Source organism: Gossypium hirsutum, chromosome D09 (genome assembly GCF_007990345.1).
Source record: "Gossypium hirsutum isolate 1008001.06 chromosome D09, Gossypium_hirsutum_v2.1, whole genome shotgun sequence".
In the NCBI taxonomy this organism is placed as follows: Eukaryota; Viridiplantae; Streptophyta; class Magnoliopsida; order Malvales; family Malvaceae; genus Gossypium; species Gossypium hirsutum.
Window position 1 is genome coordinate 14,902,276 of NC_053445.1, and position 72,089 is coordinate 14,974,364.

Below are 72,089 nucleotides of genomic sequence, written 5' to 3' on the forward strand. Positions count from 1 at the left end.
CTTGTCTTCTTTGTGGATAACTTTGGTTGTAAATGATCTTTGGCCATAAGTGAATCTATCATTCAGCCACTGGCAGGAATTCATCGTCATGTTTTCTATCAATTCATACGCATATTCATATGTTCGGTTCATCAAAGCTCATCCTACAACTCTATCTAGCCTCGATCTTGATTATGCCTCCAACCCATTATATAACATCTGCAACTGTAACCATTCAGGTAGACCATGGTGAGGGCATCGTTGTACCAATGACTTGAATCGTTCCCAAGCTTCGTGAAGGCTTTCTCCCTCCAATTGTTTAAACACGACAATCTCTCTTCTCAGTTGGACCGTTTTGCTGATAGGGAAGAACTTGTATAAAAACTTTTCTGCAAGTTCGTTCCATGTTGTGATAGATCTTGGTGCTTGCGAATCTAACATTAATGTCATAATCTATAAAACAATTTTACGAATTACCCTCAGGTTAGTTGTATTAAGCTAAAATGAACTCAAAAACATAAAAATCACTAAAAATGAACCTCAAAATCACACACATACAATGAAGAGAGCTTGGTCGAACCTCCTTCGTCTCACAAATGATAGTTTTCGGTTTGGGGAAGAACATAAATAAATAAAAATGATATGTTTTCTTTATTTTATTTTATTTTAACTTAACTTTTCTTTTAATTTTATTAAATTATAACACATAATTTACTAAAAAAAAGCTTTTGCAACTATTATGATTTAGTCCTTTTAACTTAATTACGATATATTTGCCACATAATTTAATTATGGTATATTTTCCATATAAACCATTGTACGTTTCTTAATTTATCCAATTAACTAACAAAAACTAGCTTTTGCAACTATTATGATTTAGTCCTTTTCACTTAATTAACTAACTATCATTAAAATTCTTAACCAAAATTTAATATGACACTAATAAATACTCATAAATATTAAATAAATAAATTTTACTAACTCACTTTTCAAAATTGTGGTCCCGAATCCACCATTTTCATTACCATTGAGAATAAGCTGTTATAGTGTTGCGACACCCTTTAGCTATGTCGCGACATTAAGTGTTGCTTTCTCTTTTTGACTACTTTGTTCACTATGTTGTGACATCCACGCTCCGTGTTGCAACATTGCAACCAATCTCATGTTCCTATGCCTCTGAATTATCTCTCGCACATGTACCGAATACATTAGCTTACCTTTAGGCATACTTTGTCCCCTAAGGTCATATAAATGGCTCAAATTGCACCTTTTATTATCTATGAACTAAAAAATGAAAACCAAATAAAAACATAGCTAAATTGCTTTTATACAAACACCTTAAGTATGAAAAATGGTCTAATCTACTACAACGAATTATGGCAGATCAATGGCCAACACCTTTAGCTTAAAAATACTAGCCTTCCAATGAGTGACTGGAACAATGGAAATATGTAAGTGTACACAATCGCAACAAGTAACAAAGTGACAAGTAAATGTCGAGTTATCGTACCCATAGGGACTGTGAAAAAGAATTTATTTATGAATGCAATTAAAACACTTTGGTGAAGAAAAATATTTTGATTTTGAGGAAGTGATTAAAAACTAAAATTTAACTAAGTAAAATAAATAAAATTTCCAATTCACGATTTCAAAAGATGATTTTAGTCAAGATGACATAATTGTGTTAGATTAATTACATTTCTTAACTTAGAATTTTTAAAATCATGTCCATGTTGTTACGAATAAATTCACAACAACTCGGTAATTTGTTAACTACTGCTCATACATACTTATTAAATTAACTAATACCTTGAACATTTTCAAATGTCAATTCAAACAATTATTCAATCTTCATAAGCACATAAAAGATTAAGTGAGGCAACAATGTATTCCTACCTTAAAACAATTTAATCACGATAATCTTGCAAGTTATGCAAGGGTAATGTATTGTCTAATACCTTAAAACAATTTAATCACGATAATCTTGCAAGTTATGAAGGACTCTTTTCCAAGAGGTGAAATTGGCAAGGGAATGTGAAGGAAAATGAAGAACAAATGAAGGCTTTTGAAGAGAGAAAGTGAGAGAGAAGTGAAAGGATGAGAGGTTTTGAGGTGTGTTTGTGTAACAGCCCAAACCCAGCCTAGACGTTATTGCCGAATCTGGCAATATCACATTGAAATGTTTTTCGAAAACATAGTTTTAATGAAAAAACCGTTCTATAATAATTATCGTCTATTGAAAACATACGTTGTCTTTAGCAGTTTGTTGATCATATTAGTTTGTTGCTATATTTAAAACATTGTTTGATGCGGAAGCTTTTACAGTATTTTACGAAAACGTGGTGTCTTGAAAAGCATACATCTTTTGAAAATCTGTGTCCTACTACTATGAGTAAGGTTTTAAATAAATAAAATCCCAAATTAAAAGTTAATAATTTAAAGAGGCCTTATTACAATCAAATACCCAAATTAAATTTTTATCAGTAAAAATCCAGTATAGAGGCTGGTGTAGTTGTGTGGCCACCTCCAAGTCTCTCGCAGCACCAGTCCCTAAGACTGGGGATTACCTGTAAAATAAACAAAGGGGTGAGTTTACAAAAACTCAGTGTGTAACCCCATGTAAGCAAAATGGCCAAACAAGCCCTAGGCAAGTACAGTCTGGGCCTAAGCCCAATTCAATAACAGTTCAGTTCAGTTGGGCATTAGCCCATTATAGTGACAGTAACAGTTCAGATATGCAATCATAAATCCTACCCATCCAGCCTCTACACTCCACTCCGTCCAGCTCAACACTCCATGTGGGGATAAAATCACCCACCCATCCCTACACTCTAAAATTAGCACATTTTGCGATACTAAATAGTAATTGCAGCAGAGTTTCCAGTACAATGCACTTCCTCCAATCATAATAATCCCATCCCCACACAACATATCATACATGTATGCAACATATATATCGTGGCATGCTCATATACAGTCATACATAACATAAAGCATACAATCATTTTATAACAAAGGGGCATAACAGTCATTTTACATCAGTCTGGGGATTTAAGTATATTTACCGACCCATCAGTAAGTCCACAGTCGTCTCGAGCGACCCGTGCAACCTCACTAGTCAAACAGTGAAAATGGGCCCAAGGCCTATAATGCGGGCTCATGTGGGCCCACAGGCCCGTGTGGCTCAAATAGCCCAAAATTGGTCTCGGTCATGAAAATCACACAATCTGGCCCAATAATCTCCTTGCGTTCATGTGGTTTACCCATGTGGGACCCATAAGCCCATTACGCTCACTCGGCCCATTTTGGCCTAACATGGCTCAAAATAGCCAAAAATCGTGATTCGCTCATGGTGGCCTCAACAGTCTAGCGCTCACGTTTTATGCATTCGGATTACCACACTATAGGCAAGGGTTTCCTTCCTTAAAAACATTTTTTTTGCACAAGCCCAAGCTTTAACCCAAGACTTCCCAAACACTCTCAAACACACCCAAATCACTTAACCACTGAAGCAAACAAGTAGTTGTGTTACAAACATGCAAAAATAAATACTTGGATTTTTGGGGCGTTACAACTCTTCCCCCTAAAAAATATTTTTGAAATTTCACCTGAATAGAACAGATGAGGATACTGTTGTCGCATAGCATCCTCAAGCTCTCACGTGGCCTCATCAGATATATGATTACGCCAAAGAACCTTAACCAGTGGGATGAATTTTCCTCTTAAAACCTTTATATCTGGCTCCAATATCTAAACTGGCTCCTCCTCATAGGTCAGATCTGGCCTAACCTCGATCTCCTCAATAGGAACAATGTGCGTGGGATCAGAGCGGTAGCGCCTCAACATAGAAATGTGGAACACATCGTGAATCCGATATAATTCCAGAAGTAACTCCAACTGGTTAGTAATTGGTCCCACACGTCTCAGTATGCGATAAGGCCCAATAAACCTAGGGCTCAACTTACCCTTACGACCAAACCTCAATACCTTCTTCCATGGCGAAACCTTGAGAAAAATGAAATCCCCCACAAAATACTCAATCTCTCGACGCTTCAGATCAACGTAGGACTTCTACATATCAGATGCCGCTTTCAATCAATCCCGAATTAGTCTAACTTTATCCTCGGTATCAGAAACTAGTTCAGGGCCTAAAACACGCCGCTCACCTAACTCAGTCCAACATGAAGGTGTGCAACACCTACGACCATATAAAGCCTCGTAAAGTGCCATCTGAATGCTAGATTGATAGCTGTTATTATAAGCAAACTCTGATAACGGCAAGTAATCCTCCTAACTACCTAGAAAATCAATCACACAACTTCTCAACATATCCTCCAGTATCTGAATCACCCTCTCAGACTGACTGTTAGTCTGAGGATGGCAGTACTGAAGTCCAATATTGTACTCAGAGCTTCCTATAGTTTCTTCCAAAATCATGACGTGAAGTGAGTATCCCTATCAAATATTATCAAAATTGGTACTCAATGTAGTCTCACTATCTCAGACACATACAATTTAGCCAACTTCTGCAGAGAGTAGTCAGTACAAATCGGTATGAAGTGGGCGGACTTGGTCAATTGATCCACGATAAACCATAGAGAATCCTTCTTAGTAGGTTTGAGGGGTAACCCACTAACGAAGTCCATAGTCACTCTCTCACACTTCTAAAGTGGAATCTTGACTGGCTGCAACAAACTCGAAGGTAACTGATGCTCAGCCTTAACCTGCTGACATGTCAAACACTTAGCCACAAATTTGGTAACCTCTCGCTTAAGACCTGGCCACTAGTATAACTCACGAAGGTCGTGGTACATCTTATTTTCGCCAAGATGCATAGCATAAAGGCTACTATGCGCCTCTCGAGATCTCAATCTTTCGTCCGTTCTCTCGAACAGAGCACCTTCGCTCTTCAGTCAAAAATCTTTGGTATTCCCACTCTTAACCTGTCAGAAACGAAGTCCCAATGACTCATCCTCTATCTGTTTACCCTTAATATTCTCTACCCACGTTGGTTTAACTTGAAGTTTGGCCAACAGACTACCATCATCAAATAAATAGAGGCGAGCAAACATCACAGATTATTCATAGCTCTACAGCTCAGTGCGTCAGCTACCACATTAGCCATACCAGGGTGGTATTCAATAGTACAGTCGTAGTTCTTAGATAGCTCAATCCATCTACGCTGCCTAAGATTCAGCTCCTTCTGAATGAGGAGGTACTTAAGGCTCTTATGCTCAGTGTAAATGATACGATTCTCACCGTACAAGTAATGCCTCCAAATTTTCAGTTTGAATACCACTGTGGCCAACTCCAAGTCATGCGTCAGATAATTTGTCTCATGAGTTTTAAGCTGACGAGACGTGTACGCTCCACCTTACCCTCTTGCATCACTACACATCCCAAACCGACATGTGACGCATCACTGTAGACAGTAAATTCTTTCCCAGACACTGACTGTATTAAGACAGGGGCCTTCGCCAGAACCTTCTTAAGTTTCTCAAAACTCTCTCGCTACTTACCAGTCCAGAAAAATGGTACCCTTTTATGCAACAGTTTAGTCAGAGGTGCAGCAATCAACAAAAACCCCTCAACAAAACGTCTATAATACCCTGTCAGACCCAGAAAACTTCAAATCTCAGATACCGTCTTAGGCGGCTTCCAATCCAGAACGGCTTCAATTTTTCGAGGATCAACTCTAATCCCTTCAGTAGACACCATATACCCCAAAAATGTTACCTCTCGTAGCTAGAATTCACACTTGCTGAACTTGGCGTATAATTTTTTCTCCCTCAGAATCTACAGAACAACTTAGAGATGTGTTTCATGTTCATCCTAAATTTTCGAATACATCAAGATGTCATCTATAAAAACCACTACAAACCAATCCAAATAAGGTTGGAACACTCGGTTTATCAGATCCATAAAAGTCGCTGGCGCATTCGTCAGTCCAAACGACATCACAAGGAACTCATAATGACCATATCGAGTCCTAAACATTGTCTTGTGAACATCAACCTCTTTGACTCTTAGTTGATGATACCCCGATCGAAGATCAATCTTAAAGAAGACCGAAGCTCCTCGAAACTGATCGAATAGATCATCAATCCTCAGTAGGGAGTACTTTTTCTTAATAGTCGATTTATTCAGTTACCGGTAGTCCATGCACATATGCATGGATCCATCCTTCTTTTTCACAAATAAAACTGGTGCTCCCCATGGAGACACACTAGGGCGAATGAACCCTCGATCCAATAACTCTTGAATCTGAGCCTTAAGCTCTACTAGCTCCTTCGGTGTCATTCTATAGGGAGAGATGAACACCAGAGTTGTACCCGGTAGAAGCTCAATCCCAAATTCAACTTTACGATTTGGAGGTAGTCTAGGTAGTTCATCGGGGAAAACATCCAGAAAATTCTTGACTGTTCTGATATCTTTAATAGACGGAGCCTCATAATCAACACCATTGATGTAGGCTACATACACCTCACAAATCTTGCGAACCAACTTCTCGACCTTCAGGGCAGAAATCACATTTGATAGATAATTTCGACGCCCCCTATTACCACCACCTCATCCCCCTCCACAGTTTTCAGTACCACCCGTTTAGTAGCATAGTCCAAATTCACTTAATGCTTAACCAGCCAGTCCATGCCCAGTATTAAATCGAATTCTCCAAAAAGAAGTTCCATTAAGTCCGCCAAAAAGATGGTTTCTTGAACCTCCAACGATACATCTGGGAACAATCTGTTCACCTTAACTGATTGCCCTAAAAGGCTCAACACAGAAATTTCACTTGCAATGGTTTCAACCATTATACCCAAAGTTTCAAACACCAAGCAAGCTATATATGAATGCGTAGACCCAACATATATCAGTGTAGTATAAGGTACATTGTAGATAAAAAACGTACCAGTAATAACATCTAGGGCGTCTCCATCCTCTCGGTGACGTGCAGCATAAACCAGAGCTAGCTGCCTCACCTCAGTATGACCAGCACCTCTTCCCGGTGCTCCACGACTACAGCCCATACCATTTCCATCTCTGGCCTGGCCCCGGCCTCTCGGTGGCTGCTGAACACCTCTCAACGGTTGAACAGTACCCCAACCTGTAGCTTGCATCTACTCGGGCCTCCGTGTACAGTCTCTGATAATGTGCTCTAATGATCCACACCTCAAACATGCCCCAATCCTTTTTCAGCACTTGCCCTGATGGCATCTACCACAGTCAACACATGTCTGCGATCAAGTAGTAGCAATAGGGCCCCAACGCTGACCGGCCCATCCACTTTGGCCTTTTTCTTCTGCCTCTGAGCGAAACTCGAGGACTCTAAATCCTTCTTATTCCTACCCTTTTCTCTGCTCAAACGCTCAGTACACTTCACCTCCTCGGCGATCTTCACCTTGTCCACCAATGTGGCAAAATCTCGCTCTCTCTGTGGAGCTATCAAAACTCTCAGACTATCCTTGAGGCCATCCTCGAACCGAACACACTGCTAATAATTGGTTGCCACCATCCCACATGCATAGTGGCTTAATCGCAAAAATTCAGCTTCATATTCAGGCACTCAATTATCCCTTGAGTCAGATTCAGAAACTCCCTCCTCCGGACATCCATGTAACTAGCGCCTACATACTTCCCTTAAAAAGCAATTTTAAAGAATTCCTATGTCAATTGGTCAGCCTGAGTACCCTCTTTAATTGTAAGCCACCACTGATAGGCTTCGTCTCGTAACAATGACACGGCTCCTTTTAATTTCTGTTCGGGGTGCAGTTGAGGTCATCCATGATCCTCTCCGTGGCCTCAATCCAATATTCAGCCACGTTAGGGGCAACTTCAGCAATACCCCTAAAAATCTCAGCCCCATTAGACCAGAATCGCTCCGTAACCAACCCGCGGCCTCCAACTTCAGTATTGGGCCTAGCGACCCTCTCTAAAATCCTTTGTATGGCCTGAGACAGTGCGCCGTCCCCAACCACTCGGTCTTCTGACCTAGTCTCAGTGACAAGCGACACCAGTGTCTCGCTAGTGTCTAGATTTGGCATACTGCCCAGTGAAGAGGACTCAGCTCGAGCCCCTCTACGGCCTCTACCTCGGGCTCTAGTATCCCCCGTCCACGAGTACCTCATGCACTTATCGTCTAGTCGCGCTTATCTGAGTTAAAAGTTTGATGAATCAGTTTTCAGTTTTAGTTATTAGTAGATGTTTCATGGAAATAGTTTCAGTAGTTCAGAGTTTGTTTTTGCAGAACGCAGTATCTATAAATGTTTATCGATTTTACCATAATATCAGTATACACTAACTTAAGTGTTTCCTTACGGTCTATCTATTGTAGTTTCAATTTTAAACATATAATAATTTTAGAGAACTTACAGAATCAGTGTCGGAGACTCGGTGTACCACAAATTCAACATTTCAAAATACTTCCAAATCGTTTAGAATAGTTCTTTTTAAAAATTTCAACTTTTAGAAGAAACCCAAAACCACAACCGGGTTTTAAACTTGGCTATGATACAACTAAATGTAACACCCCGAACCCGGCTTAGACATTATGGCCGAATCTGAAGATATCATATTGAAGTGTTTTTCAAAAACATAGTTTCAATGAAAACCCCGTTCTATAATAATTCTCGTCTATTGAAAACTTAAGTTGTCTTTAGTAGTTTGTTGATCATATTAGTTTCTTACTATATTTAAAACATTTTTTGATGCAGAAGCTTTTACAGTATTTTACGAAAACGTGGTGTCTTGAAAAGCATACATCTTTGAAAGTCCGCATCCCACTACTATCAGTAAGATTTTAAATAATTAAAATCCCAAATTAAAAGTTAATAATTTAAAGAGGTCTTATTACAATCAAATACCCAAATTAAATTATTATCAGTAAAAATCCAGTACAGAAGCAGGTGTAGTTGTGAGGCCACCTTTGAGTCTCTCGCAGCACCGGTCCCTAAGACTGGGGATTACCTGTAAAATAAATAGAGGGGTGAGTTTACGAAAACTCAGTGTGTAACCCCATGTAAACAAAATGGCCAAATAGGGCCTAGGCAAGTACAGTCTGGGCCTAAGCCCAATTTAATAACAGTTCAGTTCAGTTTGGCCTTAGCCCATTATAGTGACAGTAACAGTTCAGACATGCAATCAAAAATCCTACCCATCCAGCCTCTACACTCCACGTGGGGATAAAATCACCCACCCATCCCTACACTCTAAAATTAGCACCGGTTGCGGCACTAAATAGTAATTGCAGCAGAGCTGCCAGTACAGTACACTTCCTCCAATCATAATAATCTCATCCCCAGACAACATATCATACATGTATGCAACACATATATCATGGCATGCTCATATACAGTAATACATAACATAAAGCATACAGTCATTTTATAACTAAGGGGCATAACAGTCATTTTACATCAATCTGGGGGTCTAAGTATACTTATCGACCCATTAGTAGGTCCATAGTCATTTCGGGCGAACCGTGCAACCTTACTAGCCAAATAGTGAAAATAGGCCCAAGGCCTATAATGCGGGCCCATGCAAGCATACAATCCCATGTGGCCCACATAGCCTAAAATTGGTCTCGATCATGAAAATCACACAGTTTGGCCTAATAATATCCTCTTGTTCGTGTGGTTTACCCATGTGGGGCCCACAAGCCCATTGGGCCCATACGGCTTATTTCGGCCCAAAATGGTCAAAAACCACGATTCGCTCATGGTGGCCTCAATAGTCTAACATCCATGTTTTATGCGTTCAAATTACCACACGAGTGAGCGCACACTCGTGTAGCGTCAATTTTCATGTTTTTTGACTTTTACCGATTTACAATTTAGGTAGTGTTTACACACCTAGTTTCTATTTTTTGAGAAAACCACCCCCACCTTTGAAACCTACACTTGACCAACGATTCCTAATTAATGAATTAAACACATACTTAATCGAATACACTCAAGATCCCAATCGTTGAACTCACACCACAATACCTTCGATCGAGTATAGAGGGGAGTTTCACCTACCCAACTGTTGATTACAAACCTTCAACTCTTCGAATGGTTCCTAGGCACAAACTGAAAATGGGTAAGCACTCAATCGATCAACAACAAAATAACAATTTACTATCTTCACTTACCAGTAACGCGAGAAGAGTACCTACGACGAAGTGTAAGACTTATCGGTAAATAGAGAATGATAATCAGAACAGTAGAGACGGGAAAAATAGTCGGCTTTTTTAGAAGAGTAATATTCTTGGGAAGTCTAAAGAGAGGGAACACAGGAACACTGATCGGTAGGAAGCAGTAACAACAGAATCGACACAATGAGGATAAAAAAAGAGAATCGGCAAGGGAGAAACAACAGCAATCGTCAAAAATATTTGGGAAAAGAAACAAAGAAGAGGCAAGGAGAGGAATGGTTTCGACATTGATCAGAATTGGGAATTAGCAACACAAAACCTTAAGGAGAGGAAGAAGAGAAACGGTTTAGGGGAGAAGAGGTTTCAGCAGAGAGAAAAAAACAAAGTAGAACCGAAATGATAAGCACCCCTCTAGCCGAATTCTTGAGTGCCTCAGAGCCCTATTTCGGCACAACATTCCCTCTCCCCTTACTTCCCTTGATTTTCTCCTAAAATCCCTCAACCACTCAATTTAAATTTTCCTCAACCACTTCAATGTTTCAGTCAGACTCCAACACCCCCATGGCAAAGCAGCAAAATAAACACTCCCTTGCCTCCAGCAAGATCCGAACCTTAGACCACTGACATAGGTAACACGCCACTTACCCCCTAGACCAGCAAGCTTTTTATGTCATGCTTTACCCACAATAATTTAAAAACCTACTAACTATAGGCAAGGGTTTCCTTCCTTAAATTTTTTTTTTTTTTGCACAAGCCCAGGCTTGAACCTAACACTTCTCAGACACTTCCAAACACACTCAAATCACTTAACCACTGAAGCAAACAAGTCGTTGTGTTACAAACATGAAAAAATAAATACTTCAAATTTTTGAGGCGTTACAGTTTGAAATTAGCAACCAAAGGGGTATTTATAGGTTGAGATGGCTGCTAAAAGTAGCAAAAATCAACATGCATAGACTCCTCCCATGGCCGGCCACACATGTGGCAAGTTTGAAGGTTTCAAACTTGCTATTTTAAAGTAGGGGCAAATCTAGGAAGGCATGATAAGTGGAGGGGTTTGAATGCAAATTCAAGGAGTCTTCAAGGGTTTTTTTGCAAGCCAAATAATCAGCCAAACAAGCTAATTGGGTCAGCATGTGGGATGGTTTTGGGCAGCCCAGTGCTTGATTGGATCGGTTTTCTCAGTTTAGCTCAACTGGGCCTCTTCTCAAAATTAATTAATAATAATTATTTAACCCAAAATAATTTGGATTAAAATTAAAATTAATTACATTATGAATTAATATTCATAATTTGGACTGTCTTAGGCTCAAAAATTAATTTGCCTAGATGCTTCAAAATCACTTCTCGGTTTTGTGCTTCTAATAGTATCTGTCAAGCTATTTTTTGCCTTTTGTGCGAATCTATCGAAAATAAATCAAAATTAATCAAAATTTGATATAAAATTAATTAAAATTCAATAATAATTATTTTATAATTATTATATATTTTTTGACAAGAAATTTATCGAAACTGCATGAATTTGAGTTAAAAAGGGCATGAATAAGTGTGTATATTTTCATGTTTCCAGTGACCGTATTGTGTGTATTTATGGGTGGGGCAACTAATGATAGTAGGGAGAGAAGAGCATCATCATTAAGAAAAAATGATGGTATCTCGAATGTAGAACACAGAAGGCCAGACAGGAACTCAACATCGGGGGTCCGTGTCATCCTGTTGCGTCACAACACCTACAACATGTATTAAAAACAGTCATTTTTATTAACTTTCTAACCTAAGGCCTAATTACTGAAAACGTAAAGTAAAATCCTAAATTACTTAGAAATCAAGCTCTTTAAGTGCAGAATTGACCCAAATTAACTACTATATTTGATGGTAGGTCAGTGTGCAATTTAGTTAATCAACTAATTGCCTACTCTGGTTCTTCAAGATTGATCACCTTACTTCGCTCTCCATGGTACTCAACTCGATTATACTCATCTTTGGGTATTGTTGTTATCCATATTTCCCCGTTCAATCATCACAAGTTGGAGTTTTGATCATAGCCATGTACATTTCTTGGGTATAGTCTGCAACACAAGGGTTATCAATTTCTTACTACTAATGCCAAGGTGTTTGTTTCTCAGCATATGGTGTTTGATGAGATTTGGCTCCTATTCGATTATTCTCCTCTTAACCTATGTTTGCTACATAGTTCGCAGCATGTCTCCGCTTATGTTCCAATAATCTCTTCTAAACCATTGGACAAGGCACATGCTTCAAACTCTACTAGTCATCTTCCTACCCCTTTTGACTAAATCAGTTCAATTGGTCGCATTCAGGGGTATCGAAGTATGTACATGGGCACATATGTGCATTCAGGGGTACCGAAGTACAAACATAAATACTTTTAATTCACATGGTTATATAAATAACCAAAATACCTTCATATTTATATATATATATCAATTAACTAGAATTTAGTAATCTAAAACACAAATAAATTATAATTCTAAAACAAAATATTATCATCTTAATTACGATCCACTTATGATTCAAACGTAGGGACTACTCCGTAATATTTTCCTTTCCTCGATTATTGTCTTTATGACTTGTGCCTTGATCTATATAGTAATTAAACACATTCTATTAAATTCACATACATTTCATACTCAATTTAATACATAAGACTCTTAACTTTTCGTTAATTATACATTTTCCTTAAACTTTTACATTTATCACAATTTAGTCCTTATACTCAAATTTTCCAAATTAACCAATTTAACAACTTCCCAAGGCTAACCGAATTTCATTCTAATCTAGGTTAGTCCACCATTATTCACTAATTACATAATTTCCATGAAATTTTAAATATTTAATCAATTTAATCAATTTAATCATTTACTCAAAAACTAACAAAACTACTTCTTAAAATACTCATAATCAACAACTAATAGATCAAATCAATTATTTAGCATCATGAACATCAAGAAATCATCAATGGTAACATCAAAAATCTTTGACAATTTCAATAATAAAGCTATGGGTTAGCTGGACCTAGTTGCAACGATTCCAAAAACATAAAAATCATAAGAATCGGGCTGGAAATTACTTAAATGCAAGCTATAAATATAACCGAACCTCAAGCTTGATAAAAAATGGTTGTTCCTCCTTTCATTTTCAGTTGAACATTTCGCTAAGGAAGATGATAACATTATTTTATCATTTTTCTTAAGTTTTATTTATTAATTTACCTTTTTTCTCCTTTAATAAAACATTCATTTAAGCTAACTTAATGCCCATTACAGTCCATCATAGATAGTGATGGTCTAATTACCATTTAAGGCCACCAAATTTAAATTTCTAAAGCTATTTAACCCACTTTACTAATAGCAACTAACTTTATCAACGTTTACAATTTAATCCTTTTTACTAATTAAGTATTCAAACGTTAAAATTTCTTAACCAAATTTTAATACGACCCTAATGTAACTCTATAAACATTATTTAATTAATAAACACGACCTCTCATACTAGAATTGTGATCCCAAAACCATTACTTCCGACACTATTGAAAAACGGGACATTACAAATTGAATTTATAAAGAAATTGGAAACTGGTTATGCTATTAATGTACATGTTATATTTTGGTATATTCGATGATGCACTGTGTGTGCCAGTATAGTTACTTCAAAATATCTGATGATGCATTGTGTGCTAATATAGTTACTTTGGGATATCCGATGATGCACTATTTGTGCCAGTATAGTTGCTTCGAGATATCTGATTTTGCATTGTGTGTACCAGTATAATTGCTTCGATATATCCGATGATGCACTGTGTGTGCCAGTATACATGATTTGGTTTCATCCAACGATGCACCTACGTGCCAGTACATGTATGTCAGTTCGTCCGATGATGCACTCATGTGCTAGTATGATTGTTTCAGTTCTAGAACAGGATACAAGTATATTAAACTATGATATTGGTTTGAGTCTGAACCAGGTTAATAAAGCTATAACATATGAATAGTTAAAGGAAACATGAATTGCATTGATATCGGGATCTAATGACTTGGATACAAATTGTGTTATATATAAAAATATCGATAGCATGTGAAAGATCATGCAATACAATTAAACTAGTCTGAGGGAAATAAGGAAGGATAGAAAATGAGTTACTTTGATTTGAAAAAATAAAATTTCAGTACTCAAACCTTTTCTCATGTAAATTTTGATGACAAAATTTCTTAATGAGGGGAGAATAGTAACGACCGAAAAGTCGGTGGTGTCAAAAAATCTGAGGTCATCAATATTTTTATTAAATATTTATAGAGTTATATTATAGGTGAATTGAATTTTGGTTAGGTAATTTTATCAAATTAGTGTTTAATTAAGGTATAGAGACTAAATTGTAAAACTTGTAAAAGTTAAATTATTATAGATTATTATTAATTCGTAATAGAATAAGTACTTAAGTGGTAATTATACCACTATGTAAAGAATAAAGAACGACAAGTGGATTGTTTTACATATTTATGTTATAAAATGTCAATAACATAATAATTAAAATAAAAATATATCATTAAAACTAAAATTGGTTTAGTGAAAAGAGAAGAAAATTTTATTTCTCTTCTTCATTCAAAATCGAAGGTAGGAGAAAAAAAGGATGAACAATCGACTTAAGGGGTTTCAAGTTTAAAATTCATTTAGTTAGTGCAATTTAGTCTTTTTCTCGTAATTTTTATGTTTTTGGAATCCCAAGAGCTTAATCTAGCTAACTTGTGTGTTATTTTTCAGAACTGTTAAAGATTTAGGAAGTTTTTATTGATGAATCCTTGAATTTTAGGTATTAATTTGATATATTTTAAGCTTAGAACTGAAAAAAGACTAAATTGTAAAGTCAATTAATAGTTTTGTACAACATAGACTAAAATGCACAAATTTCAAAATTTGTGGTAGAAGTGAGAAATAGAAGGTCCTAAGAGGACCATAGTGGAAACGGATTGAAAAGATGAGTTCTAGATTAAAAGTTATATTAGTCCCGGTTTTAGGGACTAAATTGAATAAAATGAAAATGTTGCCTAAATTTTCAATTGAATGTAAAATTGATTGTGTGTTGATAAATTATTATGTTTGTGCTAATTTGTAGCTAATGTCGACCTGGATTCCTTGAAAAAGAAAGGAAAAGACAAAGTCATCGACCAATAGCTCGGAGTTTACAGTCTGTATTTCTATAATCTGAATATTTTCAACTGTTGGATTTATGAACTGTGTTTCATGGCAAAATCAAAGGTAAGTTGGAAATGATAAAACGAGTTGATTTGAATTTATTTAGATTGATTGTTAGCTATAATGACTAAATTGAATAGTTTTAAAAATATTGTATATTATTGTAAATGTGCAATTGAATTTGTTTTGTGCTGAAATAAGTTGTTTCATATGTGGAATTGAGAAATTGATGATAATGAAATTGAAATAATGGTGGATAGTTTTTATTGGATTATAAGGTTGGAAATATGAATTTGATATTGCAATATTTAATCAATATAATTGATATATGGAAAAAACATGCATATGTTGCAATTATGATAGCTCAATTTAAGATAAGCAAAATAAATTGTATAAATAAATGATGTATTAGGACTTCTAGATTGACATATTAATTTGCATTTAAATTTTTGTTTATTGGTTCATACATTACATGTTTTATATTATGTTCTAATGTTCGAATATAGAAATATCACTGAGTCAGACTCAGTGTATAATTTTGTTTTATGTGCGCAAGTTAGGTTTGATCATGAACGTCTATTGGTATCAATATCCTGCAATAATCCTGGACTCAACAAGTGGTGATGCTTTTTTGTAGTTTAATGGCATGTACCTAAAGGAGTCTTATGCTTATATAATGCTACATTTGATTGATGAATTAGTATTTTGATGTACTATGTATATAAGTTGGTAAGGATTTTTGATATGGTATAAACCATGTGGATGTATCATGGTGTTCATGATGTTTGGGCTAGGTAAATATACTAGTTAATGTTGTTACGTTTTGGAGATGCTAGTAAATAATATGCATTGGTTGAAAATGACTTGGATAGGGTATTAGCATGTTTGTGTGTGTGTGTGTAAAGGATAGAAAAGTTTGAAATTGGTGTTGCTAGTTGAATCTTATTGAGTGATGATAGTAATGATCATGTAGAATTGAGGTTGGTATATTAAATGAATGTATTTTGGACTTTTTAAAGTGTCTTTGTGTTGTTCATTTGGTCATTTTGAGGATGAGAATAGCTTAGTTGAGTGTTAACTGAAAATTGCATGTTTTGTAAGTTATTTTTGCAAAAACAACCTGTGATGTTGCAACATTGTTCGTACATCATCGCAACAAAGGATCCATGTCGTGACGTCAAAAATCGAGACATCGGGACAAAGTTAAACCCAGGTCAAGGAACTACCTCACGTCACAATGTCGACCTTGAAATTTTGAGTCTTTTCATTTTAGTCCTTCATCGAGTTTAATTTTTCTTTAGAGCTTCTGTAAGCTCATAAAAAGCTCGAGAATGATTTTATTTTACATTGAATGTATAATTGTTGATTCATTTCAATAAATTGCATAATTTGATCGTAAATTTATTGTAGTTGCTCCAGCAACAAATGTAGCATCCCTTAGCTCGGACCCGACGATTAGGTCAGTAATAGGGTGTTATAGATGTGTGCCTCAACAACCTTAAGTGTTCCCTTCACATCACTCATGAATTTCTAAAGGTTGACCACTCGACTTTCCAAAGTCGATACCATATCCCTCAATCTGCTAGTTGTCTGCCCTTCATAGGTCTCCTTAGTCTCAATTTGCTCATCTACTCCTTGTGTCATTGGAACGACGGAAATGTACAAGTGTACACAATCATTATCAAGTAATAAAGTGACAAGTAAATGTCGAGCTATCGTACCCATAGGGACTGTGAAAGAAAAATATTTATGAAATGTAAATCAAACACTTTGGTGATAGGAAAAATATGTTGTTTTGAAGAAGTAATTTAAAAACTAAAAATTAACTAAGTAATAAAAATAAAAAGTAAAAATTCTAATGCACGATTTCAAAAGATGATTTTTAATCAATATGACATAATTGTGTTAAATCAATTACATTTTTTAACTTAGAATTACTAAACCCATGTTCATATTGTTACGAATATTTTCACGGCAACTTGGTAATTTGTTAACTAATGCACATATATGCTTATTAAATTGACCAATCTCTTGAACATTTTTCAATGTCAATTCAAACAATTAATCAATCTTCATAAGAACATGTAAGACTAAGTGAGGTAACAATATATTTCTATATTGAAACAGTTTAATCACAATAATCTTGCAAGTTATGCAAGGCTAATGTATCATTTAATACCGTCGCTAATTTAACATTCAGCTACCTTAGAATATTAAACATGCACCAATTAAATAGTGTGACAATTGGTTACAATTTCAATACGTTTAATAATTAATTAATTTTTTACCTTACATTTTATAATGCAAGTATAACATAAACATGGTTTTATTTAATTGAACAACTTACCAAGGTCTACAACAACACAAACATGATGTTAATAATTTAAGTGGACAGAATGCAATTAGTCCAACATGAATTAAATTTAATCCATTTTAATTAGAACAAGAACAACAATACAACAATCATTCATATTCATAACCACAACATAAACAAGAAAATTAAAGAGAAGGGAATTAGGAAGCAATTCCAAGATTTCTCTGAAGCTAGACTAGTGCACTCCTCTTCTTCTCCACTCATTCTATTGAACTGAAGCCTCTACAAACAATTGAATGATGTTATTCCAAGTTGGAAGAAGGCTCTTTTTCAAGAGGGAAATCGGCAAGGGAAATGGGAAAACAATGAAAGGAATGGAAGAGAGAAAAACAAATGAGTGAAAGAGAGAGAGATGTGTGGGAATGAAAGCATGTTGAATGAGGTAGCGAAGGTGGGTATTTATAGGTGTGAATGGCTGCTAAAAATAGAAAATAATTAGCAGCCATACATTCTTCCTTGGCCGGCCATACAACAAGCAAGTTTGAATGTTTCAAACTTTGCTAAATTTAGCTCGGGGCAAATCTTCAAAGGCACAAAAAGTGGAGGGGTTTGAATAGAGTTTAAGGAAACTTTGAGGGTTTTTCTACAAGTATAAAAATCAGCAAAATTCAGCTGATTGGGTCAGCTTGTTGGACAATTTTGGGTTGTCAATTTGCTTGTTGGATCAGTCTTTAATGCTTAGCACACTGGGCCACTTTCTCTTTCAGCCTTTAAATTATTTTCTAACCAAATTAACTTTGGACAAAAATTAAATATGAAGTACATAAAATAATCATAATTTGGACCGTCCTTGGCTGGAAAAATATTCAGCCTTGCTCTTGGTTCACTTAATGCAAAAATTCCCTAACGGTTCAAGCCTTTCGAAGTGTCTGCCGAGCTAATTTTCACATTTTGTGCAAAACTGTCGAAAATAAACCAAATTTGTGAAAATTTATTATAAAAATAATTAAAATTCACTATGTTAATGGTTTAAGTACAAATTAATTATTTTATAATTAAAGTGTGAATTTCGAAAAAAATTACTACGAAACTACATTAATTAGAGCTCAAAAGGTGCTGAAAAAGTTTATATATTTTTGTGTTTCTAATTATCTCAATCGACGTATTACCAAACACTAGCTCAGATACCAACTGATATGGGGTTAAAACTTAAGCCTCACAAACCACGCGGCCTTAGGCAGAAACTTAGCTTCAAATCCGCCTAATTCAACCTAGCTCTCGAAAAATAAGAATTCTCAACAAAAATTCTCTAAGGCACCAAAATAAGGTGGAATCAAGCAAAGAAGAAAAAAGCAAACAAAAAAGCCAAGTGTTTAAGTAAGTCCTCTCAAAGTGTTTCTATTACTTTGAAGAATTATAACTGAGTGGTTACAAATCTGGGGAAGGGCTCTATTTATAGTTGAGCTCCCCATGTTCCAGCGATCTAGTCTAAAATATACATCAATGGCTAAGATTAAAGGCAGTCTACAAGTTGAGATTCTTAATGGATTTACAAGATCATCTAAGATTACAAAATCTTCTAATATTACAAAATATTCACCCATATAAAATATAAGTTACTTTACATATTCACCACGCTAAGTAGATGAGCCTTCAGTCTCTCCAAACAATGAGTCAGTCCTGTTAGGTCAAATGACCCCATGTGAACAAAATGGATCATCAAAGTGTCCTTTGATCTAGGTTCCTTTGTGTGGGCCGTGACACTATTACATAAGTTGTAGACCCAACTAATGATATTAATACACCTCACATTTTTTACATGTTATTGTTCTAGTCATCTTTTTTCTTTTTACCCTAACTATTAAAGACAAAAGAGTTTAAAAAAATTTACCCAATCATATTTTTAATAAATAATGATTATATTTGGTTTTAATTCTACAAAGTAAATATAAATAAATCCAAATTTTCAAAATCTTTATATGATATTGAGATATTCAACGCAAGTCACATTCAACAATAAACAAATGATGAAGAATTTTTAGCTTTTTCTTCCTAGATATATTATTCCTAGTTAGGCCTTATGATTAAGGCTCACCATGTATACATTGTTGCCTGCAAATCGGATAAGAGAAAAATATCCTCCAACTCACCATGGGTTGTATTGGTTCGGTTCGGTTCTTTTATACTTTTTCAATAATCAATTATAATTTGATTTAGTTCTCGATTTTTCATATTAATTTTTTATTTTGGTTTTTTAGATTTATTATGATAAAATAAGTTTTGTTTTATGACTTTTAAATATCATTTGATAAAATTTTAAAGTTTTTCATAAATATTTCTAAAAATAATATTTTTTTCAAGAACTTTTAAATTATTTTCACTATGTTAAATATAAAATATTTTTTATATCATAAAAAATTTAAATACATATTAAATAAAAATATAATTCGATTTGGTTGAGTATCTATAATATTTGAACTTGCATTCCATAAACTGTCCAAATATCTTGTTTCGAGTCCGTTTTCAATTTGATTAGGTTTTTTTCTTAGCCTATACGTCACTATTACTCAAAATTTAGGGGTTATTAGAATTTGATTATAATTGATTTAACCGATTCATTCTATTATGTCATTTATTGATTTAATCATTTATGGTCTTGATTAATTCAATCTATTATTGTTTATAAGAATCATGTTTATATATACATTATAACAATATGAAGTTATAAAAAAGGAAATAAAGCTTATATTACATAGTTTATACGTTGTGATTTGACGCACTAATTAATATGATAACTACTGTAGCTAATAAGTTTCCTTAAAAAGATATTATGAGTTACCAAAAACATATATTTCGATATTGAGATAGAAAAATTCAGCCAAAGGTAATAAAAAATTGCAACATTTTTTAAAATAAAAGGTAAAAAAATATAAAGGTTTCGTACAAGGTAATCAAAGATTACATTTATTTCCATATAGGTTACTATTTTATTCTGTAATGTATACTTAGTTTACATTAATTATTTAAGTGGAGTAAAAATAAATATAATATTATAAAAAATTAAATATTAACTATTTTAACATTAAAATAAATTAATTTAACAATATATAAAATAAATAACCTATAAATATTATTAGTATTATTATTTAAATTATAATAAATTAATATTAAAATTCAAACCATGCTAACTTTTATATTGTTTTAATATTAAATATTTTTAAGAGTAAATAACATTAATATAGCCAACCTTAAATTCGTTATATATTTTTTAAATTTATTTTGAATTACATTACTTTTTAAACTTCTTAATGAAATTAATTAATAATATTAAACAAAAATTAATGTTATAAAAAATATTATAAAATTAATACACACAAATCACATCGTAAACTATCTTACAATTAAGTCAATTATTAATTTAATATTTTTTTAGTTATTGATTTAATAAATTATTCAATTAAAGATAGTAAGTTAAATCAGTACGGTAAAACAAACAAATCAGTAATAAAAAAATGGTCACCCATATTTCTTCTAGATAGCCCTAGACTCCATCCATGACGTAATTGTTGTAGGAAATGACATTCTTATGTGGAATAAGATAATGTTGAGATTAACTCGTATAAACAACGAAATAGAAAAGGTAAAGAAGATCAAACACAAATTTTACATGGAAAATTCCTCCGAAAATAATAAAAATCACGGGAAAAGGAGGCTTCGACTCTTCACTAAATGAGTAAACAAATGAGAGTACACTATGGATAAAATAAACATAAATGTACTAAACATACATTACCCAAACCCCGAAAACAAAACTCTAACTCCCATAGAGACCTCCATAGTTACCATGAAAACTCTCACCCAAACTCATCTGCAACTACATCTTGTTACCCAAAAAAAATCTTGTAGTACTACATCTTTACTTGCCTTTTTAATTGGCCTATTAAAATAGGGATACAAGGCCCCTTTAAATTAGCTAATATTAGAGGTCTAATGATACTAAAATATCCCTAGAGTAATCAGAGTTTAACTAAGAAAATATAGCAGATTTTAATTGGGATAAGAAACCTAATTTACGTGGGGAACATGTTGCCACATTGCAATGTCATCCATCGTCGCAACGTCGGGAAGCTTCTCGTCTTGACGTCACCGTCTGTTAGACCGAAATGCAAAGCACACCCCAAAAATCTCCACCTTGACTCGTATTCACCATACCTTCTTCTCCAAGCCCTGTCACGAACCAAACTTAATCTTTGTAAAATGTCAACCAAGCCCAAACTGTTCTCGAAATTGGAAACTGAAAGACTCCAAGTCTTCAAATCAATGTTGTAAAATGCAACAGATAGCAGATAGCAGAAATTATAGTAACAGATTACCAAATTTCATGTTTTATAGTATATTTAATCACATACCGACCCTATGGAAAGCCCACGATCGATTAGGACGACGTGTACGGCCCTAGGATAAAATTTTAAATTTTGGGCCCACACGCTTGTGTGGCCCACATGACCTCACACACGCCCGTGTGGTCCACACGGACCAAATAGCCCAAACCGTGTGTCACACACGGTCTAATACACGACCTGTCACACAGCCGTATGTCGCACATGGTCGTATGGCATCAACAGTGTTGTCTTTTAGCTTTCGCCGATCGTTGATTTTCGGGTTTCTCATTACACACATTGGTAAAAAAATCCGATGCACGTTCAAAATCAAATATTACATTACCTAGATTAACAAATAATACAAATTAATAACCGGGAAATTAACAACCCAACGATCGACTTAATAAATCCTACAACATATGAACCCAATAACCGAAATGAACAAACCCCACCCAACAGCAGAATGCTCACCTCCTATCTCTCAGCAACTTGAAACGAACTCAGCTCGTCGGAGAACCTAATGTCACACGATCCTCTCCTAGTCATAATACAGGTAAAAATTAAGTTCCCAACTACAGCTTTCACAAAAAAACATCAAAAAGAACCAACCATCCCCTAAAATACAAATCCAACAATAAAACTTAAACCTTTCCCAACACCACGAACCCATACAGGAGTGTAATAGCAGAGAAGGAATTGAAGCATTGAGGTAATGACAATTTCAGCTTGGCAATTGATAAAAGAAGAATCAAAATTGAAAAGAAATTATTTAGGAAAGAAACTATTAAGAGCGGCGTAAGAACATACCAAAAGAATTTAAGGGAAAAAATAAGCAAAACAAAAAAAAAATCAAAAGTAGGGAGAAGTATAGTGGCGTGAAATGGGGAATTAAGGGAAAAACAAACGTGGCGGTTTGTTTTAGGTGATATACTTTATTACTTTTTTTATTTTCAAAAGGATATCAAATCCTATCCCCCCCAACTAATCAGATTTATTTCTTAGAGTTTAAATTTAATCCAAACTCCTCCACCAGCTTGCTAGCGAATGAGAAAAAAAAATATTTCTTACACATACGGAGACTCGAACATAAAACCTTAAGCAGATAATTAAGTGCTTAACCACCCAACCACACCAAATCACACGACAATAACCAACAAATCAAAACTTAAATTTTTGAGGCGTTACAAGGAGAGAAAACATCGAGGAAATTAACTCCCTCCACTTGACTGTCACCCTTTGCAACCAACCTTGCTTTAAACATTCTACTTTATCCGAAACTACTACAATCTAAAATCTGTGATTCCATCGAACTTCTTAATATCAAAATTTATTGTCTCCATCCCTAAACGGATCGATTGCGAAATGTGAACTAAGCTCTGATACCAATTTGTCAGGGATCGACTCGTATAAACAACGAAATAGAAAAGATGGAGAAGATCGAACACAAATTTTACGTGAAAAACTGCTCCGAAGAGGATAAAAACCACGGGCAAAGGAGACTTCGACTCCTCACTGAATGAGTAAAAAAATGAGAGTACACTATAGAGAAAATAAACCTAAATGTACTAAACGTATATTATCCAAACCCCAAAAATAAAGCCCTAACTCTTATAGAGTACTCTCAAAAGGGGTACAAAATTATCTCTATAGTTACCATGAAAACTCTCACCAAAACTCATCTATGACTACAGGCCAGTTCTTCATTGCTTTTGAAAAGTGTTTTGAAAAGTGCTGTGGAAAAGTGCTTTTGAGAAGTACTTTTGAAAAGTTTGGTTTAAAATTTGAGTGTTTAGCATTGTTGTCAAAAAGTGCTTTTGAGAAATAAAATATCTATTTTAGACATGTTATTATCAAGTAACAAATATGCATTTAAATAATATTTAAATTAGTTAATATTATTATATTTTAGTAATAATATAAAAAATTATTATAACTTGTTGTTAATATTTTAATATATAAAATATAAATTTTAAATATTTTTAAGCAATAAATATTAATTATTTATAAAATTTAATTAGAATATATAAACTATATTTTAAATATTTGTAATTAGTATTTTAAAAAATATTTTTTTATTTTTAATTAATGATTTTAACACAATTGTAATTAAACACCAAGAAAAAAAAGAAAAATACTATGTTATTGGAGGGGTGAAAAAGTAATTAAACACCAAAAGTGCTTTTGAGAGAGGAAAAGCTAAAATTTTTAGCTTCTCTTTTTCAGCTCCTTTTCAGAGCTAAAAATTTCAGCTAAAAGCAGTTTGTTCTTCACAGCTTTTCTTTCAAAAGTGTTTTTGGAGTCAGAAGTGCTTTTTTTAAGCAATGAAGAACTGGCCCTACATCTTGTCGTCCCCAAAAGAAAAGTCTTGTAGTACTACATCTGCATTGCCTTTTTAATTGGCCTATTAAAACAGGGATATAAGGCCTCTTTAAATAGACTAAGTTTAGAGGTCTAATCATATTAAAATATCCCTGGAGTAATCAGAGTTTAACAAAGAAAAAATAGCAAATTTTAACTGGGATAAGAAACCAATTTATGTGGAGAACACGTCGCCACGTTGCGACATCCCCATTCGAGTCGTCACGACATCGTCCATCATCGTTATGTCGGAAAGCTTCTCATCGTGACGTCGTTGTCTATTCGACTGAAAATATGAAGCACGCCCTATAGATAATAATATATTGTGTTATAATAGGTAAAAGTATCATGGAGACTCGTGTATGTATTACGAGTTGGATTGTATTTTTTTTTCTTTTTAATAAAAAATTAGATAATTTAATCTTTGTACATTAAATCAAAGAGCAAATCGATTTTTCTATTAAAAATTTCATCCATTTATAATGTTAAAAATTAATCCATGTACATTAACATGAGGTACATGTGGCATACCACATGTCACTATTTGGTTATTTTGTCAGCTACATAAGTTTTAACAGTACAAATAGATGAATTTTTTAAGAAAAAAATTAATTTTTTATTTAGTTTAGCATACAATAACTAATTTAATTATTTTTAACAAAAAAATATAATCTGATAATAGTATAAGAGCTTCATAATATTTTCACCATTATAAGACATAAATAAATGAAATTTTGAGTAGGAAAGAGTGATGAGATTTGAAAAGAGGGTGTAAATCATTGATCCATTAAAACGCAATTTCTTTAAGAAATCTAATCGTCACAAATTACCTCACTTAGGGCCAGTTCTTCATTGCTTTTGAGAAGTGCTTTTGAGAAGTGCTTTTCAGAAGTGCTTTTGAGAAATTTGAGTGTTTGGCATTGCTGTCAAAAAGTGCTTTTGAAGAATAAAATTTTCATTTTAGACATGAGATTATAAAGTAACAAATATGTATTTAAATAATGTTCAAATTAGTTAATATTATGATATTTTAGAAAAAATATAAAAAAATAATTTATTATAACTTATTGTTAATATTTTAATATATAATATTAATTTTAAATATTTCTAAGTAATTAATATTAATTATTTATAAAATTTAATTAGAATATATAAACTATATTTAAATATTTAAATATAAAAATTAAAAATTTGTAATTAGATATTAACACGATTGTATTATTATAAAAATTATTTTTTATTTTTAATTAATTAAACGCCTATCAATTTCGTCCCCACTGTCATTGTATTGTAATATTATAATGTTTTTGTTCAAATATATGACAATGCACATTGTTTGTCATATTTTTGTTCTGATTTAATGCACACTACTATTTTAGTGTAATGTTTGCCAAAAATTGTTTCAAAATGGTATGAACTTTGGACCAAAAGAAAAAAAAAGTTATATAAACAACAATTCAATAGAAAGCCGACAAAATTAATTGAAGTTGGTTCGATTCGGTTAATTATTTTAACAGAAAAAGATCAATTCAACTAACGGTTTAGTTAATTATAGTTCAATTAACAATGGATCGAACTAACTATTTCATCACCCCTTAGATTAAATGTTTGAGAATATAAAACAAAATACTTAGAATTATAAAAGCAAACATAGTTTCAATTGAACAGTTTAGCGTGTATTGCATTTCATTTAAAGGTTCAGCTAAAATCTTTAAACAAAATCAGACCTATAGTAATAAAACTAGTACATACCATGATGTAAAAAAGTACAAGAGAAACAGAAGAGCAAATTTCAGTCCACTCAGATGTTGAACATATTTTGGAAATGTATAAGCAATGCCTGCAACCATACCAGCAGGCATCTCCATTTTGAACCAGACCATCTAACAGGATCCATCTCACTAATTCCGGTTACAACTCCTGTGTATCTGCAAAATGAAAACTTGAATTAAGGCCTTGATAGCTTGGTAGAGTAGGTCTTTCGTCCCTTCTTTAGGCTAAATATAGGACCAATGATAATTTAAATGTTTTCTCCGCATGAAAAAGGATGTCCCAATATGGTACAGTGCGATTCAGGCTTTAATTAAATGAGGAAACAAATGAAAAATGCAACCCAAAATCACCCACTTAAAAACCAAGTTGCATCTACAAGCACTAAATTTACCATTTAAACATTTATGCATGCTATTCACTCAGGTCAAATTATTTTCCCTCTCCAAGGCCAGCATTGCACGGTCTCTCATAAAATTTCCAATAGAATCCCCATAATATTGGCTGTAAAGCATCTAATTGGAGCAGCAACATACCTTGGATTGTAGTAAATGCTGAACACACTTTTCATAGATATAGCATGGACCACATCTGCGAAATTGCTGCGGTTCAACTGCTGGGTGCACAAAGAATGAAAAGAAGTGTCATTTTTAATGTGAGCAGCTCTTCGGATGAATAAACTTACAATTGGTCCATTCTTCAAAGCATGTTCTTTGGCAAACGTGCAAGCTTGCTTCACAGCAAGAGCATCCATTCCATCCAACTAGAAGATATGAAACACATAACAAATAGAATTGAAGTTAAAAAATACATCAATGTCTACCGTCTGGAGAAAAGGATAGTATAAGCAGGAAAAATCCCTTGAGATTCTGCTTTTCTAAAACTTCATTCAAACGTTTAGTTTCTTATATAAAAGGATAAGAGAACAAAACAACAATATAAAACCAGCAGAAGCATCTCACATGGCCCAAAATCACAACTATCACAGTTTTTTACCATCCACTATCACTCTTACGACATCTACTGGTCATAGTCACTTCGACATCACATACATCTAAATCCTCATTTACTTAATAATCATAATAACAATACTAAAGAACCAACAAATTATAACCACTATTTATCTCTCAGCTTACCAAGTCTCACCTTCAAACCAGGAGCATAATCCCCACGTTTGTAGTAAGCAGGACTCTTTGCGGCTCTCCACTCAGCCGTCCCCATACCATCTGTTACATGAAATAAATAAAGTCCACAAAAATTTAATAGACCAATAAAATTTCATTCCAATTCAAATTGCTCACAATGATTATTCTCGCAAACCAAAATTGCAGGCAGATCCCAAAGTGCAGAGATGTTCGAATCCTCAAACAACTGCCCTTGATTAGCAGCCCCATCACCATATAAAGCAAAGAATACAACACTCTAGGGGCAAGCAGTGGTAATCAAGAGCATGCAAGCATTAAAAGAAATAAGAATATAACCAATAATATCAGCAAAAACTGAATCATCAAGACAGAGGGGAAAGACAATTTTCTATATCTTCATCTACAAATTGTACCACTATAAAATCGGATTTCAAGGTCAAGCTTCTTGTTTTCTAGATCAGTTCCTAAAAGAAGTGTACAAATCGGAAAAAATTCTTCAAAGAATGACACCTACGAGTCAACTATACTAAAATAGCATTACATATATCATAACAATGTCCAGCATATTAGATATAAAGTAATGCATTATGTAAACACAAAGCCATAAGCAAATTGGTCACCACAGAAGCATTACAAGTGTCACCAAGGCAGTTGTGACCAGCATAACAACAACTTCAGCTATGCCTGAAAAAACAATTAAACGAGCATTAGAGTGAAGCATATGCTAGCAAAAGCAGCAGTAGAATACTTTGAATATATTAAATAATTACTCATTAAATATATAAATATTTTATCCAAATAAATTTAGAATTAAACTTAGACTTGTTTGATAAACTCTTTTTAAAAGTTAAATCAATTGAAAATTAATATTTAACACATGTTTGATAATTCAAAATGAAAACAATTCAATAAAATTTTGTCTATAAAAAAGTGTAAAAAATGCTAAATAGGGAAGAGCTACTTATCACTTAATGAAAATATTTTTAATTTAATTTATTTATTTTAATTTTTTAATTTTATCTTTTTTTTAATATGTTACTATACATCTATCAGGCATTTGCCAACCCCTTAACCTTACTTGTGAAATCTTAAAACTTTTGGTAATTTTTCTTCTATTAAATGATTACTATTAATTATTTTGATAGTGTATTTATCTTTTCGTACTTTTATATAACTTTTAAATAAAATATTTAAAGTTAGCATATCCAACAATAGAGCGCATGTTTAATAAATTTATAAACGAGTTCTTTACCACTACACCTATAATCATTATTTAGTAAATTTAAAAAAAAATTCACATAAAATGTTTTATCACACCCATTTTGTGTATCTATACTATTATTTAAACCCCTAATCGAGTTGGTGTCATGTATTAATCAAGTATCAACTCAATTTAAAAAAGATTAATATACTTATTCTATTAAATGATTACTATTATTATTTTGATGTTTTTTTGTAGTTTTCATACTTTTATTTAATATTTAAATAAAAGAATTAAAATTAACATATCCAATGATCGAACACATGGTTAATAGATTTATAAATTGATTTAAACTTTTTTTTTTCATTTTAATTTCGTACATATTGAATATGTGTTATTATTAATTTCAAATTATACATTTTTTTATTTATTGTATGTTATTTTAAAATACATATTTATATTCTAAATATATAGTTTTCACACACATACGTGTGCGATAAAATTTTTAGCATGAGTTTAAGACACAAAGCAAAAATAACTAAATGCATAATTTAAAAAAAATAGAATCATAATGACAAGCTATATATAAAAAATGTCATAAATTGATACATAATGGAACATGATGGGCATCGAAACCATCAAATATAAATTCCTACAACAAATATAACAATAAATTGAAATATAGAGTAGTAGGGTCGAATCCATGCACAGGGACTGGTTATCTAATTTCGTCTTTTCTTGTGACCAGATTCGTTGTCGCGGCCACAGTCGTGCCCACGACACGACTTGTGCATAGTAGCGCTAAAAAAAATGGGGGGTTTAAATTGATTAAGATAATAAAATAAGGAAATATGAAGTGTAATAAAATAAAATAAAAATAGATTCGAAAATGTAAAAATAAATTTAAGAAAATAAAATAAATTGGTAAATAAAATATTTTTAAGCTTAGCCTTAACTTCGGTGTGTAACACCCCAAACCCTGTCTAAACGTTATGACCAAATCTGGCGATGTCACATTGTAACACCCCTTACCCGTATTCGACGCCAGAATAGGGTACGAAGCATTACTAGAAGACATACATTTGCATACGTATTAAACCGAGTTACAAAATTTCATCCGAATTAAAACTTTCAAATTATTAACGTGCTTTTATAATTCTTTACAAGATATCCTCGAAATATTATATTCATAACAAATAGGGCCTACAAGACCCAATATTTACTCAGGTAATTCAAAGCTTCATTTCCATTTCATTCAATTCACAATTTCTCATGTTCACAATTCAAATCAATTTCTCAATCCAATATATATATTTCAATCATCTAAGAATATAATTCAAGTTACACGAACTTACCAGGCTAAATTGCAGAAATATCAAAATTTAGGGACATTTTGGTAATTTTCTATTTTCCTCGAATTTCCACCCAATCTTGATATAAATTAATATTTCATTCAATTTATTAATTTAAATAATAAAAAAATTCATTTCATGCAATTTGGTCACTTTTTGACATCTTTACCAATTTACCCATAAAATATTACTTTTATTCAATTTAGTCCTTGAACCTAAAACATGCAAATTGATCATTTTTAATGAGAGCTCATGCCAGTTGAATAATCATTTATTTTCCTCCTCCTCCTCTCCATTCCACATCCTTAATGTATATAACATGATTATATGTAGCATTATCTATAATTTCACTATTTATTTATTTGTTCATTCAAAGCTGTCCACTTGAGTCATAGTCACTAAATTATTTATATCTTGAGTTACGGAGCTCAAAATTAAGATCCGCTAAATTCCTATGAAACTATACTCACATATCTTATTATCATAATATTTTCATAATTTTTGGTTTATTCAATAAGTACAGTTTATTCTTTGAAGTCATTCCTGTTCTGCTGTCTGACAGTTCCGACCCTTACTCACTAAAAATTAATTATCTCCTTGTACGGGATTCAAATTATGTTAATGTTTGTTTCTATTTAAAATAGACTCATTAATTATTTTAAACATATAAATTTAAGCCTCTAATTATTTTTATTCAATTTTTTATGATTTTCCAAAGTCAGAACAAGGGAACCCAAATTCATTCTGACCTTGTCTCACAAAATTTATTATATCTCATGATTTACAATTCCATTACTTACACCATTTCTTCTATGAGAAACTAGACTTAATAATATTTAATTTCATATTTTTTTCATCCTCTAATTCGATTTCCACAATTTATGGTGATTTTTTAAAGTTAACCTACTGCTGCTGTCCAAAACTGTTTTAGTGCAAGATGTTGATTACTAAGTTTATAACTCCCTAATTCCCTTTCTCTATAATATTTCCCATCATTTTCACTTATTTCCCTTCACTAATATATCAAGAACATAAGATTTTATTTAAGAAAACTCTACTATAACATCATTTCCATGCTTTTTCAACAATAACAAACTTAAAAATATATTGAAATCTTGATGTTCTTACCTTGTGCTATTGATTTAAATTTTTAACTTGATTTTCTCTCTCCTCCAGCTTCTATTTCTTGAATGTAATTTGACATTCTAACTCCCCATTGTCTCCTTATTATTTTTCTCTCTTGAAAGCTATGAAAATTCTTTTGATTTCTAGGTGAAAATAGTAAATTTTTGGTGAAAGGACCAAATTGTAAAGTAAGCAAAACTTTCTTTCTTCTCTTCTCTTCTATCGTTAGGTGCATGGAAAGATGATGATTTTTTTCATCATCTTTCCTTCCTTTTATATTAATCATTTAACAATAAAACAATACTAAAAATCTTAATAAAATATTAATTAAATAACATTTATCTAATTAATTTAATTAAAAATATCACAAACATCATTATTACCTTCTAGAATTCTCTCTCTATTTGACCATTTTACCCTTTATAATCTTTTAAAATTCCATCATTGAGTCATTGTTGACACCATTTTTAAAATTCCATCTTGAATTTTGAAAAAAAAATGAAAATGAGAGTCGCCACCGATCCTTTTTATTTAGGTGTGATCGGGTCACCTCAAAAAGTGGTTATTTTTAATAAGAAATTTGACTTTATTAAACAACAATTTTGGTCCATGAAATTCAAAAAAACGGGTCGGGAGTCGGTTACGTACGAGGAAGGATTAGCACCCTCGTAACACCCAAAAATTGGTACCTAGTTAATTAATTAATGTATTAATGTCTAAAATTGAAAACTTTGAATAGATTTAAAATACGATCTTTTGTTTTTTAAAAAAAAATTATATAAAACAAGTTACTCGATAAGACCCTCTCATTTCGAAAAGAGAAAATGTCACACCCAATGAGTTAGGGCATGATATTTCACTTCCTCGAAAACGAGCTTGTCCAAAAAAAACTCATGTAATAAAATTTAAAAGGATATTCAATTGTTTAAGTCAGATGAAGAAATCACAGCCCAATACGTTAGGGCACAATTTCTCAAAATTCTAAACATTGAATATTACCTTTATTATTTTAGAAAAAATCCTCATCTCGAGAAAACGTGTCATATCCAATGCGTTAGGACACAACGTATTGAATTCTCGATAATAAGTTTTTTATTTATGTTTTGATTAAAGAGCATTCTCAATTATTCAGATTCAACGAAAGAGTTGGAACCCAATACGTTAGGGCTCAATCCTCTCAAAGATTCCAAATACCGAGTATTGCCTTTATTTTTCAAAATTTTCTCTTTATACGAATTTGGGTAAAAATTATAAAATATAAATATATATATATATGTACATATAAGAAATATATATATGTATGTGAATTATAAAAAATAAAAAAAAATATATAAATATATAAATATAAATATACATATTTTAATATGTAAAAAAAATAAGTATATATATAAAATTATGAAACATAGAAAATATATAAAAGTATGTGTATATATATTTATAAAAAAATTAAAAAAATGTGTACGTATATGTATATATTATAAAACGTATGTATGTATACATGCATATATATAACAAAATTTGAAATTTAAAGGCATAAAAAGTAAATAATAATGATACAAGATTAATGATGCCACATAATAGTATTAATAATATTAAAATAATTAATTTAATAAAAAAACTAAAATAACAAATAGAGGATTAAATAGCATCAATAATAAAAGACCAATGAATTTCAAACAAAGAGTATAAAAAAAATATAAGGCAAAATAAAATGTAAACAAATTTGAAAATAATGAATTTGAAAATGAATAAAAAGGGAAAAAGAGATTTGAAATCAACAATATACAAATCAATAAATAAATTATACACAAATCAACAAAATAAGAACAAGCCAAAGAAAATAAGAACGCAAGAGAGAGAAATTTGAGTGAATACTCTTAAGAATTATTATTACTCCCAACTCCCGTCCCTTACAATGAAGGGAGAGGCCTCTATTTATAGTTGAGCCTCCCCAAATCCAACGGTACAGACCAATTACATCAACGGCTAAGATTAAAGGGTATCTACAAATTAAATCTCTAAGATTACAAAATCATATCTTCTAAGATTGCATATCATATCTAAGATTGCAAATCCTTGAAGATTATGTTTCCATAAGCTTGTAGATGGACCTTCAACCTTTTCAAGTAATGGGTCATTCCGATCAGGTCAAATGATATTACTGGACTTAGACTTTGTTTTATTATTTTGGGTTTATTATTTTTTTGTGAGCCCAGGCTAAAATTGGGTATTACAGCTGCCCCTCTTTGCTCGTTGTCGTGTAACAGGAGCCGTGCAAAGACTTTAGGAATGACCAATTTTTGCCTGGTCACGCTGGATCTTGGTGGTCTTCTTCTACAAGCAGCCACATTCCATCCTACTACATCTTCAGAGGTATAGGAATTGGTGTCTCGATCCACACCACCCCAACGTCGGGGAGATAGGATTGGTGACTCATAACTTTTAATCTGCTTAACTGTGATGTGTGGGAATTACGATTCACTGTTGTAGCTTCAATCTGTTCCATTACACCGCCAGGGAAGTAAGATTTGCTATTCTCAGTCTACCTCACTGCAACTTTAGGGGGATAAAATTTGTAATTTTCAACCTACTCCACTGCTACTTAGGGAGATAAGACTAGTGGTTTAAATCTTCTTCCCTACTACCTTGGGAAGATAGGATTCGCCATCTTCGATCTGCTCCACTACTGCTTAGAGAGATAAGATCTGTAATTTTCAACCTACTCTATTGCTGCTCAGGGAGATAAGGTCTACAACAATCTTCAACCTACTCCACTGCTGCTCAGGGAGATAAGCCTAGTGGCTTAAATCTGTTTCCCTACTACCTTGAGAAGATAAGATTCGCCGTCTTCGATTTGCTCCACTACTGCTTAGGGAGATAAGATCTGTAATTTTCAACCTACTCCACTGCTGCTCAGGGAGATAGGATTCACAATCTTCAACCTATTCCACTGCTGACCAGGGAGATAGGATTCACCTATTCCACTGTTGACCAGGGAGATAGGACTTACAATCTTCAACCTATTCCACTGCTGACCAGGGAGATAGGACTCACAATCTTCAACCTATTCCACTGCTGACCAGGGAGATAGGACTTACAATCTTCAACCTATTCCACTGCTGACCAGGGAGATAGGATTCACCTATTCCACTGCTGACCAGGGAGATAGAATTCACCTATTCCACTGCTGACCAGGGAGATAGGATTCACCTATTCCACTGCTGACCAGGGAGATAGGACTTACAATTTTCAACCTATTCCACTGCTGACCAGGGAGATAGGACTCACAATCTTCAACCTATTCCACTGCTGACCAGGGAGATAGGATTCATCTATTCCACTGTTGACCAAGGAGATAGGACTTACAATCTTCAACCTATTCCACTGCTGACCAGGGAGATAGGACTTACAATCTTCAACCTATTCCGCTGCTGACTAGGGAGATAGGATTCACAATCTTCAACCTATTCCACTGCTGACCAGGGAGGTAGGACTTATAATGTTCAACCTATTCTACTACTGACTAGGAAGATAAAGCTTTGTGATTTCACCGATCTGTTCTCTGAGAAACATGACCTGTATAATAAACCTAATTATGCCTAAGATGAGGATGGCATGATCAAAATGCATCAAATGCTCCTAACTAGACATGCATGAATGGTGTTTGCATGAATGTAGAATGCTATTTTTTTGTGAGAATGATCCTTCTTTATCACTTAGGTTATCATTGCTCGAAGTTTATTAAGGTTTTATCACTGACGTGCTACAACGCCTTCCTGCTCAGCTGGTGTTTTCAAAGAAACACTTAGTCAGATTGTCTCCACTGTAAACCTCAAAGTTCAATCCACTGGGATGTAAAATTTGTACTATCATTATCCCACTGTAACCTAAGGGTAGAAATATATGGCTTTTCCTCAATCCTCTCCTATCACAATTCAAGAATACAGGATCTAAATCTCTCTGGTCTCTTACACCATTCCCAGGGTGTCGTACCAAAGGCTCATGCACAAATGAAGGCTTTCTTCTCCGAGGAAACCTCTTCCTATTGTCTGGTGATCATTGCTTTCTTGTTTATTTAAGCTTTGTTATTAACACGACATCTTGTCATTTTATTCAATCCATGTTTTTGACAACAAAATCCAAAGAGAAAGTCCTAATTTAGACTCTTCCTTTTCAGATTTTCAACCTTTAAACATGGTGCGTTCTAAACAATAGTCATATTTCAGGTTCTTGTATTATTTAGAAACTTCTAGAGTAATATGCAAAACCTCCCTTGTGAAAGTTTTATTAGTCCATTAATCATTATTCCAATGCAACATGCTTGCAAAAAGGTCATAACAATGGATAAGAATAAAGTTAGTTCTGAGCATAGCTCGAAAAGAATAAATTATCAAAAATAATAAAGAAGGATAACAAAGAAATTGATTGGGAATGTGTATCTTGGAAAAGAATGAAATATTCCCAGAACAACAAATTCAATATAAATAGTATGAAAATTGAGTGCCCCATATATCGCAGCTTGAGCTTCTCTGTACAAACATTCTGAAGATCATTCTGAGTTTGACATGTGTTTAGGAGATCTACAGTGCTTTGACGATACCCCAAGATGTCGCCTATCCTTTCCTGTTGATTCAAGTATAGCAAGATCATCATATGCCCTAATCTGATCAAAATTTGAACTGCTCTGATCACCTCATGCCCCATTCTGATCAATATTTGAGCCGCCATTTTCGGGTTTTCAACTCAAATCCCCTTTGGTCTCAAGGTGCCCTTTACGGGTTTTCACATTGGCCTCTCCTTTTTTCCTTTTCTTTTTATCATTTTCATTTTTTTAATTTTAATTTTGATCTTTTTCTTTTTTTGGTTTTTTTGTGTTTTTTTTTGAATTGGATCTTGAACTCATAGGATTAGACAAGTCCTTGTTATCCCCTTTGATCAAAACTAATATTTTTCTCAATAAAGTCTCCCACATAAGATCTTCCACTTTTATCTTGTATGCGAAAAATCTTCTTTGGTACCAGATTTCTTTCATAGAGCCTTTTAGGGCGAAATTTAACTATGACATAAACTTTGGATCTTCCTCTTCAATTAGGATGAAACCCAACAAAATTGCAGAGCGATTGACTTAAATAGGCAAAGCTATGACAAATCAAAGAAAAAGGCACTCCCTGCATTCTTTGACCCGAATGGCCATACTTTATAGTAAAATGTTCCCCATAAGATGTTGAATGTGGTCCTTCCCATATCTTCAGGGTGCATCTTTATCTAATTGTATCCAGAGAAGCCGTCCGTGAAGAAAAATAGTGAGTGGCCTGCCATGTTATCCACTAAAGTGTGAAAAGTAATGAGTTTTGGGACTGGCTTTGTTCAAATCCCTGTAATCCATATACATTCGTATTTTCCCATCTTTTTTTAAGGACTAGTACAATGTTAGCTACCAAACCCAGCATCAAATTACTTTTTAACTTTTTCTTTTATCCTTAGCACGATATCGGGCGAGCCTCATTTCCTTGAGCTTATGCTGAACTGACTTACAATCTTCTTTTCAAGAAGACAGTGCACCACAAGGTCAGTGCTTAACCTGAGCATATCCTAGTATGACCATGAGAAAACATCTTTGAATTCTTGGAGTAACTCAATGAGGTCTCACTTCGTTTTTGTTGACATGTCAATTCTAATCTTCACCAAGCTCGCAATTTCTAATGATTCCTTATGAAATAGGATCCGTCTATCCTCTTGTTTTACCATCATCAACAAGTCTGGAGATAAGTTACAATTTATGTCATCTTCAAAGTCATGAGATCCCTCTAAATACATGTCTAACTCAAAAGGAGATTCTGAGTCTGTACCAGCTTCACTCATGTCATTGATATCTTGGTACCCATAGGAAGTACCAAAGAATATACAAAAGAATGTATAAATTTATGAATACTTTTTTGTACAATATGATTATGAATGAAAGAATGATGTGGAATAAAATCCAAAAGAATGAAAGAATAAAAAATAATTATTCGTAAAGAATGAAAGAATATTGGCTCAAAAATGATCGCAAAGATGCATTTCATTAAAATAATGACATTCAGACATGAGCCTATTTCACAAATGAGTTCTTATTGCCTCTAGGCTGAAAGCAACAAGTGTGTTCTGAATATTACTCTAAGTAAGCTCTAAATACTACAGGGATTTCTTCTGTAGTTCGATTATTCAGAATACTCCCAAGTTTATAAGGGTAGATGTCTAACAAGATCCCTTTTCAGTTGTCTTCATGTATGACTGTGAACGTTTCTTTTGACTCCTTCACAGAACTTTATTTTTTATTGTCCATCATATTTTGTTGGACCTTAGCTAACGTTCTTGCAGCAGTAGCTGGTCCTACCTCTCCCTTTGGAGTTGTTCAGGTCTTTTCAATCTTTGGTTCATTACTTTGTTTTTTCCTCGTGTACTGATATTCTAGGATAACTGCCAAAATTTTAGGGTCATTTTGTGAGATTTAATGTATATGATGCAATGCAAAGCTAATGCATGAATGCAATGAATGCCATGAATGCAAAAGAAGAAAGGCGTTGATTCTGATTCAATTCTATTATAACAACTTTACTAGAAAACAAATCTCTTTACATAAAATGGATATTTATATGGCCTTGCCCTCATACTCCAGGTGAAGACATCAATCCATTTCTTCATATCCGGATGTTAAAATCTCGTAAACTTTCCAAAAAAGGTGTCTCTTCTATCTCCTTTTTGCTTGATCCGAGTCGCAAATTTTTGCTCATTCATCCTCGTAATGCTCGTTGGCTTCTCTTTAAAAGGTCAGGAGGTTGACAACTCTCGAATAATTTTTATCAACTTGAATCATCGGGCAACGAAGCAAAGTTGTGTAATCCTCCCTTAGACCATCATCTTTCTCTCGTTACGTTTTCTCAGACTATATTCGGACGACAGTATTATCTCCCACTTTATCAAGAAATCTATTTTCTTATGACAAGCTCTCTACTTAGATACTGAACGTGTATCAACACCTCTTTTCTATGATGAAAATGCAATGCAATCATAACCATAACAAAACGAAATAGGTTAATACAAAACAAAAGCAAGCAAGAAAGAAACAAATTGGCATCTACTCGGGAAACCACTAGGGTTTGGTGTAATTATTCCTAAGGTGGGCAACTAGGGTTCACTATATGTAGTTTGGCTCTAAGGTAAGGGTACCTGAGCCAGCAGATTCCTTGATCCTCATCTATTATAGGCTCATACGGACCAAGTTCAGTTCAGGGGAACACATTTTCCTATGGCTGCACGGAGATGAAAATCTCACGAAGGTATAGGTATGGATGTATCTCGAAAGCAATTCGCTATCCTGCACGAAGGTGAAGACCTCACGAAGGAAATAGCTTCTTACTCCCACTTAAAAGGATATAATCGAGTGGTTATGTAATGCAATATGCAAAAACATCAAAATTCAAACCAATAAAGTAATTACAAACCGAAGTAATGATAATCGTAACAAAAATGGACAAATACAACAAAATGATCGTAAATTTAAACCAAGTTTTCGGGTGACCTCTAGGCATTCGGTGTGATTCTACCTAGGGTAGGCTCCTAAGGCTCATTATATGTGGTTCGGTTCTAAAGTAAGGGTACCTGAACCAGCAGATTCCTCGATCCTCACCCATTATAGGCTCATACGGACTGAGTTCAATTCAGGGGAATACATTTTCCTATGTGGAGATGAAAATCTCACGAAGACATAGGTACGGATGTATCCCGAAAGTTATCCACTATCCCATGCGGAGGTGAAAACCTCACGAAGGCGTAGTTTCTCACTCCCACTTAAAAAGGTATGACCTAGTGGTCATGCAATGCAATGCGCAGAAATATATCCAAACTTAAACTAACACGTCGATTATAAATCACAATGATGAAAATCGTAATAAAGACGAATGAAAATGCAACGAAAGGATCGTATATTTAAACCAAGTTTTTGATTTTTGACAAAAAGACAAAAAGTAATCAACTTGTGGTTTGACTCTTGTGTTTATCCCCAGTGGAGTCTCCAAGCTGTTGACACCATTTTTATTTTGAAAAACGGGGTCGACTTGGATTTTGAAAAAAAAAAGAAAATGGGAGTTGCCACTGATCCTTTTTATTTAGGTGTGATCGGGTCACCTCAAAAAGTGGTTATTTTTAATAAGCAATTTGACTTTATTAAACAACAATTTTGGTCCATGAAATTCAAAAAAACGGGTTCGGGAGTCGGTTACGTACGAGGAAGGATTAGCACCCTCGTAACGCCCAAAAATTGGTACCTAGTTAATTAATTACTGTCTTAATGTCTAAAATTGAAAACTTTGAATAGATTTAAAATACGATCTTTTGTTTGTTTTTTTAAAAAAAATTATATAAAACAAGTTACTCGATAAGACCCTCTCATTTCGAAAAGAGAAAATGTCACACCCAATGAGTTAGGGCATGATATTTCACTTCCTCAAAAACGAGCTTGTCCAAAAAAACTCGTGCAATAAAATTTAAAAGGATATTCAATTGTTTAAGTCAGATGAAGAAACCGCAGCTCAATACGTTAGGGCACAATTTCTCAAAATTCTAAACATTGAATATTACCTTTATTATTTGTAGAAAAAATCCTCATATCAAGAAAACGTGTCATATCCCATGCGTCAGGACACAACGTATTGAATTCTCGACAATGAGCTTTTTATTTATGTTTTGATTAAAGAGCATTCTCAATTATTCAGATTCAACGAAAGAGATGGAACCCAATACGTTAGGGTTCAATCCTCTCAAAGATTCCAAATACCGAGTATTGCCTTTATTTTTCAAAATTTTCTCTTTATACGAATTTGGGTAAAAATTATAAAATATAAAAATATATATGTGTACATATAAGAAAAATATATATGTATGTGAATTATAAAAAATAAAAAAATAAAAAAAAATATATAAATATACATATTTTAATATGTAAAAAAATAAGTATGTATATAAAATTATGAAACATTGAAAATATATAAAAGTATGTGTATATATATATATTTATAAAAAATTAAAAAATGTGTACGTATATGTATATATTATAAAACATATGTATGTATAGATACATATATATATATAACAAAATTTGAAATTTAAAGGCATAAAAAAGTAAATAATAATGATACAAGATTAATGATGCCAAATAATAGTATTAATAATATTAAAATAATTAATTTAATAAAAAAACTAAAATAACAAAAGAGGATTAAATAGCATCAATAATAAAAGACCAATGAATTTAAAACAAAGAGTATAAAAAAATATAAGGCAAAATAAAATGTAAACAAATTTGAAAATAATGAATTTGAAAATGAATAAAAAGGGAAAAAGAGATTTGAAATCAACAATATACAAATCAATAAATAAATTATACACAAATCAACAAAATAAGAACAAGCCAAAGAAAATAAGAACGCAAGAGAGAGAAATTTGAGTGAATACTCTTAAGAATTATTATTACTCCCAACTCTCGTCCCTTACAATGAAGGGAGAGGCCCTATTGATAGTTAAGCCTCTCCAAATCCAACGGAACAGATCAATTACATCAATGGCTAAGATTTAAGGGTATCTACAAATTAAATCTCTAAGATTACAAAATCATATCTTCTAAGATTGCATATCATATCTAAGATTGCATATCCTTGAAGATTATGTTTCCATAAGCTTGTAGATGGACCTTCAACCTTTTCAAGTAATGGGCCATTCCGATCAGGCCAAATGATATTACTGGACTTAGACTTTGTTTTATTATTTTGGTTTTATTATTTTTTTGTGAGCCCGGGCTAAAATTGGGTATTACAGTCATCACTTAATTTGGTAAAATTACAATTTAGTCCCTCAAAATTCTTCACCTTTTCAATTTGGTCCTAATTCATCCATTTTCCTTAGTTTCTAGATTATTCCACTCTTAAAATATTTACACTACTGGTCCTTCAAATTTTTCATATTTACACTTTAATCCCTCAAATTTTGGCAACAAAACTTTTCTCACTTTTGCGATTTAATCCTTTCTTGGATTAATATGTCATGATATAATTCTCAATGTCGCCATAACTCAAAATTTCCCTTTTTGTCACTTTATTTCCTTATTTTACTATCAATGATACCTACTTCCTTACTGTAGTAATTTTTGGGGTATTACAGTAGTAATTTTCGGGATATTACACGGTGTACTCCAATCTTGAATCGATCCTTGAAATAGATTTTCTCTTCCAAGTAATAAGTTGGTTATAGCGACCAAGAACGTCCCGATTACCAACTTTTCCTTATGTAGTCAATTCTGGTACGACCTACAAACTGACTTTTGCTAAATTTCTAACTGTGATCCATGTGTTCGCAATTTAAGATTTCGACAGCCTTGCGATCTGAAAAGCCCAACTCAAATCAATGGCCTCAACTGTGTGGGTCGTTTAAATTCGGTCTCTATCTCCCTTGACGGAATCCAACTGGATTTTCCCACCTAGACACACCAATTTGTTCGAATTCTAACACAACACGGCTGATTCGTCTTCCCAATTGTACACCAAACAACTCCAACCCAACGTGCACTTTTTGAATTGAAGCTAAATCAAATTTAAGGGGAAAATTTGTACTATCTCATATAACGGAGAGATAGAAGATACTATATTGAGAGGTTTTTTGAGCGGGTTCGAATCTCACGATTCTTTTGTTAGAGTAATTTCTAAGCTAAAGCTAAAAGGGGTTTAGTTAATCATGAAAAAGTCATGCTCTGAAAATAGATTTGTGGAATTGTGGAAAGTGAGAAGGGTAAGGGCCTTGGAAGATAATTAAACCAAAAGTTGAAAGTAAAGAAAAAAGAGAGAGAGAATGAAACAGCATGATAGAAAGGTGACGTAGGAATGGAGGAAAAAAATAGAGAATTTATTAAATGCGAAAGGTAAAGTGTGTGTTTAATTAACTGTAGCCACTAGGTATTTATGTACACTTTTAGGGTCTGTTTGATTGCCAGTAAAATATTTTTCGTAAAATGATTTCGGAAAAATGTTTTACTTTTCTGTAAAATAATTTACTGGAAAATATTTTCTGGTGTTTGATTGAATCTGTGTAAAATATTTTCGGCTGTTTGGCAGATTTCTGGAAATATTTTTCGAAAAAATTGTTTTTACATATATTGAATATATTAATAAATTTTTATATTTTAAATTATTTTTACATATATTGCAATGATTTATTTATAATAATACTCAATTATTAAGCTACAATATTAATCGTTATAAATTGAAAAAAATTAATATCAAATAAATTATTTGTAATTGTGTTAAAAAACAAGTATTGAATAATTAAAAAAACAAGTTATTGGAAAATCGATAAACAGAAGCAATTTTCTACCAGAAATGAAGGAAGGAATGAAGGAGGCGATAGAGAGGAGAGCACAGAAAATGTCTTACGGAAATTGAAAGGGTAAGACATTTTCCCTAAAATGTAACCCATTTTCTCTTGTTTTGGAGTTCATTTTCCAAATGGAAAATGTTTTCCGCCAATCAAACGCTAGAAAAGTTGGAAATGATTTTCCGGAAAATCAATTCCTTCAATCAAACAGACCCTTAGTGCTAAAATTTAGCTAGATTTTTCTTAAATATTATCACTAAATAATTCAAATTTTAAAAATCAAATTTAAATTAGAATTTAAATTAATTACAAAATTGTAACAATATAAAAAGTCCTTCAATCTTTATCCAGTCACTTTTTAAAAAAAAATCTTCAACTCTTCAATTTTTATCTAGACATCTTTGAATCTTCAATATTTCAATCAAGCTCTCCTCTTTGCTTTTTGTTCCAATTTAGTCTCTTCTTGTAAGAGTTTGAATTCAGCACACCAATTTTATTCCTGATAAGAAAAATCAAAATTTAATAGCATTTTATCCAATAATTAGCTAAAAATAAATACATTAAAAATACGAAATTATCTTGCTATCAGAACAGAATAAAGATTAAAAATTATAGCCAATTGAGATTTAACTCAGTTGGTATCGATATTGTTGCCAGTGCAAGAGAAGATGCGGTCGAGTGCGCTGAAGCATATTATCCTCATATTTAAGGGTTGGGGAGAGGCTATGGGTAGTTCTAGACATTGTATCAAAAAGAGCAAATATGATAAGAACTTATAATGAGATTAATGTTAAAAAATTAAAAATTATAATAAAATATTAAAAATAATTTTTTGATTGATTTACATTTTTCAATTATTTATTTCATGGATTATTCATATTATTTAAGGGGTAGTACCAATCATATATCCGTGTTTATACTTTTTACATATATAAATTTAGTTTGAGAGTATATTTTTGTTCATATTATATACAAAAATTTAATTTAGAGAAAATATATGTGTTAATGTGGTTTTTTATATGATATTTTTGGAGACTTTTATATGAATTTTTACGCCTTAATAAATTTGCAAGCTCATATATTTAGGGGTGTGCATAATTCGGGTAAAACCGAAAAAATTCGGTTAACCGATCGAATTCGGTTAATCGGTCGGTTAACCGAATTTTTTCGGTCAAGAGTTGATTAATTTTTTTATGATTTTTCGGTTAACGGTTAATTCGGTTCGAAACTGGTCGGTTAACCGAACCGAAAAAATTAATAAATAAAATTATCCAACCCAACCCAAGTACCAACCCAATTACCAACCCAACCCAATTACCCAACCCAATAAAACTAAAACTAAAGTCTACCCAATCACCAACCCAATAAAAATAAAACTAAAGTCTAACTCTTAAGTATCTACCCAATTACACATGTTTTTTTTTAAGTTTAATGCAAATGAAGATTTTTTGGAGAGAAAAAATGGATATAAATGGAGAATATTAAAAACTTACATTTCAACTATGTGTTAATTTCAAGAATTATGTAATGTTTTTAATTATGTAGTGATTCAAAGACTTATGTAATATTTTTAATTATGTAGTGATTCAATTTGGGTAATTCGGGTAATTTGGTTAATTCGGTTAATTTTTAACCAAAAATAAAAACCATACAATTTTCGGTTAATTCGGTTAACCGACCTAATTAACCGAAAAAATTTCAGTTCGGTTAATTTTTTTTTTAAAAAAAATTTGGTTCGGTTAACGGTTAAAAATTTTAGAAGATCGGTTAATTCGGTTATAGCTATTTCGAGTCGGTTAACCGAATGCACACCCCTACATATATTGATGTATTATTTATAATAATTATAAGTTTGACCAAATAAATTATAAGGTAAACTTTGGGCAAATTTTTTTTTTTAAAGAAAAGGGAAGTAAGTGTAGGTGCAGGTAGGTGGGGCACATTTTAGGGGAAGACAATTTTTATCCGATAAAAAATATAATATATTTAATTGATATAAAAATTATTTTCAATGTAGGACGACTTGAATTCAGGCATGAGATTATTCAGAAAAATAGACAATCATATCAATTTAATTTCTATTGTATCTATTAATTTATTTATACTTATTATTTAAAACTGAAATTTAATTGATTACACTTTGACAGGAATTTCGTTAATTTAGATTATATATGACATTAAAAAATTTGCTCATGTGAATAATTCAAAGAAACATGGAAGCCATTAGTCATGAAACTAAAAAACATCGACTTTTCACTATACTTCCCTAAAACAATATTGCCCAAGTTTATAATGTAACCAACCACATGATCAATTTTTTTATTTTAGAAATATCACATAATTTAATTTAACGAAATCTCTTTTAGAAATGTTTAATTAAATTTTAATATCTCATTTGTTATTAATGTAATAATATAAAGGAAAAAATATTTATTGCATATATATTACAATGGCTAAACATAAAATAAAAAATAGTTAGTACAAATTCAAATTTTGAAATTAAAAAAATGAGTAAAAATTCTTATAAAAAATAAGACATCTTTAAAATAAGTTATTTTTTTCCTTCTCTGTGCTAAAAATAAGTCATAGGAGTGACTAAATATTACTAATTGAATTAGTTTATTACTAACTCATATATTAAAACATGTGTAAAAAAATAATACTTCTACCAAATGTTAATTAAATCAGAAGACTAAAAAGATTAAATTTCAAATTTAAAAAAATATAGGGGCTGGAAGCAGAATTAGACCAGACGTATAAACATTATCGAATTGGCAGCCAATGGTAACTTTATTACAATTGGTTTAAAAAATATACAGGATAAAATACCACGTGTATAAACAATATCGCATTGGCAGCCAACTTTAGTTTTTCTTTGGTTGACGGAAAAGAAGGTAAAAGCTGATGGCTTTTGTCGTTTCAAAGAATTTAACACTATCTTAATTCCCAGCGGCCACGTTTCAGAGGAGAATACAAAAGATATTGGCATAATGCCGAATTTAGTCCTTAATATTTATATACTTTATCATTTTTGTCTTTATTCTTGTTTTAGCTAATTTTAACCTCAATCTTTTAAAATGAGTTGAATTTGACCATTAACCTTTTAAAAAAAATTAAGTTGTTGTTTCTTTTAACAGAAATACTGACTAAAACATTAAAATTTTAAACATAACAATCCACATAATAATTCACATGTACTTGCTATTTTTTTAAATTTTATAAATATTTTTATATTTTTTTTGAATATTTTTAAAGTAAACATAGCTAAAAAATAATGATTTAATTATTATTTAAAAAATGATTTTTTTTAAAATATTAAAGTTAAAATTTAACTAAAAAAGATTAAATTGATAAATGATATAAAAATTAAGGAATAAATTTGAAATCAAGATATTCTCCAAGAAACAAATTAAAAAGAACGCTGCAACAACACCTTATTACTTCTTTAACTCGATAAAAAAATATTATGAGTTTCCATTTAAAAAATTAACCTTTTTTTTTCTTTTACTAATTACAAAGCAGAAATTTTGTTGGAGAATCCAATCTCCATGTATCACAAAGGTTTGATTGAGCCTTGAACTTATCACAAAGGCTTTTATCTCGTATTTCACATGATAAAGAGAGAAGAAAAAGAAGAAGACCAAAACCAGTCTATAGTTTTCTAGCAGGTGAAAAAATGATTTTAATAACAAGGCCAGGGAAAACATCATCAGGGTCATTGATGTGAGGGTTGCGCTCAAGGATGAAAGGGTCGCCACACTTGTCGCTGATTGTGTGAAGGGTCTCCCCTTCTCCTACCACATAGATTTCATCACAAGGTCGGTTCAACAGTTGGCTCATCCCTTTCACATCTGCTTCCTCCGATACAGAGTTTGCGCTGATGGAACCTATCAATATTAAGACCAATAAGGCTACCTCGATACCCCAGGAGGCTACATCGATTAGCGCCCACGATTTCTTCATGCTTTTGGTTTTGCTAGCGAAAGAGGAGGAGGAAGTAAGAAAAGAGAGATGAGTTTCTTTTTGTATTGTTGATGAAACAGAGGGAATACTGGAGGGATACAAATAAAAGAAACATATTAGCGCTTTTTATATGCTACTTCTATGGACGTGTCTTGTGTTGGTAGGTAGTTGTGTTCAAAGAAAGCAGTAGGGTATTTCCCCAGATATTATTAAATACAAAAATATAATAATAGGTGGTAAAAGTGGGCAAAATAAGAGACGTTTCGTTCGCTGTAATGTAATGGAATATAGGCATAATAGGTAATCTTTTTGTTTAGTTGAATGGAATGGAATAGAGGCGTAATAGTATTCATGTGTTTGGTTGAATGGAATGAAGTTGTAATAGCATAAGGGAAAAAATTAAAATAACTAGAATACCCTTAGCAAAATTTTTTTTAGCTAAATGATTATTGTTATTATTATTAAATTTTAATAAGATTATTAATATCAATAATAAATAATTTAATCATATTTTAACATAATTATTATTAAATATATTTTAATTAAAATTTATAATTTAATAAAATTCTTAATAATAAATATTCTTATATGAATTTACTAAAATCATAATATATAATACTATAAAATATAATTTAAAATAATTATGATTAAATATATTTTAATTAAAATATATAAATTAATAAAATTCTTAATAATAAATATTCTTATATGAATTTACTAAAATCATAATATATGATACTATAAAATATAATTTAAAATATTTATTATTAAATATATTTTAATTGAAATATATAATTGCATAAAATTCTTAATAATAAATATTCTTATATGAATTTACTAAAATCATAATATATAATACTATAAAATATAATTTAAAATAATTATGATTAAATATATTTTAATTAAAATATATAATTTAATAAAATTCTTAATAATAAATATTCTTATATGAATTTACTAAAATCATAATATATGATACTATAAAATATAATTTAAAATAATTATTATTAAATATATTTTAATTAAAATATATAATTTAATAAAATTCTTAATAATAAATATTCTTATATAAATTTACTAAAATCATAATATATAATACTATAAAATATAATTTAAAATAATTATTATTAAATATATTTTATAATCTACTTTATTATTTTTAAACTGCAATACATATTTAATATGCTAAAATATCATTAGTGAAATAAATAATTTAATTATTCTACAATAAAAAAATTATTAGCAGTAATAAATAACTTGAGAATTATATTTTGTATAAACATAATTTTCATATATTAACAAAAGGTTAGATGAAAATGAAATTCTACATCATAATCCATATGTTATACAGTTTTATAACATCAAAAAGTTTGAACATTGTAGTGACATACCATCCCAAATATTACAAACAGAAAAAGTTACGAAAATATCATCAACAGAACCATTATTTTTAATGGTCAACAAGAAATCTTCTGACCCATTCCAACCACACATCAGAAGGTAAACTAAAGAAAACGAGCATTTGAGTTGGATGATCTAAAATTTTACTCAAAGCTCGATACCGCTCATCCACAGATAAACCTTCTATTTCACATAAGGTTGGATATAAATTTGTAGCTTTTTCTTGAATGATCTGGAATTCTTCTGACTTCTGTTGAACTACCACATCGGAGGCAATACTCCTACTGATTTGTTCGCCAATGGCCCGCATGTTTTCTGCCAATAAAGTGGCAGCCTCATTAAATGAAGAAGAAATATTATCACTTGCATCAGAATTCTTCTTTTTCTTCTTTGAAGATGAGGAACCCCCTTGGTTTCTATCTGGTCGCGGCTCCGTAGGAGAAACATCCATGTCATCCAAAGAGACGTCAGCTTCGCAATCATAGAATTTGTTTCTTTCTTCATTCATATCTGTAGTAGGTACATCCTGAACATTTATTTCTTCAATAACATCAGCGGCTGTTTGAGCATCTTTACCAGTCGCTCGATCTCGTGTGTAGATGGCAGTAAGTTGGCTGTAGTAAGGGAAACTACGATGTCTGAATTGACCGGCTTCTTTATGGCTCTATAAAAATGAGGAAATCATATTAGTTATAAGTTGAGAATAAATAAGATAATAAAGACTTGAAATAATTCTTACATTTAAATAAGAGTTCCAAACCGCATATTCAAGAACAACGAGCTGCCTATGCTCATCCCAACCAAAACCGCTGTTGTTTTGGCCATTAAGCATGTCATACACGATTGACCAATCCCTTTTCAGTACCCTAATCCTTGATTCAATATTAAGTCTAGCCTTCAACATTGCATTGGGTAAAGCCTTTTCTAACATTTTTTCCAACTCGTTTAAATAACCGGCTTTAAACCCCATATCAACATTAAAGGTTCCAACATTGTGCAAGTCCACCATATAGGAAACCAACGCTGCATCTTCTTCTGGAACCCATTTCCTTTTGGTTCCTCGAGATGTTTGGGAAGAAACATTTGATTCTGAAGCACCTGACATAATTAACTCAAGAAAAAACAAATTAAAATTTAGTTCAATATCATGAATCAAAAGGTGAACACTTTATAAAATTAAAATTAAGTTCAATATCATGAATCAAAAGCTTAACACTTTATAAAATTATAACACATGGCGAATGAAAATAAATTAAATTATAATTCAACAAGTTTAGTACAATACAAAAAACAATTCAAACACCACCAAAGTTTCACAAACTAGATACATAAAATAACATAAACAAATTAACTCAAACTCATTTTCTCCCTAAACCTAACTAATTTCTAGATGCTTGCCATTCATCGAACATTTGATTGGCTAGTTCCATCCTCCAAGTAGCCCATGCATCTGATGGATGAATACTTACGATATTCGGTTCATCTTCATCTACCACATTACTAGGTAATCCTTCTCCAAACTCCGCTTCAATAGGATCAATACCCATATGAGTTCGAATAAAATTATGGAGCAAACAACATGCAATAATGATTCTATTGTGCACCCTTACAGGATAGAATGATGGGCTCCTAAGTATTCCCCATCTAAGTTTTAATAACCCAAAGCATCTTTCAATAACATTACGTGCTGAGGCATGTTTCATATTAAAAAAATCTTCCAGAGTTCTTGGCTGATAACCCTGACGCCACTCTTTCAAATGATATCGTTGTCCTCTAAAAGGTACAAGAAATCCCTCACAATTTGTGTATCCAGCATCAACTAGATAATAACAACCTATAAAAAAACTTTTTTTTAAATGATTAATTCACCAAAAAAAGTTTGAACTTTTACAAATTAACTCAAAGTCCTCTAACTTTCCACTTTACCATGAAGAACTTTTAGTCCATGTCTCCTACTAATGGCATTTCAAAGAACCCGTCCATCAGCAACAGAACCTTCCCAACCAGGAATAACATAAACAAATTACATATTAGATGTACAAACACATAGCATATGTGTTGTTATGTCACCTTTTCGTGTTCGATATCTAGCTTTATCAACTGTTGGAACCCTAATCTTGATGTGGGTTCCATCAAGAGCACCTAAGCAGTTCTATATCACATGTTATAAAACCTTGATTTAGGATACTAAATTTAAATCTAAATCAACTAAATTATGTACAAGATATATATAAAACTCAGTCAAATACCTTAAACCATTTCCACCTCATGTATGAAGAATTAGCTGTAATTGGTTCTGCCTTTTTAAATAACACATCTTGTAAGCGTATGGCAGCATTTAAAACACTATGAAATGATCTGCTAACAGTTTCCCTGGACCTATTAAAGTGATGCTTGATAACTCGATTTTTAAGGTGATGGGAAATTATATGTAAAAACATTACCACTTGCTCATCAACAAGCATGTTCCTTGACGACTTCAATCCCCCTAACGTTTCTAACATCTTACATAGTTTAAAAAAGGCAAATATATTCATCCTAACTTGTTCAATACAGGTCTCGTCACTAGCATATATAAGCCTTTTCACATAATCCCGTTTGCATAAAAATCTAAAATATAGGACCTAATCCTTGGTTTATAAGTATGTAGGCTATGGCTGGCACCCAATGTAAGTAAGAACCAACACGCAATTCTACAGATTTGCAACCATATTGTCAATGCAATACCAATTCTTTTACGCCTCACACTTTGTGCAATTAAAGGCAGACGAGCCATTACTGCAAGATACTTCAAATTGTAGTAAAAGGGTCACATTTCTCCAATACTAATTTCAATAACAGTAAAATAAAATTAAAGAATTTAATTGCCAAAAAACTTACAGTGATTTACAAGACGCTCAACTGTGAGTAGAGGAAACAATCGAACAAGCCAAAGAAGAAGAGGAAGCAATAACACACTATCAAAGAAAAATGAGCAACACATATTTAGATTCTTTACAAAGCAAAAAATTGAAATTAAAACTATCTTCACAAGTACAAAAATTGAAATTTACTTCTTTATCAATCAACAAGAAAAGAAAAAAAAGAATGTGTTTTTCTAGATTTGATTAATTGATGACTGACGTTTAATAATTATTTTTTTATAAAATATCTATTTCCTTAATATAGTGTGTTAAATATCTTCCTTTAAAAAAAATAATTTGTTTGTAGCATTTTACTTTCTTTTTTTAGTGATAATTATAATTTTTGTAATGTTAATTATAATTGTTGTAGCATTTGATTAATTTTTAGTGTTAATTATAAATTTTAGTGTTAATTATAATTATAATTTTTGTAGCATTTGATTAATTTTTAGTGTTAATTATAATTATAATGTTTGTAGCATTTGATTAATTTTTAGTGTTAATATAAATTTTAGTGTTAATTATAATTTTTAGTGTTAATTATAATTATAATTGTTGTAGCATTTGATTAATTTTTAGTGTTAATTATAATTATAATGTTTGTAGCATTTGATTAAAAAAAATTTAAAATGATTAATTCACCAAAAATAATTTTTGTAGTGTTAATTATAATTTTTCTATCAAACAATATAAGTAATATAAAACATTGTTCAAATATAATTTTTAATCAAAAAATTTAACTAATATAAAACATTGTTTGAAGACCAAAATTAAATATAACATAAATTAAAGATATCAAAAATAAAAATAGTTTAATAATATATTAAAAGATTAAAATAGTTTTAAATGAAACATATCGAAAATAAAAACATATTGAAACTAAAATATAACCAAAATGTTCTTGTTTAAAGTAAAAAGATCAAATTCGAAATGTAAATGCAGTTTAACATGTATATATTGTCTTTTCCGTATTACTAGAAAAGAGTAAATGGTATCATCATTGCAGTGGAGATATTTGTTTATGTCTGTTACCTGATACTTGTCTGTCCACCTGCATCAATAAATAATAAGGATGTTATCAACTTTATAAAATTGACATCACTTGTGTTAATATAAAATCATACATGGACAACCGTGGGATACCATACAGAAACATACAGAAACATATATAGACATACAGAATATAAACATACAGAAACGTAAATTGAATATAAACATATAGAAACATACAAAATATAAACATACAGAAACCATTTCCACTTGAAAACTTCAACAACAGAAACATTGGTTATGGCTTAGGTGCATCATATCAACTCTTCTCTTCATCTTCCCAACCATAGTTACAGTATAAAAAAAAATCTTTTGTTATTAAATGATTTCTAGAATAGCAACACTAAAACAAAACGAATTTTAATCATATTTGCCAAGACAATCCAAACAAGAACCAAATTCCCAAACTTTTTGTTTTAAAACCATTGGAGCTAATGGTATTAGGACAACAAATGAAACTATGAAAAGGCCGGGGCCGTCTTTGCCCCTATTTTATCTTGATTGCGATAGTGCACCACCCAACAACGATAAATGGCAACTTTGTTGACCACCAAGATCAAAAGGAATATACATATATAAATATAGGACTCTTGTAGGAGCCAAAGTGAACCCCTCATCATCATTACACTATCTAATTTCTAAGCCTTCAAAATCCCATTCCTTGGCTGTGAAAGCTTGGATTGAGTGAAGCCTTCTATACTTCACCTTTGCTTCTTTGTTGACAGTTTTCTAAGGTTCTTCACACAAAATAACTGCTAGAATAGGTTTCTCATTGATGAATTAATCAAATAAAAGGTGGATTGGAAAGTATGAACAAAATTTGTTAGTGGTTTCTCTGCAAAAAATCACTATCCCATTTCACTTTCGACCAGGGTAACCTACTCATATCATTTAACCACGTCATGGTGTCATATAAATACGAAAATAGCATTATGCAAATAAATGGTATAATTTTGTACGCGAAACATGCACATGCCAAAGGAGATGAGTAAAAGGTTCACAATTCCAAAGATAGGTAAATGACAGCTTTAATATATTGACAGTGCAAAAGGTATTAAGAAATACTATAAAACTGGACCAAAAGAGAGCTGAAAAGACGGCAATAATAAAACAATAAAACTGGCCATATGACCAATGTTGCAGCAATTGAAGTAGTGTAGATACCAGCTGATAAGATTACCAAGTAGACATTCACAGAACACAAGGCAAATAACAACTTTTGATCTCTCTATCTTTCATTTTCTAAAGCTACGAGAATTATATAACTTTTTGAATAATGGCAGCTAGGTTGTCCAGTAACAGTTATATATTAGTTTAATTACAAATTTCATCACAAAATCTTTTCTTTATGATACAATAATAATGCCTGCACAACACTTTAAACAAATAATGGCTTGAGATATTAATTAGACTGATATAAAGAGATTAAGTTGTCAGTCATAATTCTCACATATAAAAGGATCAATATTTAAGTATATTAGGATGATAAACCAAGTCCTAAACAAGCCATTCAAGGGATTAGAGTAACCTATTGGGGAACTCCAAGAATAGAATGGGTACCATAAGTAACAGTCCAGGTGAAATACAAGTAAAGGTATTCAACATTCACCAAAGACATGCCCAAAATAGACAAAACACCAAAAACAAAATGAGGAATGAAGGATTTCTCCATTTCCCTTTTATACCCTAAAAGCCAACCAATTAAAAAATTTTAAAAACAAAAAACTGGCAAAAATGGGTTTATCAGAAGACTATTACCATTATCGGCTGAAATAGAAACATCAACATCAAAATAATTACAAAGATGCAAACAAACCATCAACAAAGATGCAAACAAAGCTGATGTATGGTTCATGTAATTACAAAGATGCAAACAAACCTTTGCTGAAATAGAAATGAAGAAGAAGCAGTAATTTGGTATTACCTTAAAAAGGCTTGGGCAAATTCACGAACGAGCCTTTCCAAAGGCAGTTTCTGATGAGGAGTTCAGTACTTTGCTGGTACTGATAGATTTCACTGCATCCAATAGAAACTTTATTTCTTCAATTCGTGTAAACAAAAAGAAAACATGACTGAAAGGGGAAAAGAAAAGTTGAGCAGAAAAAGTCTCAACCGAAAGGGGGAAAAGAAAATTTGAAAGAGGTGAAAGAAAATGTACCGGGAGATGAAGATGAAGGGCAAATGGATGCTTGATTTGGGGAAGAAGAAATCTGGAGTGAATTTTGGGAAGAAGAGAGGCAGGTTATTTTCGTCTAAGACCTAAACGGTGTTACCTTGAATGGGTATGCAGACCCCAACCCCTGAATACCTAAACGGTGAGATGAGGGAATGATAATTTAATAGCTATTTAGTGGAATAGAGGAAACGGTGAACCAAATGCATGCAACACTGTAGCACGCGGATTTGATGCGAAATGGAATAGCAATTTCATCCAACCAAACGTGCTCTAATAAAAGTCATTTTTTTTAAAATTACTGAAATGAGCTCGGTAAAAAAATAATTACTGAAATGACTTAATTTCTCGAAAACGTAATCACGTCAGTGCGTTGTCAGGTGACAAAGCAGGAAAACGCTTCCTCAAGGAAGCACTTTGTCCACGTGGACAGAAAACGCGTCCTTGATGACGCGCTTTGTATCCACGTGGACAAAGCTCTTCCTTGAGGAAGCGTTTTTCCTGTGTTGCTACAGTACCAACGATAAAAAAAATAGCCGTTGGTGCCCCTCAAACGGTAAAAAAAACTATAAAACCCCATTTTATTTTTTTCACACTTAAATCATTTCTCTCAAATTCTCTCATATTTCTAACGAATATTCTTTCATATTTCTCTCAAATTCCTCTTAAATTCCTCTTAAAGCTCTATTTAATTATTTTAAATAAAGCTCTAATTTTATTGTTTTTGAATTTTTTTAAATCATAAAAATTTGATCGTGTTAGCAATGGCCGGAGAATTAATTTGTCTCGATAACAAGCACATATCTGTCGAACAAATGAAAATGGTAAGTGTTAAATTTAATTTTTAAATATTATTTAAGATTTTTTTTCATTTATGCAATTTTAAATAATTTTTATTTTATTATTTCTTATAAAAGTCTGTAGATCGGATATTACAATGCTATATCCGTAATATGCATGGTCCTCCATCACCGTTGATAGAGAATTGCCTGCGGAAAGTAGGTTTTTGTCACGTGGCGACGGTAGGCCGGGGATGCAAGTTGGACCAGAACTCATTAGTGCGTTGATAGAGAGGTGGAGACCTGAGACACACACATTCCATCTTCCATGTAGAGAGTGTACTATCACGTTGGAAGACGTAAATTTGCAATTGGGATTACCGGTGGACGGGTACGCAGTCACCGGGTCTGTTCAATCTGGTGATTGGGGAGCGGTATGCTACGAGCTTTTAGGTGTTATTCCGGAGAATATTAACGGAGGTCGGATCGAGATAGGCTGGTTACGAGACACATTCCCTGAGCTAGATGATGATTCTACCGAACTAGAAATAATCTGATATGCTCGTGCATACATTCTTGAGATCATTGGAGGTTATTTGATGTTGGACTTGTCACGGAACCTTGTACATCTGAGATGGCTATTGAAACTTGTTGATTTTAGAGCAGCTGGTGAATTTAGTTAGGGGTCTGCCGTGTTGGCAACATTAACGGAGGTCGGATCGAGATAGGCTGGTTACGAGACACATTCCTAGAGCCGGATGATGATTCTACCAAACTAGAAAGAATTCGATATGCTCAGGCATACATTCTTGAGATCATTGGAGGTTATTTGATGTCGGACTTGTCACGGAACCTTGTACATCTGAGATGGCTACTGAAACTTGTTGATTTTAGAGCAGCTAGTGAATTTAGTTAGGGGTCTGCCATGTTGGCAACATTAACGGAGGTCGGATCGAGATAGGTTGGTTATGAGACACATTCTCGGAGCCGGATGATGATTCTACCGAACTAGAAAGAATTTGATATGCTCGGGCATACATTCTTGAGATTATTAGAGGTTATTTAATGTCGGACTTGTCACAGAACCTTATACATCTGAGATGGCTACTGAAACTTGTTGATTTTAGAGCAGCTGGTGAATTTAGTTAGGGTCCGTCGTGTTGGCAACATTGTATCGGGAGATGTGCGGGGCGACGCGATCAAATAAAGTGAAAATCGGAGGTTGCCTATCACTACTGCAGTCATGGGCATGGTTTCGCTTTCCATTTTTACGTCCTCGAGTGGACCACCCATATACATTCCCACTCATAACGAGGTAAATTTTTTATTAGATTTTACAATTATTATTTAGATTTAAAATATAATCGTATGCTAAAAAATTATTTTATTAGGTGGAACCATTCTGCAAGTTATGCTCAATTACCTACCTCTTTTGAAGATATAAAGCTTCTATTAGACCAATGGTCAGAAGCACAAGTAAGTATTAAATAAAATAGATATACATAATGAGATAGTCGATTCGTATTTAGTGTTTAGTATTTAGTATTTAGTATTATGTATATAACTAATATTTTCATAATGTTTATATAGTTTCAATGGACACCATACGAGGATCTGGCAATTTGAGCAGTAATTCTGGATGAGTACTTCTAAAATCTGAACGCTTGGCATGTGTAAGTCCCATTGGTCAAATTTGCGATGGTGGAGATGCACCAGTCAGACAGAGTATTACGAAAATTTGGATTTCGACAACTGATTTCCGTGGCACCTGAGGTGTTGGATGATCATCACAGAATCAACTTATGGCAATTGCATGCGGATTGGCCGAGATTCTAGTCACACTATATCTAAATGTGGGAAAATCGATATGATTATATACCTACTCGGGAACCGATCATCGTTTCAAATTTAGCGTGCGTGCCGGAATACATGCCTTGGTTTAGGATCTATGGCAAGCCGTATTTACTGTCGGAAGAGGAGAGGCAACGGTAATTGTGTGTCCAAAGGGAACGAGTGGCCCTTTAAATCCAAGAAGAATGGACGACAACACAGGCCCATCAACAGCGCCCACACAATCACCGGGCCCAGCAACAGCACTGACATAGTCACCCGACCCAACACTGCCAAGGTAGTCCGCGCCTTCCTTATTAATTGAATGCAAAACTGCCAACATCTCATGAAAACGGTCTTTACTTATTTCATACCCTGCCTATATAAGTTCATAGCGAATATTACATACCACTCTTTCATTTAGAATAAATTTAAAATGACAAACGAAATTATATTAATAGAGACTAAATACCCATGTTGGTCACTTGTCGTCGTTCACTTTTAGATGGATATTGCCTATAGTAGTTGGAAGCAACGTGCCGTAGGCAATACCGATGGTGTATGTGCTGCCATAAGCTTCCTATCGCTCATTGTAGTTAGTATTCGGTCCTCAATCTGAATAACGTAGATATCAGTTGGGCACCATGCTCTTAACTAGATAGAAACCAGTCATCAGCTGACTCCCTGTAGTCGTGCACTGTAGCAATACCGATGGTATATCTCCAAACATAAGGTACTGTCAATTGTACAATGGTTCAGTTAGAAATGCCTCCTTCTAAAGAAAAACAGTCATCAGCTGACTCCCGTGTTATTGGAAACGCAATTGAAAGATTCTCCCACTGTCATCCTATCGTGCACTGCCATAGCATGGTATATCTACAAAAAGTACTGTCATTGTACAATTGCAGTATAGAATGCATCTCACAGCTAAAGTCCAAACAGGCGTTTGAACACTTGCATCTACGTAGCAATCGACCGTTGTAGTACGCATGTTCTGTTTCAAGTCTGTTATGCAACCTGGACGTATCTCTCTAGCACTTGACACCACTGCCATATTTCATTATATGAAGCGTCCCACCCACTATGCATATTCTTCAACGCATTCTGCTTAGCTATCCAAGCCTTGCGGTAAGAGGGCGTGTACCCCATTTGGCTACGAATATTGGCAATTAAGACCGGCACTAAAGTCCTGGGATCTGCCTTCACCGTGGGTAGTATTAAGCTAGCTAATATAGCTGAATCCATCTTGGGATGATCTTGTGAAATACCTGTCAATGAAGTACGTTAAATAATACAGCATTACATAATAATAGTATTATTCAAAAACCCTAAATACTGTACCTGCAGCACATGTATGTAGACCTTTGTACTTTTTTATCTTCCACAACCCTGTCCTTTTTCTCAACGAGGCGTAGATTTTCCATGAACATGTACCGTCTTGCACTGCATACTTCGCATCAAACTTATCAGCTTTGGCTTTAACCACATGGTAGTTAACGCCGTTATTGATGCTATGTTGTTTCAATGAACCAATAAAACTATCATTATTGGAAAACTCATTACCAACTTCAAATTCACCTGAATCCAATAACAAACTTGTACAATCATGCATTCTGTGTGGTAGATCTGGAAACTCCAATGCATCATCTGTAGATAAATCCATATTATGCATGTGGGCTGGAGGCGAGTATGCCCTGCATTGTGGATCTTCTTCTTCATCTGAACCCCCTTCAATATATTCAGGTTTGGTTGGAATAGGCTCCGGTTCAGAAAATAATGCAACTTCTGCACCATCGAGCCCGGGCTCTCGAGGTGGATCCACATCAAAGTCATCTTCTAACCCACCATTATCTGCAACGTACGAGGTCCCCTCACCGGTAGACGTTGTAGGGAATACATCATCCCTTCTTCTAGGCGTTTCATAACGTCCCCAATTGGATGTAGATTGCCAACCACTAGAAGTTGATGTCGTTCCCCAGTACGTATTTCCAGCATCAAACATCAACCCACCGAGGTACATATCCCATCCACTAACGGAGTGTCGTGCAGGGGTTATGTATTCCATACCGCTACCCAATATGGGCAGTTCCGTATTTTGTAACCCACTAACCGAGTGTTGGGTAGGGGTTGTGTATACCTCTCAAACAGCAATCGCAAGTGCATCATTTGGCGATGTAAATTCTACATATAACTCAATATAGGGTGCTCCACTAGCAAGATGAGTTTGCACCATTGCCTCCAAGCTACGAGCACCTTTTATGTCGAACGAGTCATATGTCACCGGATCAACAGATGAACAAAATCAATACGCAATAGACAGAACTTTCATTGGCGTCGTTTCGAATATTTTACGCCTAATTCTTTTACGAAGTTCTGTCAAATCTATGTTCTGGTTAAAAACTAGTCGCACTGTATTCTTCGATAAAAAACAACACCGTTCTCGGTGTGACGAACCTCACCATCATAGTAAATAACAACACTAATACGTTCACTCTTCTTCAATTTCTATCCTTCTTAGCCTCTATAATTTTTTTTTGCTGTAACTTATGCAATCTGAGAAAAAATTTTGGCTCATTTATAGCTCAGGCCAATAGGAACTATGTAGCAAAGAGGTTCACGTGGAGCTTCTTTCAGTACTTTTGTTGACAAGCATCCTACTTAAAGCGTTTTTGACACTATTTGCTCAGAAATGTCTTCTCGAATTATTTTTTCAAACTACTGTAGCAAAGGTCACTGAGAGCTTTTCAGTAGCAAAAGAGCTTCCACATGGGAGCTTCTTTTAGTACTTTTGCTGACAATGCATCCTGCTTAAAGCGTTTTTGACACTATTTGCTCAGAAACGTCTTCTCGAAATTATTTTTCAATAACTACTGTAGCAAAAGAGCGTCCACGTGGGAGATTTTTTAAATTAATAAATAATTTAATTAAGTAACCATAAACTCCAAACCCTAATTTATTTTAGTTTGTCCTTAAAAACCTTAAACACTAAACCCTAATCTAATTTTTTTAAAATTTATAATTAATTTACTCAAGTAACTCTAAACTCTAATTTATTTGATTTTTCCTTAAAACCTCTTAACCCTAAACCCTAATTTGATTTTTAAAAATTTATAATTAATTACTCGAGTAACCCTAAACCCTAATTTAATTGATTTTTTCCTTAAAAACCATAAACACGAATCTCTAATCTAATTTTAAAAAAATTATAATTAATTTAATTAAGAAACACTAAACCCTAATCCCTTATTTATTTAATTTTTTCTTTAAAATCCTAAACCTAAAAACTCAAAAACCCTAACCTTAACCCTAACGCAGAGAAACGAGGAAAACACTTCCTCAAGGAAGCACTTTGTCCACGTGGACACAAAGCGCAATGACGCGTTTTCTGTCCACGTGGACAAAGCGCTTCCTTAAGGAAGCGTTTTCCTGCTTTGTTACCTGACAACGGCTGACGTGGATGCGTTTTCGAAGAAATAGGCCCATTCTGGTAATTAATTTTTAACCTGGCCCATTTCAGTAATTTAAAAAAAATGGCTTTTATTAGTATTTTACCCGGTAAAAGTAGTATGGACATTTTTGTATTAAAATTTAGATAGTATTTTGTCCTCTCTATTAAAAGTGGATAAATTAGTCTTTATATCTAAGATTAAAAAGTAAATTGGTTCTTTCTATTTAAAATTTCATCTATTTGTATTATTAAAAGCTAGTGTAACTAACAGAATAATCAAATAGTGACATGTGTCGTGCAATGTGTTTTTATACCAACATATAGGGATTAGTTTGTAATAGTAAAAATGAATGAAATTTTTAATAGAATGACTACTTTATTTTTGATCTAACTTAAAAAGATTAATTTGCCCATTTTTTGAGTGTAGGAAAAAAATATAATCCAACTTTTAGTATAAAAATTATCACGATACTTAATAATTTTTGTATATATGACCATGGAATTATATTAAAACATATAGTTGATAAATTAAAGGTTAATTTAAAATTTATTATAAAAATATAATTATTAGACATTTTATTTTAACAATATTTTATAATGTTCTGACTATGTTTAAACTTACACACAATTAATTAAATATGATGTATACGCTAAGTGAAGCATTAGCTGACAGCTCTCTAAAAACTCTTTAATATATATATATACACATATAGATAGATAGATATAATTAGTTTTAAAATTTATAATATATTAGACTTTCAAAATTGATGATATTTAAAAGATGTTTTTATAAGAATTCATTGTTACATGCATGTAATTATATTATTTGCCAGATTTTAATTTTAATTTTAATTTAATGTATGATATTTAAAATTGTTTATTATTTAGAATTTTATTATTATTAATGTCAAGAAAATAATATTTAAAATTTAATTTAAAAATGGGACCTAGAGAAAAATATTTTAGAATTTAAAATTTTTTTACCAAAATTTAAAATTTTTTACATACCTTCTTCTATATAACATATATAATTAACTAAATTTAGTAGCCCGTGGTATGACACATTTGATGGATAATTGTATTTAAATATGAATCATTTAATAAATAAATAAATCTACTATAAGCAACATATGACATGTTTAAATACAATTAATCTGAAAATTTTTATACATATTTCATCTTCATGATTAATATTTTTATTATTTATATTTATATGGTTTAGAAATAAATAAAAAGTGAAATACAAGATACATTCACAAATTGGTGAGTAATATTTTATGGGATGAATCGCCTCCTTTCTTTTAGACAGTGAATTATCAAAAGCAGCGTTAATGTTAGGGGTGATATCGGTTCGATTCGATCAAATTTTTTATATTTTTTGAATCGTCCATCAAAAATCAGCTTTATTCTGTTTATTTTTTGGTTTTTTAAATTTACTTTGATAAAATGAGTTATGTTTTATAGTTTTTAAATATTATTTAATAAAATTTTAAAGTCTTTTTCATAAATATTTTAAAATATAATAAATTTTCAAGAACTTTAAAATATTTTTATTATTTTAAATATAAAATATTTATTTTTTATATCATAAAATATTAAAATTAATTATATATTAAATAAAAATAAAATTTAATTTAATTTCAAATAACCACAATTTTTAAATTTTTATTTTATACACCATTCAAATATTTCATGACCACTGGTTGATGTTAACGAGTGTGACATTTAATTGTGCAATAAGAGTTTAATTTACAACCCAAAGCGTTGCCTAGTACTTGTCGGGAAGTAAAATCATTGATGTAAATAAGGCAAGAAGTTTGAGGACAAATTGGTCAGCGTCAATGCAAGACGGGCCAACAAAAATATGATGCAATTTGTAAGCAAACCTTCATAATCTATCCATCTACTTTTCAATTTCCAACAAATCTCTTCTTATGATTTAGGTGAAATTAGGGAGTAGGAGAGTTCTCAATTATTTCATATTATTTTATCAACCTTTTGAGATCATCCCTCACGCTGGCTTGCAATTCTCTAAAACTCTGTTTACTCTTTTGCTGATAGGGAAGTTCGTTTTATTATATATATAATCATGTTAACAATATAAAAATTATATTATTAAATATAATTTTAAAAATTTTTAATTAAAAGCATGAAAAAAATTTTCTTTCTAGAATATTTTGTATAATTTAACAAAGAGTAAGAATACAAAGGGACTAATGATTATTAAATAAAAATAGAGAAATTAAAGGGCAAGAATTAAAATTAAAAATTGAAAAAAGCAGGGTAAATTACACCGATAGTCACTCAATTATTAAAAATTTTCATTTTAGGCACCCAAAAAAAAAGTTTACAATTTAAACACCCGAGTTACATAGTTCGGTCATTTTTATCACTCCCGTTAAAATCACAAATGACATGTTCTTGTGGTAGTTAAAAGTCGGTATAATAACAAATTTAGTCATCAATTTTTACATATTATATTAATTTAGTCATCATTGATTGCTAATAAAGATTTGTCCTAAAGAAGATTTATCCTTCTAATGAAGTCGAATATGAATTTATTGCTCTTAGAAACTGCATTGAAGTAGAGAAAGTTGATGAACATGCCATTGGGGATAATTTGATAGAAAAATTGAAAGGGGCTTTAAGCAATGTTGTTGTGTGAAGGGGACACTATGCTGGGGTGATGGTTCAGGTTGCGCAACAGTTTTTGGGTATCAATATTGTTATGTATTACAGCCCAACAATAGTTCAGTTTGTCGGATTTGCTTCGAACAAGACAACATTGGTGCTTTCTCTCATCATGTATTGTCTCAATGTTGTCGACTACTTTGTGTTGCACACATGTTAGTGAAATAAACAATAATGTAAAATATTTATTTAAATTAGAAGATCGAACAAGAACAATATACATATACGTATATATATAAAATCTGAAAAATAGAAATAAAGGTTGGATCGAAATATTATACTCGTAGGTAGGTAGGAAAAACGGACTGGTAGTTGAGGCCTATTTTCACAGTTTCCTTAAGACAAATTCGGTCGTTCCTTTAGTGTTGGAGAAACATTGGTTGACTATCTCCTAGGATACAACAATGAGATAAGCACGACAGTAGCATGTCTATAGTGATCAACGAACTGTAGCCTTGCTTTCGTCTATCACCAAAAGCGGTTCAAAAATATGCATGGAAAAGATCTTTCAAAATTTTGAAAAATTCAGTGTGTATCTTTTCCTACAGGTTATTTGGTTTTAAATAAAATTCAAATGAAGAAATTTTGGAAATTTTGACTAATGGAGCCAATAACGTCCGTGAATTAAGTAGCCATTAAAGCCAAATTAACATTTTAATTAAAGGAGCCATTAACTTCTTTAAATTACAAACATATAAGCTTTGTTGAGAAAAAATAAGATTATGTATTGGGCTACAATATCCGCAGGCCTAGAAAGGCCCGATCGGTCTGGACATTTTGTGTCGCCCACTTGTGCCCCCAACCTCGACGGGTTTGGATTTGCACCCCCAACGCTCAAGGGAGAGTATTAGTTTAGTCATTCAATAACACCAAGTTGGTTCATATATATAAACATATTCCACATTTGATATCTAACCAATGTGAGACTAAGCTTTCCATTTTCCTCAACATAATTATAAGTGGTTTATTTTGAGCATCAATTTCTCATTCACCACTCAACCATTTTGAGCATATGATATATTGTTGTAAATGTCTCATGGGGTAGAATATAAAACTATATTTTTATGATTCAAATCTCCACCTTTACTAATCCAGAATATGCCTCAAAGCTTCCAAAAAATCTATTTTTTTCTAACACTTTGTTAGTATGGCTTTCGTGGACAGATATGGGAGGAGAAGAATGATGGCCATCTCTATGTTTGGTATCATTTCTTTTAGGCTGTTGCTACTGCAGCAGAAAACTAGCAAAGAGGGAGAGGAAGAGAGACGATGAGGGAAGGGAGAGGGGACGGTGGGGGAGAGGGAAGGGACAGTGATGAGGTGGGGGAAATGAGAAAGGGAGAGGAATGGGGTGGGGGTTTTTTTAACAACCCGTTTTTAGTGAAATCGGAACAATGGTTTTGGGACCACAAATTTGACGAGTAAATATTTATTTTATTATTATTTTAGTGTCTACGGAATATTAGTAAGGTCATATAAAATTTTTGTTAAAAATTTTGACGTTTGCAAGCTTAATTTAGTAAAAAAGACTAAATCGTAAAATGTGTAAAAGTGGAGTTCTAGTAGTTAAAGGAGTCTAATTGTTATGAAACTTAAATGTGAATGGATTTAAATGGTAATTAGACTAAATTTATTGTTAGTGGACTTTTATGGACACTAAATAGGTGATTTTTAAGGTTAATAATAAAAGTTAAATAAGTAATTTAGTAAATAAGTATAGTAAAATAAAATAAAAAAACAAAATTTATCATCATTTTGGTTCATCCCCACCGACATTAGGTTAAAAAGACTCCATTGAAGGAGCTTGAACATTTGGCTAGATACTTCTATTGCATATCAAGATAAATCTCGTACGAATCTAAATTGAGGAAAAGCTAAAGTCTCGGATTAGTGATCCCCTTCTTGCGTATTTGTAATCAAGATTATCAGAAGCTCAATCGGTTTGGAAGCTTGTCGGAGACCTATCACACTATCCAGCGATTATATCGGTAGATTTTGATTATTTGGTCAATGTTATAATGGCATGTATAGGCGAATTTATGTTTAATGGCTAGTTGATGTTTATGGCATGTAAATGTTGCTTTAAATTTCAAGTACTTTTGGTACTTTTGGTACCTTATGGATTGGATGTTAATATGGTCAAGTTGATGCATGATTTTATGACCCAAGTGGTAAGTGTTGGTACATTTGCAGTCTGATCAATTATGGTATGCATTGATATGGAATTGAACTAAATGTGTTTGGATGAAATATGACCAATTAGACATAAGTTTAGGTATAGTTGCTTGGTTGTAATTGAGGTGCCTATATGGCATATTGGTTGGATGGATAAATGGCCTATTGAATTGGTCTTATTATGCATGTTTTGGTATGTTTTGGTGCCTTGATTATATGTGCATATTGCTTATAGGTACATGCTTGAATGGGTGAAAGAAATGACTTGATTTTGGCAAATTTCTTGTCCACACAACCTAAGACACGGGCATGTGTCTTAGCTGTATGTGACACACGGCTATGCGACACGGCTGTGTGTCCTCTGTAGGTTTTAAAGGTTTCAAGTCAGACAGTTACATGGCCAAGCACATGGCCTGGCACACGGGCATGTGACTTGCCCATTTGACCCAAGTCAAAGAGTTATATGGGCACGGACACGGGCTAGGACACATCATGTATCCCTATTTTGATTGTTACACAGCCTGAGATACTGGCGTGTGTCTCAGCTGTGTGAGCCACATGGCCTGGCCACACGGCTGTGTAACCTCTACAATTTTGAATTTTCTAACTTTTCCTCATTGTTTCAAATGTTCCCGATTTAGTCCCGAATCATTTCTAAAGTGTTTCTAAGGCCTCGAGGGCTTGATTAATGGACGATATGCATGTATATGAATGAATTATGTCATGTTTATTGTAATGTTTGGAAATGAATGTTTTTTAGGTTACGTTTTTACGGTAATGCTCCGTAACCCTGTTTTGGCAACGAATATAGGTTAGGGGCACTACATTTTTATTTTATTTAATATTAATATTAATATAAAATTTAAATTTATTATTATATATTTTAAAAAATATTTATATATTTCTTTCAATTTTTTAGAATTAAGATCAAATTGAGAATATTTGTAAATTTTAAGGGTTAATTTTTTAAAATTATGACTAAATTGATACAATATGTAAAATTTGAAGACTAATTATTTTTTAACTGTCACATGAAATTGTCATTTGTGATTTTAATGGGAATGACCGAATTATGTAACATGAATGTTTAAATTGCAAACTTTTTATTTTGAGTGTTTAAAATAAATTTTTTTATATAATTTGAGTGACTATTTATATGGTTTAAAAAAATATGATATATTTAAACCTAAAAAAAAACCGATAACTACGGTCTGGCATTTATGGTGAATAGACAATTCATGCATAAACTTCTTATTTAGTTAAGAAAATTGTTAAAATATGTCTGTAGTATTGTGCTTTTCGAAAATTTTGAATTTAGTCACTATACTTAAATTTTTAGGAATTTAATCTTTTTATTTTTTAAATTTTAAAATTTAAGTTTAATTGTTAATACTGTTAATTTTTTTGGTTAAATTTATTTTTGTAACATTTTTAAATAATAAACTACTCATTTGGTAGATATGTAATAAAAAAGAAGAAGTTATAATTAACTTGAATTTAACAAAAAAGACAGTATTAATAGTTCAATTTGAATTTTCAAATCTAGAAAATAAAGAGATTAAATTTTTAAAAATACAAATACAAAGACTAAATTCTTTAAAATATAATTACATGAACTAAATTCTTAAATTTCGGAAAATATAAATTAGGTATATTTTAACCTAATAAAATTTCTGTAGCAATTTTTTTTTTTTTGGTTAAAAGTTGGTGATGAGATGACTTTTCTTTAAAAACAATATCCTTTGCTATAGCGAATACGATCTAACTAACTATTCAAAGGAAAAAAAGAAGTCTAAATAATAATAATAATAATTTCCCTTAATATATATTTACAAATTATTGAAGGGTTTCTCTACGAATGTTAGTTAATGTATAATTATCATTCCAAATCTCAATCATCATAATTAAAACCTATCCTAGTCAACAAGCAATATGCATATATTATATAGGTTAAAATGTGTCGTTAGTCCTTGTATTTTGACAAAATTTGAGATCTAATCCTTATATTTAAAAAGAAAAAAATAGAGTCATCTTACTTCTTTTATTTAAAAATCTTAATCAAATCATCAAAGTCGTAAGTATTTTCTGTAAAAAATTGTCAACTTAAAAATCTGAATAGGCTATTCTTATATAATATGGTATATAATTGACAAAAAAATAAATATGTTAAATTGAAATTTTTTGACAAAAACTGTCAACGAAGATAATGATTGGACTACGACTTTTTATTATATTTCATGTAACTTTAGTATTTACTTCTTTTTTTATTAACCATATGTTTAGTTATTTGTTTTTTTTAAAATTTTTAAATTTTTTTTTAGCATTTCACATAATATTATATGATCCATGTAAACTTGAAGATTTGAAAAAAAAAATCTCTGTTTCAAAATTTTCGTTGCCTGATTTATTAATTTACTAACAGTGCTAACGTCAAATACCATAATAAAACACATATTGATACTTTAGGTACTACATTCGATATTTTCAAAGTATAGATATCACATTGGGCATTTTATGAAAGTATATGCACTATATTGAACATTTTATGAAAGTATAAATACCAAATATGGAATTATACCTTTTTAAAACATTTTTTATCACCCTTTTTAAAACATGATATAAACTAAATTGCTAATTTTTTTTATTTTAAAATACCACTCAACATTTATTAATATTCCATTTTAGGTGTCCATGAGCCAAGTCAAATCGAAGCCTAATTCTAAAAAAAAAAAATTAAGCCCAAACTCATTCCGTCCAAAAAATTCATTTTACTATTAAAAAATAATAATATATTAAAAATATTTTTAGTTGATATTTTATATATTTTTATAATTAAATTTAAAAATATTTTTTACTATTTAAATTAAATTCGGGCTGATCCAAGGTGCAAAAATCCTTGTCGAAACCCATTCCATGTCGAGCCAGGCGGGCTACTACAATTAAAATTTTAAATACTTCAAAATTAAATATAATACTATTCAACACTTCAGTTTGGCTTTAATGTTTAATTTGGTATCTAAATTTTTTTTGTTCCAATTTGGCACTTAAGTTTGGCTTCAATGTTCAGCTTCAATGTTCAGTTTGGTACCTTAGTTTTTTCAATTTGATACTTATGTTTTTATTTGTCTCATTTAAGTACCTAAATTTGGTTTCAATATTGTTCCATTTAGTACTTAAACTTTTTCTTAATTATTATATTCTTTTTACTAGAGCACAAGTGTCAAATATTTATTAGGACATATGTAATCTTATTTATTATTTTGGATATCAAATTAAATATTGAAGCGAAATTTAAATACCTAAATATAAATATGAAAAATAATTTTCTAATATTTACTTGTGAGGCAACTCAAGTAATTTGGAGAGATTGTGGTGCGTGAAGCAAATGTGACGTCCCCACCTCGCCAACCTTTGACAAATGTATCTGTAACAATCAAAAGCCCAAATTGACCAACTAACCTATCCCTAAATCCCAAATTAAACGGCGGGAGCAAAGCAGATTTCAAACTTAGAGTTTTGTTGGCGTCTTCGCGTGCCAAGAACGGCCAAAACTGACCATCCAACCGGAGCGGTGACCAAGTCCTCACCAAATTTCTCAACTTTTCAAAAGCCATCACTCTTTAAACTTTGCCGTGTGATTTTGGATCATGATGCTTATTCAATATCTTGGGATTTGGTAAGATTCAAATTAAACTAAACCCCGCACATACAGGCTGCATAAAACTAGATTATAACAACGATGTAAGTGAAACGTTACGTACTAAATATACTTGGTAAAAAGTTGGTATAAAAACTAAATCTTATATATATTTTATATATAAGATTTAAAATCGATTTCTCTACAAGAGAATAAAAGGTTAAAGGGATATATAAGTCTATGAACTTTGATAAAAAAATTAATTAGGCCCTTCCACGAAAAATATATCCAATTAAGTCTTCAAACTCTCAAATTGTATCAATTAAGTTTTTTGACCTACATTTTTCGTTTTTGACCATTACGCCGTGACGTAGCCATTAATGTTGCTAACATGGCGGTCCACATCAGTGATGTGGCACTACCATGTTAGTAAAAATAAAATAATCAAAAAATCAAAAATAAAAAATAATTTGAAAGTTAATATGTATGGAATGAATCTAGATAACCATTTGTTCAAGTTTATTAAAAAAATTTAAAATTTAAAATTATAAAAAATATTTTTTATGAAAATTTAAATATTTTTGATACAATACCTAAAATTACTCATAATTCTTCCCCAAACCAGAATGATATAAAAAAATAAAGTGAAAAATTATTAAAAATTATTTTTGATATTTGTATCAATGTTGTAAGGCTTAATGCACACTTTAGTCCCTAAACTATACCATTTTTCTCACTTTGGTTCTTAAAGGTTTTTTTGGCCACTTTAGCCCTAATGTCAACAGATGTTCTCATTTTAGTCTCTAACATTATCAAATATTCTCGATTTAGTGCTTTGGATGTTAAAAAATCGGTTGGAATATCCAACTAATCATATGCTTCTACATGTCATACAATGATGTCATAGTGATGTTATAGTGACATCATTATAAAAAATTACATAAAAATCTTTAAAAATGAAAAAAAAGTACAAAAATATTTAAAAATTACAAAAAATAATTAAGGAAATAAAAAATATAAAATTACAAAAAATTTAAAAATTTACTAAAAAATAAAAAAATAAAAAATATAATATTTTTAAAATTTTATAAATCTCAATTACTAGAGCTTGAACATGAGATTGTTGTCTTTTGAAAGGATATCACCTACAATAATTTGTTTTATAATTCAATCAATTAGAATTTATAATTAGTAACTCTTTTTAGGTGATAAATTTAGATAAATTTTTTACAAATTATTTAAATAATTTTATTTATTATTTAAATTATTACTTTTTAGAAATAGTATTTTTTTATATTTCTATATATTTATTGTAATTTTATCATTTTTTTCTACAATTTTAATAATTTTTGTAATTTTTAAAGATGTTTTATGTGTTTTTTTTTCAATGATGACATCACAGTGGCATCATTATATGCCACGTGGTAGCATATTATTGATTGGATATCCAGTTGGTTTTTTAATGTCCAAAGGACTAAACTGAGAATGTCTGATAATGTTAGGGATTAAAGTGGGCGAAATTTTTTTAAGGACTAAAGTGAGAAAAATGGTATACTTCAGGGACTAAAATGTGCATTAAGTCATGTTTTAATTCTAATGGTACCTTTTAGGCTATATAAAAAATAAAAAATAGAAAATAAATATATATAACTTTTGTTTTGATTTTATTAATCATACTTGTAAAGTTTAAAAAGTGCGAACATATTTTAATTAAAAAAATATGTATCAAGTATTTTTCTTACATATGTACCCTAAAAAATGTATCAATTATTTTTACATGTTTAGCTTAAAATATTCAAATAATTGGGATATACTCACACTTTTTTTTTCTAATTTTACAAGTTCGATTTTATAAAATTAAAAAATATATATTATTTTCTATTTTTTTATTTTTATATATAGTCACTTTTTTTAGTTTTTACAAGTAAACTTTAAGAACAATGCAGACATAGCATCATCGAGCACTTAGTCAACTCAGGGATATCAAGACACCTGTTTTCTACATTTGGGTAACTTTTATATTATTATGCAATGGGTTTATCTTCTTTTATCTGTTTGGTTTTGTTTCAAGCATCTTTAGAATTGTCTGATATTGAAGAAAATTTCAATTATACAAGATCAGGAGAACTGCAAAGAACATCTAAAATTCAATCATGTACATGTTAAAGATCTACATTATGTGTGGAGGGCTAAAAAGGAATATAACAAAGAAAATACGTTGTTGATGGATGATTTAATAGATAAAATTATTTATAATTCAGTCAGTAAATAACTCATGATATCTGTTATTACTTTTAAATACAATTGAGTTGGATCTAACTTCTTTTATCATTATTATGTTTTCAATTATGTTCACGTTTTAGGAGCAAACCTTTATATGTCCTAAACTTTTTCGAGCTACAACGATCCATGATAATGCATTAGGTAAAACTTTCATAGTCATGAAATTCCTTCTTTAAATACACACGAGTATATTTCCTCAAAGCTTATTTCCTAATTATTGTACTTGTGATTGATCACAGAAAAAGATGGTATCATTCGGGTCTATTTGGAAAATTTGGCTAGAGAAGAGAATGTTCAAGAATATGTCAAACGTCATCCATTTTTGGGATGACACAAAGGGGAGGAAGAATAAGGATGTTCTTGTTTATATTTGTGCTATGAATGGTAAACATTTGCTTTGATTTTTCTCTTCTAAGTACAGTGCTGAATTGCTAAAGTATTAAAATATTATTTTGTTTTGCTTGTATAATGCTATTATCATAAAAATTCCCTGAAAATGCCCCTGGTATGAACTTTTGTTTTTCATGATGAATCACTAGTGTAGTTGGCCTGTAGAAAACTTTGTTTATAGCTTGAATGGTCTTTCATTTGTTTTGTTATGCTTGATTGGTGTATAATTGCTAGACTTAAATTATGTGGGAACTTTAAGGTGAATTTTAGAAGTCAAAGAATGCAGTAATTTTGGAGGTTGAGGAAGTTACTATTATAAACTTCTGGTTTTGGCAAGACGTGGTGTTGGAAAGCGTGAAAGCTTGATGAAAAGTTTGTGTCAGAACTCCAAATATAGATGTTAGGCTTCATGTGTGGTTGAACATGATATTTCTATTATGACTAGGTCCTTTAGATCTTGTTGTTTTTCTTTTGTTCTTAGATATTATAATGAAATTGCAGATTGGGTTGCTATAAATACTACGATAGGAAACTATGCAGTCGATTGGGTGGAAAATCATCCCCTTGCTCTTATAATGTTGTTGTGTATGACTTCTTAATTTGTTAAATGCAATCAATTTTTAATTTGGACCAAAAATAGAAAAGTGGCGGGAAAGAAGAAATGGAAAATCATTCCCCTGCTCATGGGTAGGCTCAGGCTGGGGCTTGCATAAAAATTAACAAGAATTAGGCAGGCCTAAGCCTGACCCAATTAATTGGCCTAAATGAAAACCCAAAGCTCACCTAATTTTAAATTTTCATGGCCGATGCTCTTAGTTATAGAATAATGTCTGATTTAAAGGTGATGTTTGCTCGTCTAAGTCTATTCAATGATGGGAGTTTGTTAGTCGAGTTACAAATTAAGCCAACTTGGATTGATCAGATTCGGGTTAAACAATTGGGGGATGACTCCTTAGTTCTGCGATTTCATCAAATTGAGGATGGTAGTACTTCTGAT

At 31.9% G+C, this 72,089-nt stretch overlaps 3 protein-coding genes and 1 non-coding gene across 11 annotated transcripts; 1 reads left to right on the forward strand and 3 right to left on the reverse strand.

The window, feature by feature from the left end:
• Window positions 1–220: 220 nt before the first annotated feature.
• Window positions 221–327, forward strand: LOC121221451 (small nucleolar RNA R71). Its single transcript, XR_005918842.1, has one exon. It is a non-coding gene; the product is annotated as a small nucleolar RNA R71 (small nucleolar RNA).
• Window positions 328–26,030: 25,703 nt separating this feature from the next.
• LOC121221181 (pyruvate dehydrogenase E1 component subunit alpha, mitochondrial) lies at window positions 26,031–27,915 on the reverse strand. Of its 3 annotated transcripts, none has more exons than XM_041101816.1 (5): window positions 27,448–27,915; window positions 27,293–27,372; window positions 26,832–26,909; window positions 26,683–26,762; window positions 26,031–26,304 (listed from the first exon to the last, which is right to left on the reverse strand). In XM_041101816.1, exons 2-5 carry the CDS (start codon window positions 27,365–27,367, stop codon window positions 26,178–26,180), a joined length of 360 nt encoding a protein of 119 aa, XP_040957750.1. In that variant the 5' UTR covers window positions 27,368–27,372; window positions 27,448–27,915; the 3' UTR covers window positions 26,031–26,177. The 3 variants fall into 3 exon arrangements, with proteins under 3 accessions (XP_040957750.1, XP_040957752.1, XP_040957751.1); XM_041101818.1 differs by having other exon boundaries at window positions 26,683–26,759; window positions 27,448–27,914; XM_041101817.1 differs by having other exon boundaries at window positions 27,293–27,482.
• Window positions 27,916–46,020: 18,105 nt separating this feature from the next.
• Window positions 46,021–46,332, reverse strand: LOC121220747 (uncharacterized). The gene has a single exon (XM_041100184.1). The coding sequence runs from the start codon at window positions 46,330–46,332 to the stop codon at window positions 46,021–46,023; it is 312 nt and encodes a 103-aa protein (XP_040956118.1).
• A 1,239-nt stretch (window positions 46,333–47,571) lies between these two features.
• LOC107892062 (uncharacterized protein At2g29880) lies at window positions 47,572–54,023 on the reverse strand. Of its 6 annotated transcripts, none has more exons than XM_016817033.2 (6): window positions 53,845–54,023; window positions 53,611–53,702; window positions 51,669–51,687; window positions 50,614–50,690; window positions 48,473–48,831; window positions 47,572–48,397 (listed from the first exon to the last, which is right to left on the reverse strand). In XM_016817033.2, exons 5-6 carry the CDS (start codon window positions 48,740–48,742, stop codon window positions 47,783–47,785), a joined length of 885 nt encoding a protein of 294 aa, XP_016672522.1. In that variant the 5' UTR covers window positions 48,743–48,831; window positions 50,614–50,690; window positions 51,669–51,687; window positions 53,611–53,702; window positions 53,845–54,023; the 3' UTR covers window positions 47,572–47,782. The 6 variants fall into 6 exon arrangements, with proteins under 6 accessions (XP_016672522.1, XP_040957629.1, XP_016672521.1 ...); XM_016817032.2 differs by having other exon boundaries at window positions 47,602–48,397; window positions 48,473–48,844; XM_041101694.1 differs by having other exon boundaries at window positions 47,665–48,397; window positions 48,473–49,258.
• Between the last annotated feature and the right edge of the window lie 18,066 nt (window positions 54,024–72,089).

Coding starts and splice junctions, on each gene's coding strand:
- LOC121220747 (XM_041100184.1), bottom strand. CDS start 46,332: ATGAAGAAATCGTGGGCGCTAATCGATGTAGCCTCCTGGGGTATCGAG.
- LOC107892062 (XM_041101695.1), bottom strand. CDS start 48,838: ATGTCAGGTGCTTCAGAATCAAATGTTTCTTCCCAAACATCTCGAGGA. Junction 48,398..48,472: donor TTTGGAACTCTTATTTAAAT/GTAAGAATTATT, acceptor TCATTTTTATAG/AGCCATAAAGAAGCCGGTCA.
- LOC121221181 (XM_041101816.1), bottom strand. CDS start 27,367: ATGGGGACGGCTGAGTGGAGAGCCGCAAAGAGTCCTGCTTACTACAAA. Junction 26,910..27,292: donor ATTATGCTCCTGGTTTGAAG/GTGAGACTTGGT, acceptor CATATCTTCTAG/TTGGATGGAATGGATGCTCT. Junction 26,763..26,831: donor CTTTGAAGAATGGACCAATT/GTAAGTTTATTC, acceptor TTGTGCACCCAG/CAGTTGAACCGCAGCAATTT.